Below are 72,089 nucleotides of genomic sequence, written 5' to 3'. Positions count from 1 at the left end.
AGCTCCTTTATTGATCTTTTGTTTTATATACATATATGTATGTATGTATGTATGTATGTATGTATGTATGTATGTATGTGTATGTGTATGTGTGTATGTGTGTGTGTTTGTGTCTGACCCATTTGACTTGGATAGTCGAACTAATGACCCACGACCCATAGGCAAAATTAGTTTAGCCTTTGGATCATTTTTTAAAACATTACACATAACCCCTCTCTCCCTCTCCATTTTGATTAAAAAATAGTAAAATCATGACAATGAAATTAAAAATATTTTAAGAAAGTTGATAGTAGAATATTAAAAGTACATAAAATAATTAAAGCATATAAAGACAAAATATAAATTAATTATGTTAAAGAAATATAAATTAATTAATTGATATTAAATGAATAAGTTGCTATATATACTTGATTGGGGGAGAGAGGGAGAGGAAAAGGTTGTCATGATGGGAGTTATTGAAATAGTTGTATTAATTTAAATTAACTGAACTAAATTCACAACAATTAGAAAGAAAGAAATAGAGAATAAAAATTGGACAATAGAGAGATGGTGTGATGTGATGAGAGAGAGAGAGAGTATGTGTGTGTGTGTGTGTGTTAATATGATGTATAGAATATAGAGAGAAATTATGTGAATAGAGAGAGGGGTTGAAGTGAGAGAACAATGTCATCATTACACCCACACGAATAGCCAAAAATAGGGTTTGGGCGGCATGGGCTTCACACACACAGATGTCATTTCTTGAGAACCTGTTAGATTCCATTTTCTCAATGCATGGGGACCATTTGCACTAGATGTTGTATTTCTACTTTTTTTACATGTAGAATAGTAAAAAAATAAATCTTTTCTTTATTAGTTATTGAGCTTTAAACTCTCTTTTTTTATATGGCTTATATATTATGATTAGCACATAAACCAAGTGATGGTGGCTTAATTGATACCTTATCTAGTTAGTTGTAGCAAAGACCTGGGTTAAGGCAATGGGTTACCTCCCATTGTGTAGCCCAAAAAATCCAAAAGATGTGATTAGCACAAGATTAATAACCAAGTTAAAAAAAAAAAAACAATTTCAAATTTGAACTGATGAAGATAACCAAAAACTCGCATTAAGTTCTTTCTTACTATATTTTATTATTGAACCAAGAACAATCTATTAAACAAATCTAAATTAAAATAAATTAATAGAAATGATTTGTTTGTTCACCCCATGTACTGGTGGGCAAATTTGGCTTTTTAGACATTAATTAGGGTCCGATGTAAGGTTCATATTTAGGTTGACCCTTAACCTAACCTAACCCATATAACTTACACCCTACTTTATTAGAGAGACCCAAAAGGGATTGAGAGATATTTAAGAAGAAAATAAGGATTTAATGGGGAGGGGAGATGTTACAAACATTGACTATTAAGGGGTGTGTGTGTGTGTGTGTGTGTGTGTGTGTGTGTGTGAGAGAGAGAGAGAGAGAGAGAGATTTATTAGAGTAAATATTGATTTTATAAAAGACAATAAAGACCCATGAGGTTTTTAATGATTTAATATAAAAAAAGATATGCACATGTGTGAGAAAGGAGAGGAGGAGCTACATATGAGCTTTGTGTTGAGTGGACCCTCACCTCCCTTCTTTCCTCTTTCTATTATATATATACTACCATTGATTAATATAATATATATATTACTATACTATATTATACTACCATTGATTAAAAGTATGAATAAGTGTGCGGAACTTTTGTTTGACTAAAATAGCCCTATTTTTGAATTTGGTATCTCTTTAATTGTGAGGGCATAAAATGTAATTTGAACTATTACCTTCATTTTATTTAATTCCCTCTCATTAATCCTTATATTTAAGGTATTAACTATCATCATCTTTCATTGTTCTTCACTAAAATGCTCTTATATTTTAATTTGGCCATTCTCTAATTATGAGGTCAGAATATGTAACTTAAACTACTTCTTTATACCCCATTCAATTCCCTCTCATTAAGTCTTATATTTAAGTCATTAGTTCACATTCTCTCTCATTAAGTCTTATATTTAACTTATTTTTTTCACTAATAAATTCTATCATTTTTCTTCAAATAAATTCTGTTAATTAGATCCATATCCAATCTTTTAGCAATATAAAACACATGTTTAAAACCAACTTAAAAATGATACCATTCTTTAATCTTGGTGGTGGGTAAGTAATTCAACCAACCATGTCAAATGGGTCAACCCATTATCTTATAGTTAAATAATAAAACTTTTAAAATGAAATAAATACAAAAAATAAAAATTGTAAATAAACTAGACACATCTCTAATATTTTATATTAGTCATATTAAAGAAAAATATGCATGGTAAACAATAATTGTTTTTATTAATGTTGGAAATGAAATACAAAATTCAAAAATGAATAAAAAGTTAAATATAAGACTCAAAAATGAATTTGCTTTCCTATTTGATGGTGTGTCAGCAATTCAACCTTTCAGGTGAAATGTGTCAATCCTTGATGTTAGGACTAAATAATTAAAAATAAATAAATAAAAAGATAAAAGCACAAAAAATAAAAAATACAGAAATTCACTAATATTTTATATTAATCATATTAAATAAAAATAAGTGTGATAAATAAGAACTGTTTTTACTAATGATGGAAATGAAATGCAAAATATAAAACCGACCCAAAAATTAAACTATCTTCCTATTTGGTAGAGGGTCAACAATCTAATCTTTTGGATCAAATGTGTCAACCTTTGATTTCATAATTAAATAATAAAAATATATAAAAAAATAAAAGCACAAAAAACAGAAATTTTTTACAAAACATTTGAGCACATCTCTAATATTATATATTCATCATATTAAACAAAAAAAAAACAATTACAAAAAAATCTAGGCACATGTCTAATATTTTGTGAATGATAATATTTATTAATCATATTAAAGAAAAAGTGTGATAAAAAAGAATTGTTTTTATTGATGATGATAATGAAATACAAAATTCAAAACTAACCCAAACATGAAGTTGTTCTCATGTTGGGTGGCAGGTTAGTAGTTAACCTTTTAGGTCAAATAATATGTTAACCATTGATTTCATAATTAAATAATAAAAAAAGATAAAAAATGCATAAAGTTACAAGAATGAATAAATTTTGTGGAACTCATTTGATCACATCTTTAATATCATATTAGTCATCATATTAAACAAAAATAAGCATGATAAATAAGAATTATTTTTATACACAAAATAATAAAAAAAATTGTTGAAAATTTTGTAAATATATTATTACCATCATCATTAGCAACATCTAAAATTGCCGTGTGCAAAGCATGTGAACAATTACTGGTCCAATGGAAAAAATGTGGAAAGCAAAGAAGGATAGGGGTGCAAGTATAGCATTAGGTTGGGTTGAGGTCAATCCTAACCCAACCCAAGTTGTTGAACCCCCAACCCTAAAACTTCAGGTTGGGTACAGGCTGGGTTCTAGTTGGGTTGAGGCCAAATGTACTTATTTCCTAGACTCTATGGGTTTTCAATATTGGCATTATTAATAAAAGAACATAGTTATCATATTTTCGAAAAAGATTGCCTCTAAACTGAAAATTTTTGACATAGAATTTGCATGCACACACATATATAGATAGATAAATATGTATACAAAAAAATGCATAAATACTTGAAGCAAAAAATGCATAAATATATATAAATATATACATTTATAGATGCATAGTTGCATTTGCATACAATGCATGAATAGTGAATACACATATACATAAGTACTTATATGCATAGATGCATATTTATATAATATTTATACATGCAAATATGAAGTTAAGTTGGGTTCAAATTGGTCAATGCTTCAACCTTAACCCAACCCAAAGTTGAGTCAGGTTCATACTTTTCAACCCTTACCTTAACTTGAACTTCAATCCAACCCAATCCAACCCTAGTATTTTGGGTTGGGTTCAAGCTAACCCAACCCAAGTTGCAGCCCTAGAGAAGGTGGGAGCCCTTAAATCTCAAATCACTTTGCTCCCTAGAAAGTTGTCTTAAGCATTTTATTTGTGCCCTTGTCAATAATAGGATTGTAGATGGATTTTATCATGATTTGGATCCAATTAAACCAGAAATAAATCTCAAGTAGTAGATCAATTTATAATTGGAACAATTAGTGATCCATAAATGTGAGTGCATGAATAACAAGATGATTGAACGTGAATCCTAGAGTTCAATTCTGTAAAAGCAGAGTACTATTTGAGGGGGACTGAATCAAATTTAACAAGAATGAAAAATCCAATTTGTAAGTGGCTTGAATTTTTTTAAAGCCATTAAGTTTTCTCTTCATAATTTTTATAAATTTCTGTATTATTACAGAAATTTGCAAGGGTTGCTATTGTGTTTTGGGGCTCTAGGAGGAGCTTAGGCTAGATAACTTAGGCATGACCTAAACTTGAGTAAGGCTTGGATTAAGGCCAGATTGACTTTGAACAATATACACACCCATTGTATTATATATGTATACAATATGTATAAGATTAACCTAAACTCACACCCATACATAAACATGTACAAATACAAACATACTATGCATTTTATTCACATAAAATCATCTTCTCTAATTATATATGTATAAAAACATGTATATAAGGCTCAATTTGGAAAGAGTACAAATACAAATATGTACAGTGCAAATACATGTTTAGAAATATAAAATACAAGCTTTGCACTATACATATTTGTATTTGTACTCTTTCCAAACTGAGCCTAAGTACAAATACAAATATATAGAATACAAATAGATATAAAATAATACAAAATACAAGGTTTTATACTCTACATATTTGTGTTTGTACTCCTTCCAAATGGAGCCTAATAATATACATGCACTTATTAATAGCATTTCATATTTGCAATCCATTCTACTCTTAAATTCAGCTATAAAAACCACTTAAAGATGGATGTGCAAAACATTTAAAAAAAAAAAAATCTTTCAAACCCAACCAATCCGCTCTAGCCTAACAAACTTACCTGAGCCTAATTCAGATCCAAGTTGTGTTGGGATAAGCTGGGTTGGGAAGTTCAGACTTGACCTCAGGTTAGTCAACTGTTGATAAACTTGAGCTTGACCTTAAGTTAGGCTAAGCTTGAGCTTGAAGTTTCAATAGGGTTGGACTTTGTGGTTAACCCATAACCTGAACCAACCCTGTTTGAGTTGCACTTTTATGTAATTTTGCTATACCATCAAATTAGTAAATTATACTCAAGATTTTATTAGGAAACTATTGCTACTAAACCTATAAAATAAAAAGATCTATACTATATATAAAAGTGTCAATGCAGTGTAAAAGATTTTTTGGACTAAAAATACCCTTTATTGCTTTATTTGATAAAGGGTATAAAAGTCATAATATTGCAACTTTAATACCACCTCTTTTTGGACTAAAATTATCCTTTATTCCTTTGTCTAAGAAAGGGTATAAAGGTCATCAATTGGATTCTTTTCTTAATGAATTTTACATTGGAATGCCAATGGTTTAATAACCTCTAATTCTCTTTCTTTCCATCTTAAGTTCTACTGTTTTCTATGTTTCTCCATGAAAAGTTAAAGAAAAAAATTATTTTCTTAATGAATTTTACGTTGGAAAGGCAATGGTTTAATAACCTTCGATACTCTTTATTTGCATCTTAAATTGTATTGCTTTTTACATTTCTTCATGAAAAATTAAAGAAAAAAACTCCTGGTTTAAGTTGATACAATTTGAGCAATTTTCAAATATCCTCTATTCTATACACCTCTATTCTGTATATGTGAAGTCATTTGCCATTGTACCACTCAATAATTTTTTGTTGGAAAAGACCCAATCTGCCATTGTACAATTTAAGCACATCATCAGTATGAAGGAATGGTTTTTCTGTTATAGATTTTAGCTTTAATGGCTATCATCGGTCAAAACGTAGTTAGCCTTACCTGCATGTTATTGTTATTATCATGGTTTTCAAAATTGGACCGGATCGGACGGTCGGACAGGAAAAACCAGGAATCAGTCAGGTGACCGATTCCGTTTTTCCCCAAAACCGGATTTTTGTCAAAAAAACATTGATTTGGTTAACAAACCACTGACCCGGGTGGTTGAACCATTCAAACCGTTCGAACTATATAATGGTTTTGACTGTTTTTTTATTTTTTTATTTATTTTGTCAGAACGGGCTGACCATTTGGTTCGAATGATCGAATTGTTCAACCCGGGAACCGGACCCCTGACCGGTTCGTTGTTCGGGTCGGTTTTAAAAACCTTGGTTGTTATTGTTCTTCAATGTCCAATAGATCATGGAGAAGAGAGTGTGGTTTACTTGCTTAAATCTTCTAGTGGCTTCTACCTTTCAAGGATCTATAAATATGGTGGGGAGGTCACCTCTCCCTTTGCAGTACAAATCCTTTGAGTACTTCTAGAGATCGAGAGATAAAGCTCCCTTTGCAGTAAGTGTGGTCTGGATAATGAGAGATTAAAAAGGTGAAATTCATTGCAACTAGGGGTGGATTCAAGCCAAATAGTACGAGGCTCGAGCTCGAGCTTGCCTAGGAAGTACAAGGCTCGAGCTTGAGCTCAGTTTGAGCTAGAACCTTGAACTCAAGCTCGGCTCGTCTCAAGCTCGATTTGAGATAAAATATTTTATAAAAATTAAAAATTATATATATAAAAAATTTATTTGATATTTAAAAAATAAGAATTATAATATTTTTATTATATATTATTTTCTATAATTTTATTATATATATACATATATTTGAGCTCGGCTTGCGAGCCTCATGAGTTGAGCTCTATTAGGCTTGAGCTTAGCTCATTTATTAATGGAGCCTGTAAATTGGGCTCGAGCTTGGCTCGAAGCTCGATTGTAAACGAGCTGAGTTGAGCTTTTCACGAGTCGAGCTCGAGTAGCTTGTGAAGAGCTCGACTCGTGACCACCCCTAATTGCAACCTTACTTGCTAGTGGAGGACTGGAGTTTACTTCATTTCATAAGTAGCCTTTATGCTTTCTTTGTAGCCTTTCCCTCTATAATTGGTCTCTGCATTTCCTTTTTACAACATTAATGCAAAAGAACCATTTTATTGCATGACAGTGCTAAATTCTTCATCCTCTATCTTAGTGTTATGTTGTTTTGTGTATTGTACCCATGACTTCAACTGTCCTTTTTTTTTGGGGGGGGGGGGGGGGGGGTTGTTCTTATTCTCTTCAACTTAGCAACTTTTAATTGTTATTATCAAATCAACCATGCCTTGTCCCAACCATATGGGATTGGCTATATGAACCCTCTTTTGCCATTCTGTTCTGTTCTGTGTTGTATCCATTCATTACTAAATTGAGAATTGTTTGTCATCAAACTGAATTCTTAATTTTATTAAGTTGGAAAAATCTTGTTGCCACAAATTTTCTCATATTAGTTGAAATGCTGCAGCAGATTTGCTAACATGAGTTTAATTTTGCATTCCTCTTGAACAAGTATTTATCTATCTCTTCTCATATTTTGTGGAGACAACTGTAGAACTAACACTTCCAGGTTTGGAACTAGGTGCATTTGGTGTAAGAATAACAAGTCAAGTGTGAATTAGATGAAGCATTTTTTTCACCTTTAACAAATTTAAGTTAATTTGGCAGTTAACAATTTTACAATAAATGTTTCACTGTTAACCTTATCCCTTTCTTCTTTTAATTATTTCAATCAGTTAGCATAGCTTCTTACTAAAGGATTAGTTTCAGGAATTCTCAATAAGTTAAAACTTGCTATTCACACATCAATAAAAAAATTGCTATTAACACCCTTGCCCCATTTTTATGTCACTACTTTGCGTTAAGGAATAATTGTTATCATTGGTGGAGGGATAAAATTAAGCTTAAGTATTCTCAATCAGTTGATTTCAATCTATAAAATTTATACATTTTTTTGTTTGACCTAAACTTTTTGTTTCCATTGTAATTTCTTTGCAAAAAGAATGGATAGTTCAACTGAATTTAGCGTTTCATTCAAGAATGTCTTAAATGAACTCTGTAAAAAATTCCTGTTTTAAAATCCTAAAATTTCCATGCAAGATGTAGGAGTGAGTGGGAAGTATATGGGAAATTAGCACCTACTAAAAAGGAAGCAGAATAAGATGCTGCTTGTAAGGCGATTAAGAAGCTTATTGATTATTTCAATATTAGAATTGAAGATATCAACTATGAGGAATATCAGAGGTATCGTTGGAAATGTAATCAACTTTAGAGTGAAATTGCAGAACTCCAATATGAGATTTCTAGGCTTAAAAATAGACTTTCGGATTTTGAGATTGAAGAATATGCAACTTTAGATGAAGATGACCCAGGAAGATGATTATATACCCAATACTAACCAGGAATTAGTTTTTGGTTTCTTTTCAATGTTAAGAAAATAGTGTCTACTTTTTACGATGCTTATGTTTTTTGTTTCATTTTTCAAGAGTATGAGATAGTAATGGCTATGCCATGGTTTTTTTTTTTTTTTTTTTGTCTTCTGTCTTTGGGTTAAAAAAGCAAGACTAGTTGCATGTAATGAGACATTAGTTAAAAATTATCTTTGAAGTTGGACTTTGCCTTTTACCTTGTAGTATTTGAAAATAAAATGATCAGGTCGAAAAACATCCTTAAACCATCCACCAAGAATTTAACACCCTATATCAAACAAAAGACTTGCAACTCAAGTCTCATTACTTAATATAGGCAGTCCATGCGTTAAACAACTCAATATTTTATGCAAGTGCTACCAAGATAAAAAAAAAAAAAAAATGTCTATTGGTCAATCAAATTCTCAACATATTCAAAATAACATAAAGATATAAAAGAGCTTGTGAAAAGATTTTTTGAATATTTCTAGATATGGTTTAAAATATGACGTGATGCAGTTGATATAGTGTATCAAATCTATCTCCATAGAAATTGGCACTTTGGCATAAGTGCAATAGGGTTGAAGCCTATTCATTCCACAAATTCCGAATGGCATCGACTGTGTTGCACCATATTCAACTTTAAAGGCTGATGGTTATATAGGCCGATACAAGCCATGTTCCAATGGAATGATATATGTTTGTTAGTTCTACTTTTCCTACATTTTCTCACTTTGAAGCTTTTCATCTTCTTCCTACATATTTGTGGGGGAGCTTCTATTTGTACATTGTTGGATCTTTAAGTAGTATACCAATGGATTTTCCTAAAAAAAAATTGAGGAAATAAAAAATTATAAAAAAATAATTCTTAGTGGTTTCAAGTAATTACAAGATGGATCTATGAATGATCGATCAAATCCATTAATCCATCAATAACTAATTTACATCAAATTTTTATTTTTATTTTTTGGTAATTTATTGAAAAATAATAAAATATAATAATTATTTTAGTAATACTTATAGGAGCTCTAGAAAAGAAAGTACATTGTTTGCTATGGGTTCAAACCCATCCGCACTTATGTGCAGAAGATCATAAGTCCTCCCTCCTTAACCTCTAGGGCAAATCAGCTTGATTATATGAATCTTGATACTACATCATTATCATATCTATCTCCATAGAGATTAGATTTGATATATTTTTAAATTAAGATGATATATTTTTGTAAAATATTGAATAACAATTTAATTATAATAAATCACAACATACTTATTATTTAAATAAATAAAATTACCTTAATTTACAATAGTAATTCTCAAGAAGCTACATAGCCATTAGCGAGAATGTTAAGGATTTAATATTCAATTGACCTCTTTTTTGGTAATATACAAAAACAAAAATAATAAAATATAGAAAAGTTTAGTTTTTAATTAAAGTATAATAGGTGCATATGATCTCTGTCTTGGACCCTTGAATTTATGAATTTTCTACATTCTCAAGAATCTATTATTTTTTAGATTAATTAAGCATTTTTTAAATTATTAATTGATAATTTAACTTAAATAACAACATATTAATGGCTTTATACATGCAGTAATTTGTAATATATATATATATATATATATATATATATATATATATATATATATATATATATCTGTGTGTGTGTGTGTGTTTTGAAGTCTTTGATTGATGCATTGTTAGCAAAGTTGTCATATGATGTCATTTTGACCTGTGTAGTTAATTGAAATGTATCCATTGTATCCACGCATATTTAAAGTTTATCTTGAATAAAATTAGGAATTAGGATTGGAAAGGGATCTTTGTTAGGATCTAATAACGAAGGACCATGCAATTAAAAATGGTTACTAGTAGGGTTCAAAATTTCAATATGTAAAATATTAAATTATTATTAATATGAATATTATGAAATCTATTATAATTAATTTTCTATTTTTAAGATTTTTTTTTTAAATTTATTACATAATTTCGTTATTTTAACTATTTAAAATTTAATCATGTTATATTTCATTATTTAAATATTTAAATAATATGTAAAATAGTTAAAAAATTTCATTATTTGAATTTTATTTACTTTAATGTTATTATGTAATATTAAATATTTTGTTAAATAATTATTTAGCTATTTTTAATGTTTTTTTTATTTAAGATATTCAGTTATTGAAATATTTCAGTAATGTTTTAATTTTTAATGTTAATTTTTTTATTATTATTGAATAACATTTGTAAAATTATAATTTATATTGTTACTACATAATTTCATGATGAATTTTGTAAAAATATAGAATTATTAATTATATGAGTATTGTTAAATATATATTGTAATTAATTTTTGTGTTTTAAATAAATATTTTAAAGTTAGTATATAATTTCCTTATAATATTTAAATAATTCTGAAATTTTTAATTGAAACTTTCTTTAGATGGATGTAGATAAAAAGTGGGGGAGAGGATAAATAGGAATTAGAGATAGTTTAGGAGGGAATCTCTTTACTAAATTAGAGATAATTTAAGAGATAAATAGGAGTTAGAGATAATTTAGGAGATAAATAGGAATTAGAGAGAATTTAGCAGATAACTAGGAATTAGAGAGAATTTAGGAGAAAGTGGTGCCACTTGGCTAAACATTAGAAAAGCAAATCCCTCTTTCTTTATGGTCGTTAGAAATAGTTAAGCCTATGCTATTCCCTTATTGGTTTAATGGGTAATTATGTGGAATTAAAAAATAAAATATTTCAAAAAATAGGAAATTATGAAGGGTTTGGAGCATGGAGAAGCATGATGACATGGACTATTTTCATATATATATATATATACTAGTGGGGACTTGTGCGATGCACGAGCTTTGTTAAGTAAAATTTAAACAATAGAAATACATAGAAGTGTATAATTGTTTTATATTTTAACTTTTTAATAACTAATCCGGTCGAACTTGACTCAAGTTGATCGGTTTTCTAGTACTTTCGATCTGCTTTGGTTTAGCAATTTTCCAACTCAACCAAGTTAGGTCAATTTTGATTTGGCCATTTGTAAACCGACAAAAGTTGAATCGACTCAACCATAGATATAAATTAATATTTTATATTTTAAATATAATTTTTTAATACAGGAAAGTGGAAAAATTATCATATTTCTTAGTCTAAAATATTTTATATCATAAATTTATTTTTTAATAATACCACTGTAATTTATTAAATTTAAATTTAATTTTTAAGTTTAAATTTTTTGAACAAACAAACTAAACTGAAAAATAGACCAAAACTAATACAACCCGAGTTTGTGGGTTTTCACTAATGGTCAATCAGTTTTGGGTGACAAACTCCCAACCTAACCAGGTTGATTTGGTTGGCGAAACAACCGCAACCAAACTGAACCAATCCTTGAACACTCCTAATTTAAGCTAAATTAATAGAATAATCTCTAATAAATAACAATAGTTTAATCCCAAATAACTATTGAAAATTTATACCAAAAATACACAATTATTGAAAATAAATTTATAATGAAAATAAAATAATACATAATAAAAATATAATAATTACAAAAATACAATAAATACTAAAAATATATTAAATTAGTCAATAAATAGTGTAATCTCAAAAAATAGATTAATCTCTAATAAATATTAATCAATAAATTATAAAAAAATACATAATTACTAAAAATAAATTTATAATAAAAATACAATAAATATAGTAAATTAAATTTTAAAAGTAAAATTATAGTTGTTTAATCTCCAATAATTATTGACAAGTTACTGTAAAATAACAAAATAAAATTATATTTAAAAATAATTTTTGAAAAATATTTATCAAAAAATATAATAATTAATTATTGAAAATAAAATAAATATAAATTTTAGTATATACAAATATATAATGAATATACAATATTATAGTAAAAATATTATTTTTTTTAAAGTTATTTTCTATAATTTTTAATTCATATAAGTGAAATTAGTTATTTACAATATTATTTAGTTATTTAAAAAATATTGTTATATAAAATTATAAAATGTTAATTATTTATTGAATTTAATAAAATTATAATTAATATTGTTATTAAATAATTCGTCATTAATTATGTAAAATATTAAATTATTATTATTATTATAATATTTTGAAATCTATTATAACTATTTTTCTACTTTTATGATTTTTTTTTAAATTATAACATAATTTCATTATTTTAACTATTTAAAATTTAGCTTGTTAAATATTTCTTTATTTAAAAATTTAAATAATATTTAAAAATTTTCATTATTTGAATTTTATTTATTTTAATGTTATTACGTAATGTTAAATATTTGGTTATATAATTATTGAGATATTTTTAATGTTCTGTTTTTTAAGATATTTATTTATTGATATAAGTAACGTTTTGTTTTTTAATGTTTACTTTTTATTATTTGATTAACATTTAAATTGAATAATTTGTAAAATTGTAATTTATATTGTTACTACATAATTTCATGATGAATTTTAAAAAATATATAGAATAATGAATAATATGAATATTATTAAATCTATTATAATTAATTTTGTTTTTTGAATAAATATTTTAAAGTTAATATATAATTTTATTCTAATATTTAAATAATTCTAAAAATTTTTAATTAAAACCTTTCTTTAGAAAAACAAATCCCTCTTTCTGAAAATTTTAATATTTAGGAGAAAGTGGGGGAAAGTGATGCCACTTGGCTAAACATTAGAAAAGCAAATCCCTCTTTCTTTATGGTTGTTAGAAATAGTTAAGCCTATGTTATTTCCTTATTTGTTTAATGGGTAATTATTGGAATTAAAAAATAATAAATTCAAAAAAACTAGAAATTAGGAAGGGGGTTTGGATAATATATATATATATATATATATATATATAAAGAGAGAGAGAGAGAGAGAGAGAGAGAGAGATTCTCTCCTAAAATATTTCTAATTCCTATTTATTCTCTCCCCCATTTTTATCTACATCTATATAAAGACAGTTTCAATTAAAAAAATTTATAATTATTTAATTATTATAACAAAATTATATAATAACTTTAAAATATTTATTCAAAATACAAAAATTAATTATAATAGATTTTAGAATATTCATATTATTAATAATTCTATATTTTTACAAAATTCATCATGAAATTATGTAGTAACAATATAAATTATAATTTTATGAATTATTTAAATTAAATGTTATTCATACAATAAAATTTAACATTAAACAATAAAAATTATTTAATATATATATATATATATACACACACACACACACACAGGGAGAGAGATTCTCTCCTAAAATATTTCTAATTCCAATTTATTCTCTCCCCCATTTTTATCTACATCTATATAAAGACAGTTTCAATTAAAAAAATTTAGATTTACTTAAATATTATAACAAAATTATATAATAACTTTAAAATATTTATTCAAAATACAAAAATTAATTATAATAGATTTTAGAATATTCATATTATTAATAATTCTATATTTTTACAAAATTCATCATGAAATTATGTAGTAACAATATAGATTATAATTTTATGAATTATTTAAATTAAATGTTATTCATACAATAAAATTTAACATTAAACAATAAAACATTATTTAAATATTTCAACAACTAAATATATTAAATAACAAAACATTAAAAATAACTAAATAATTATATAACAAAATATTTAATATTATATAATACCTTTTCAAATAAATAAAATTCAAATAATTAAAATTTTTAAATATTTTAGATATTATTTAAATATTTAACATGACTAAATTTTATATAGTCAAAATAGCGAAATTATGTAATAAATTTTGAAAAAATCTTAAAAGTAGAAAAATAATTATAATAGAATGAATAACATTCATATTAATAATAATTTAATATTTTACAAAATTAGTAACGAATTATGTAATAATAGTACTGATTATAATTTTATGGATTATTGAATTCAATAAATAATTAATATCTGAAAATTTTAAATAAAAATATTTTTAAATAAGTGAATAATATTGTAAATAACTAATTTCACTTATATCAATTAATAATTATAGAAAATAACTTTCAAAAAAATTAATATTTATTAGTAATAATTTTTCAATAATAGTGTGTATTCATTATATATTTTTATATACTAAAATTAATATTTATTGTATTTTTAATAATTATTTATTTTATTGTTTGATAAATATGTTTTCAATAATTATTTATAAACCTATTGTTGTTTTGTTATTTAACAGAAAATTGTCAATAATTATTGGAGATTAAACAACTATAATTTAACTTTTGAAATTTAATTTATTGTATTTTTGTTATAAATTAATTTTTAGTAATTATGTAATTTTTACAATTTATTGATTATTGAGTAATTTAATATATTTTCAGTATTTATTATATTTTTGTGATTATTGTATTTTTATTTGATATCTATTGTATTTCCACCATAAATTCATTTTCAACAATTGTGTATTTTTGCTATAAATTTTCAATAATTATTGGAGATTAAACTATTTTTATTTATTAGAGATTAGACTATTAATTTAGTTGAAATTAGGAGTGTTCAAGGATCGGTTCATTTTAGTTTTAGGTTGATTCGCCAACCAAATCGACTAGGTTAGCTCAGGAGTTTGTCACCCAAAATCAACTAACCATTAGTGAAAACCTACCAACTCGGCTTGTATTTGTTTGGGTCTATTTTCTGTTTGGTTTGTTTATTCAAAAGATTTAAAATTTAAAATTAAAATTAAATTTAATAAATTACAATGGTATTATTAAAAAATAAATTAAAAACTTAAATTTATGATATAAAATATTTTAGACTAAGAAATATAGGAATTTTCCCACTTTCTCATATTAAAAAAATATATTTAAAATATAAAATATTAATATATATCTATGGTTGGGTTGGTTCAGTTTTGGTCGATTAACAAATGGGCAAACTGAAACTTACCTAACTTGGTCAGATTGGAAAAATTGTTGAGCCAAAGCCAATAAGGAATACTAGAAAACTGACCAACTTGGGTCGAGTTTCGGTCAAATTGGTTATTAAAAATTTAAAATATAAAATAATTATATACTCTTATGTATTTCTATTGGTTAGCTTTCGCTTAACAAAACCCGTACATTGCACGGGTCCCCGTTAGTATATATATAGCAAGACGGTCGAATCAACATTCTTTCTTGCTCCATTACCCCACCCTACATTTTTGTTGACTCTCTCTCTCTCTCTCCTCTCCCCTTCCCACCACTGCCATTATGCCATATCACCATTCCCAATCCAACTACCTAAAAATATTCCTACAATCTCTCCTAAGGTATCTCCTCTAAGCCATTAAGAATTTGTCATGTTACCCCACTCCTAATCAATTCCTAAAATCTCTCCCCCAAATCTATATCCATTCTCTCTCATTTAAAATATTCATATTAGTTAATAAATAATTAAATATGGTTAATATTTAATCCAACACATATTCAAAGAGTATTAAATAGTGTTATTACCAAAACTTAACAAATACAATTAGTATATTACCAAAAATTAATAAATATTGATATTAGTTAATTCATCATGACTTTTTTAAAGTATTTTGGGTAAATACTATTATATTCATGTTAATTAACAATATTTTATAGAAATTGAAAGTCTTTAACTAATTTCTATAAAATTGAGAATTATATTTAACAATTATCAAAACGTATAAAATTTTATTTATTGCTATTATTATAGTTAATAATCAAATGCAAATGGGAGAATAAAATATTATAATGTTGGAAAATGAAATTATTAATTAATTTATATTGGAAAATAAAAGATAAGTTATTGTAATTTTGTTAGTAAGCTACCTAATAAAAATAAATATTTAATAACAATTTAAAATAATTTTTAATGAATCTTCATAATTACATAAATGTAATAAAAATTTCAAAAATTTTCATAAAACTACATTTTCATAAAATAAAATTTTGGAAATTAAAAGATATAATTTTTTTGAAAGTTTATTTAAAATGTATTAAATAATTATTGAAAATTATTGGAATATTTTGGAAAATTTATTACATTTGGTAAATTTTAAAAAACTATTAAAAAATTATGTAATTTTCATTATAAACTATTAAAAATTATTAAAGATAAATGAGTAGGGGAAAGGGAAACTATAATTTGAATCAATAATTTGTATAATATTGGAAAAATAAAATTATTAATTAGTTTATATTAGAAAATATAAGATAAATTTGTGTAATTCTATAGGTCAACCATTTAAAAAGATAATAAATGATTTAATAAAAATTTAAAAATAAAATTTTAAAACTACACAAATGTAATAAAATTTTCACTATTTTCATAAAATTACATTTTTGAAAATTAAAGACAATTTAGTGTACTTTTAAAATTTACCATGTGGTTGATACTTAGTATATCTTTTTGATCATTTGTGTCATCAAATTGAATATTGGGTTGACAAGGGAGTGGGTGCCTTGCCTTGAATCTGCTCGACACTAGGAACGGGGTGAAGAAAATTTGAGGATTCCCCATCCTTGATTAGGAGTGGGTGCCTTGCCCTGAACTCACCCAACATTGAAGATGAGGCAGGGAAATTCAAGGATTCCCCATCCCTAATGGGGAGTAGGTGCCTTACCCTGAACCCGTCTGACACTAGGGACGGAGTGGGGATGGGGTAGAGTGTCTTGACTACGGGGTGGAGACAGGGATGGGGTGCCCCACCCCAAACCCACCCGGTTTTCATTCCTATATAATTATTAATTATTAGTGAAATTAATAAAAATGTTAGCTTTTATAATTGTTTTTATTTATTTAAAGTTAATCAAAATTTTATTTAAAAATATTGAAAATAATAATAGTTATTAAAATTACTACAAATGATTAATAAAATTAAATTTATTAAAAAATATTTAACAATAATTATTTTTCTATAAATCAACATTAAATGAAAAATAGAATTATTAAAATTTTGAATATTAACAATAACTTTGAATACTTTTAGTTAATTAACGACAATTTTTTATTATTTATCAATTAATTAATAGTAAATAAAATTATTCAATCTTTTAGATTTTTCCATACATCACACAGATATAAAACAAACATTTTATAAAATTTCTTAGAAAAACAAAAAATTTGAACCTTTGTTACCGGACTCTTTTTTTAGTAATGGGCTCCACAACAGGATTAACCCTCCCCAAAACCTCTAGACCCCTCATCCTAGGTGAAGGCGGGACTCACTCCCTAGTCTCCACTTCAAATAGCCAGAGATTTTGCTAGTATACTCGGGGCCTGTTCACTTCCTCTTAACTCTTATCTCTTAAGAGAAATCTTTTAACTTTAAGAGAAAAGTGGTTGTCCGTTTCCTCTTATCTCTTATCTCTTAAAGTGCAATCATACAACTTTTTGTTTTCCAATGATACCCCCAAAAAGACAAACAAAAACTCTCATATTTGGGGTCAAAATAGATATTTGATAATTTTTGGAATTCAGAATTCAGAACAACATTCTTTGCATTCAAAATTTAGAGGAAAGAAAAATTCACCAATACCAATATACCTCTTAATGTAATTATTGCACTTTCAGATGTTAGACTTTAAAGCAAACGAACAGCCCTAGTTGTCACCTTTGACCGTATTTTGGTTAATTCGATGGGCTTTGGGTGGTAAATGTTTCTCTCTTTTGTTTTTTTTTTTTCAATAGAAAAGGAAGAATAACATTATTTATTTGGAAAATCATATATATGAGTCAATAGGTCTGGTTTCCCATCCGGTCCATGCAGCCACCTCCAAGAAAAATGGGAAAAAGAGAGACCATAATTGGCTACATCATTTATTAGTGATATAGTAAGAAAATTCATATCGTCAAGCTGGTTTGCCCGAGAGGTTAAGGGGGAAGACTTAAGATCTTCTGCACATAAGTGCGCATGGGTTCGAACCCCATAGCCAGCACATATACTGTTTTTCTTCCAAAGATCTTAGAGGGTAGTTACTATTTAGTAATGATGGGTCCCGTTTGGTCTTTATCTTCACATACGCACCAATCCAACGGTTATAGGGACACGATTATAAGATAACTCGTTCCATCAAATGGTGGGGTCCATTTTTTTAGTATGGTATGGGACACATGACAAGTTATTAATATTCGGCCATAGTTTGCTTCATTTTCTATTGAAATCCTTTGGTGAAGTTCTCTAGCAATTATTTCATTAAAAAAAACACTTTTCTAAACCTCTAACATGGCTTCTTTCTTAGAACAATTATCTCCCAAAAAAGAGCCTTAGGTGATTGTCTCTTAATTTCAAAGGCAAATATCAAGTAGAAAGAGTAACGAGTATTGGTCAATTGAGATAGAATCACATAAAATGGAACGTCTACACATAGGTTACATTATATTACTTCTAACTTTTCAAGCATTCAATTTCAATCCACAGAGAAAAGGCAATATCAGAAGGGAAGAATATTGTTGCCATTAAGATCAGAAATAAATATATAATAGTCAATCCATCTTTGCAAGATTTGCTAAAGATGGCCAACCTGTGTTTTTTCTTTCTTGAGAGCTGAGATATTGTAGATTGTAGTAAATTTTGCATGTAACATATAAAGATGCACCAATGTGTACGGTTTTTGCCATTCATGGGGCTTTGGTTAAATTTGTGACTGTCATGTTGCATCTCACCCTGGTTAGACAAATGAGAGCAATCTCTTTAGTTTATTTATTTATTTTTTCTTTTTCTCGTCATGTGCTCCTCTTCCTCTCCATCTAGGGTTAGAAATGGGTTTGCTAATGCATTCTATGTGGAAGATTTCATGAAAGTTATGAGTTGCAACTCAGACAACAGTTAGAGCTTAAAAAATGAGAGATGTGCTTCAAGCCTTCAACCAATCACCAAGTATTTTTAAACCTGGGTTGGCTTCAGTTAACAGTACCCGTTCCAAGGGGCCAAGAGCAGTCACTTTGGCAGCCTATTGAAGAAAGGCTTTCCCCTCCAAACTACATAAATAAATCAAGTTTTTATAATGATCAGTGTTTGGGCATAACAAGACCACAAAGGCTTTATCCTGCATACACCCATTGCTGTCTTCATTTGAAACCATTGGAAGGATCAAGCCCCAGTTATGATTTATGAAAGATTGTCCATGTAGAACAACAAAGACAAAAAAAATAAAAGGAAGAAACTAAACACCCCACTCAGACAGACTAGAACCCGTGTTCTCACATCTAGGTTAGATGTCCATTTAACAAACTAGTCACTGAGACACCAAGGTTAGATATTTCTGAATAAAAAATCATTACAATGAAGAAAAACATCCAATAGGAGTCTTTGTCATCCTTATCTCGAGTCCAGCAAATATTTTTTTTAGTTACATAATGTTGCCAATCCCTACTTCCCTAGCATCTCAGTTTTCAAGTTATGCTTCTTATGAACAAGAGAAGAAACTAAAACGCTACAATAACTATTGTAATACCATTTATCTTTGTAGTTGATCTTTTCACCTTACAAATCCAACCAACTTCCTTTTTTTATGGATAACATGAAAATTTTATTAATATAAGGAAAACAATCAGTTATAATTTGCAAGTGAAAATTGCAAAAGAAGCCCTTGCTACAGAGGGGTAAACAAACCCCTCTACGATGATATTTTGATGCTGACAGAATTTGTTCAACTATAGCTTCCTTGATTAAATTTGTTGGTAAACCAATCATCTAAGGCATCACAGGCAAAGCTGAAAACCCAAAAGTTTTCAATCACTCGCAGCTCTACAAAAAGTGAATGCCATAGAATTCAGAACAACAAACTATAAGGAATTAATGATCACCTGATAAAATAAAGAATGGAGAGTTGCCTTTTGTCAGAAAACCATTGAATAAATGCAATACAGTTCACAGAAATTCTCATATATCCTGCATCACATCACAATCAGAAATTGTGTTAAAAGTCACTGGTATAATGAGGCACCAAGGACATCAAACAAGTTTCTTTTTTTTTAGATAGATAACTCATAACTGTGAAATTTTATTAAAAAATTAATAAAAAGAGAATGCAAGCATGCTAAGCATCCCAACTAGAGGCACAAGGTGCAGCCTCACAAATACAAAAAAAGCCACAATTGAGCCCAATACAAATGATCCCTATTCACCCATTGTTTAGCTAGCATATCTGCCATCCCATTTGCAATCTCCTATCCCATTGAATCCTCATGATCATATTGGCAGTTAACCACTTGAATATCTTGATATCCTCTCTGTAAGTCTAGATTACTGAGTCCAGGTCCTTAATCCATCGAACCATTAGGGGGTGTCAATTGGACTGGATTTGGTCCAATCCGATCCAGTCCATCATTGGTCCATTTAAAAATGTACTGGACCAAATCCGGTCCAAACCTCATACAAACTGGATCCAATCCGATCCAATTGAAATGCAAATGGACTGGATTGGACCCAATCTAGTCCAAACTAAATGAAACTTTAAAATTTACATGTGAGTACCTGGTGAAAATATCCACAACAATAATCATGAAAAATGTACACCTGAAAACTAGATAACTTTATTCAGATCCAGAAGGACTTGAGTACCCAAGGTTAAAATTGAACCAGGTGAACATCCAAGGCTTTGATCCAAAATAATAAAGCAATCAGTATACACAAGCAACTCACTATCCTGAATCAAATGAAATATTCACTGTCAAAACAACAACCATATGGCCAATGGAAACTGTATGTTCTAATAGCAGATGAATAGATTCATGTACCATTCATGTTACAAGTAACCTTAAAATGGAATACTGGTGTGAGAAATTCGAGCCAACTATATACAAAACAGCAACAAAGATTTTGAGCTGACCAATATTTTGCATTATCCAATGTGTCTATGGTCACCATAAGAAAACACTGAGAGCTGGTATTCAGAAAAGAACTTGAACAAAAGCAGCTTTTGTGGCACCGGACAGCATCTCTACATTTGAACTTGCCGCCTCCTTCCTGCAGCCGCCAAACATCCAGTTCGATCTCCAACTCTGTGGGAGAAAGCAAGATTCGATCTTGTCATCAGTTCTTTGTGAAAGAATTGATTGGAAGCTGTGCTCACGTGCCATCCTGTTGTTTCTTGCGAAGGACAGAGTTCTTGGAGAAGAACACTGCTGATTCTGCTCCATCCTACACTGCGCCATCTTCAGTGGGAGTAGTCTTTGGATCCTTCCTTGGGCATGAACACCTTCGTTGGGAGATATCGTTTCTCCGTATCAGGTATAATCCTCTCCTACTCCTTTTGGTTCAGATCTGGTTCAGTTTATGGTTCAAGATTGATCATTGAAAATATGATTTTCTAAATAGGGAATGCAATTCCCAGTTGAAGGGAGAGAAAAATTTTTGAAATTCGCCCCTTATTCCGTAAGATTTGGGCGTCCATACGATAGATCCCTCATCCCTTCAGTGGTATCAGAGCCATGGTTCAAATCTTGAACCAATTTGTTTCAGATCTGAACCTGCGCAAATGGGCAAAAGGCGTTCTACCCAATTTGTGCAAATATGGGTTTTGGGAAATTTGTTCCCAAAATTATGGGCGAATAGTCTGAAATTAATTTTTATATAAATCTGATTATTGTTTAGAATTGTTCTTTATGATTTTCTTGATTTATGGGCTGTTCGTACAAGAGGAGATTGAAATCTTGATTTGCGCAGGGAACCTGCGATTTTGCAGATTATGGATTATTTTGTTACATATGGTCTGTAAAATAATTTTTTTTTATTTATTTTTTTATTTTTAGACTGAATGTATAGGTATTCAATCTGATGTAATTATTAATAGAAATTAGGATTTCTATTTATGTTATTTTGGATCAAAGATGGCGGCGCAGAAAAGGAGATCTCGCAGAGAAGGAGATTTCGCAGATGGGAGAATTGCAATCTGCGACTTGCAGTTTATGAAACTGCAACCAATGATCTAACCTCTGTTTTGCAGGATGGAGTGTGCGAACAGACCTATGAGACTGATTATTGCTTTTCTTTTATCAGTATTTAATTTCGGATTATTTTCTTGAATTAAAGATTTAATTAAAGATCAAACCCTAGACCCATTCGAACCAAGATTGGTTCAAATTGTTTGGACCAAATCTAGGGTGCGATCTAGGCTGAAAGTCAGCCCTATTTTTCCCACTAATGGGCCTTGATATTTAATTAAATGGTTAATTCGGCCCAACCTGTAAAGGCCCATTTTTAAATGGTTAAAACTGCTAAAAGCCCACTCTGCGGATAAAGCTATATGGGCCGAACCCATCAACCCTAATTCGGCCCATATACCTAGATAATATTAATGGTTAATATTATGGATTTAAAATGGGCTTCAAAGATATTTAATTGATTGGATCAATTTATCCTTGCATGTGATGTATAGATGTGTGATGTGCTACGTACATGGGCCATAAGTACTTGGCCCATGCTCGATCGACAGTGGCTCTTGCGCACACCATGGCTGAATGCACATCATTGCCATGGTGTCCCTTTTGGTCATTGGATGACCTTCCTCAGTGTTGGGCCCCACACCTCATGGAGAGGTTACGTGCGGGACCCTAGCCGATTTGGGCCCACTAAAATCTGACTTTATGAAAGTCAATAGGAGCCACTTGGGTTTGACCTAGATCAAACTGGGGAATAATTTACTGTTCCCTCCAGCTAATATGAGTGCATGTGATAGGGAGATTCATATGATGAACTCTCTAAAGGCCTTCCATCATTAGCATGAGGATGGGTCCTTCAGTAATGAGGAAACGCATCAGAAAATGGGCTATCCATTTGTTGTTGGGCTTGTCTGAATGTTTCATAAGATGATAGGGGCGTCATAGACCGATGTGGAAGGGGCTTCACCAGAAAATGGGAACTCTCTCATGGTACCTTGGCATTCACGAATATGATGGGTAAGCACTCACTGGACAGAAAGGTTTACCTGAAAACGGCTTTGAACCTTGTCTGACAGAGGCCAAAGGGAGAGCTTATATGATGAGTGGATATGATCATTCACAGAAAGGTGGTGGGGTTATGCAGCTGAAACAGTTGGCTCCATGCACCCTATGTGATTTCCCACATTTCCAGAGACAACTCGCAGTCTCCGTCACTGAGAAAGGAGGGAAATCTCAGAGATGAATAAATGGAAATGAACGTAAATTAAAATCCATATCTATGTAATGAACATGAATCAAATTAGGTTGTGGACTGATGTTTGCTCTTTTATCAGAAAATGGCAAACGGACAATTTGCAAAGCTGCTTGATGACAACAAGCTGAAGGGCCCAAACTATGCCGACTGGTACAAGAACCTTATGTTGGTCTTAACCTCTAAGAAATTGGACAAGGTAGCCAAGAATCCTACCCCGGATCGTCCGGGAGATAGGGCTTCTGAGGCCCGGAGAAGAGAATACCAAGAATGGGAGGAGAAAAACTCCCTTGCCCGCTGCTATATCATTGCCTCCTTGGACAATCCAATTCAGAGGCAGTTTGATCAGATCACAGCAATTCTCCATGAAAGATCTTGGAGAAGCCTCCTATATACTGGGTCTTCGACTCTATAGAGAGATCGAAACGAATAATAGGATTATCCCAATCTGCTTACATTGACAAAATAGTCAAAAGATACAGCATGGAGAACTCCAAGAAAGGAAATGTTCCTTTCAGGCACGGAGTCACTCTCTCCAAGAAGATATCTCCTAAGACTTCTGAGGAGATTGATGGCATGAAAGACGTTCCCTATGCCTCTGCCGTAGGGAGCATCATGTATGTCATGCTGTGCACTCGTCCTGACATTGCTCAGGCAGTGAGTGTAGTAAGCAGATTTCAGGCCAACCCAGGGTAGGAGCATTGGACAGTTGTGAAAAACATACTTAAGTACCTTTGAAGGACAAAAGAGTTTTGTCTAGTATTCGACGGTAGCTCACTACAGATCCAAGGGTATACAAATGCCGATTTCCAGTTGGATCTAGATGATAGAAAGTCTACATCTGGATATGTTTTCACGATAGGATCGTGTGCTGTTTGCTGGAAAAGCAGCAAACAGGGGTCCACTGCAGACTCCACGACCGAGGCCGAGTACATTGCCGCAAGTGAGGCTGCCAAAGAAGCCGTGTGGATGAAGAAGTTTGTTCACGAGTTGGGAGTAGTTCCATCCAGCACATCACCCATCCCGTTGTTGTGTGATAACAATGGAGCCATTGCTCAGGCTAAGGAGCCACGAGCCCACTCGAAGTCGAAGCACATCGAGAGGAAGTACCACGTACTGCGGGAGATTGTTGGTAGTGGGGACGTCCTGATTCAGAAGGTAGCGTCAGCGGAAAATGTAGCAGACCCATTGACAAAGCCACTATCACAGAAAGTGTTTGAGAAACACGTGGAAAGCATGGAACTCCGGCTAGTACCTAATTGGACCTAAGTGCAAGTGGGAGCTGTTGGACAGTTTTGTATGCCCTTAGCTTCAATCAGAATGATGTACTTTATGAGTTTATTGTAAATGAATAAAAGTGCATATTTGATTCATGTTCCCTTGGTATGTTTCTGTGTAATACCCTTAAATTGGACACTTAATGAGACTCGTGTTAGTTTAGAATGTTCACAGCCAGTGGGTCGGTCTGGGGAGACCTATCCTGATAAGGCTGACACTGTTGTGCCACCAAGTCGGTTGGGGTGGCCTGTCTCAGCTGCCAGGGTGAGACCCTAGGCACATACAGTGTAGGATTAATTGAATCTTTGAACTGGACCAGATTTCCAGTATTGCCCGGGACCTTGGAGATTAATGGGCAAAACTGGAAAGTTACACCCGACCCCTAGACTCGATTATGATACTGCACTAGGTGTCGGATTGGGCTGTCTTTGATGTACCAATCAGTGAGATCCTTAGCGGGGGTCAAAACTTGGGTATGTTGGGACAGTCTGAGAATTCATCTGAGTGGGTGATCATAGTGACAGGATCAGCCCCTTTGTCGGACAAAGGTAATGATCGGGGATGCACTCTCACTGATGGAAACCAAGACTACCGGCAGCCGATTTCAATCGTTGAGATTTGTTTTGCAAAGTATATTTTATATGAGATATAAAAGTATATATATTATGGTTTCTAAAATGTTTGCAAAAGGTTTTAATTCCCGGGATCCATATAAGTAGAGAGTGCAACACTGTTCCTTGCAGTCGAGAGAGAGGTCCTCTCTTGTCGGGCAGTGTTTGATCATTATGGGCTGAGAGGTTAAGAGTAAGACCATTGAGGATAATACCTGATGGGCTAATCTTGCATCTGCCCACAGTCCCTGGGTGTTACAAGGTGGCTTGGCCCAGGGACCTTTTAGGGTAAGTGTTGGGCCCATAGAGCCCATTTGATGGGTTTCAAGGGGTGCACTGTCCATAACAGTGTATTCGGCCAGGCCTTGTAACAAAGGCTGGGCCGAACCCATGTGGCTGATGTGTAGATCAATGCTTGGGTCCCACGCCATACAAGAAAGCCCAACTGGGCAGCAGTTAGGAAGGTTAAGTGAGCACATAAGCTTAATGGGCCTAAAGCCCATTTCGAACTGGACTTATTTAATAAGTTAAATATGGGCGAATTCTGAGATGGATCAGCAGATAGGATAGGGTTAAGCCACTCAGAGAGTCTAGATCTGAATATGATTCAGATCTAGAAACCTCCTAATGAGATTAGGAGAAGGCTGATCTAATCTGCAGATAAGATAAGGGTTTATCCTTATCATCGAAAAGGATGTCTGATCCAAATATGATTTGGATCAGCAGCTCCTAATTGGATTAGGAGCTGATCTTTTAGGATTACAAAAGGAGGGGGTGGCAGCCTTTAGAGACGGATACTCACATTCTCTTCAGAGCTGAAATCCCTGAAGAAAGATTTCTGCAATCCCTGTGAAAATCTTTCTTGCCGCCTCCTCCCTGCAGCCGCCAGACATCCAGTTCGATCTCCAACTCTGTGGGAGAAAGCAAGATTCGATCTTGTCATTAGTTCTTTGTGAAAGAATTGATTGGAAAAGTAGGATTCTTTTGAGCAGTAATGATAATAATACATTGATAAAGAAACAAAAAGCTATTGTAGGGAAGGGATGGGATGGACGTCTAAACAAAAGCAATTTCACACTGTTGTACAAAAATTACAGCATATACAAAAGCTCTATGGAAATGAAGATCCAACGTATATTTCCACCTTGTCAACCCCAACCTATATCTCACCCACTGCAATCCCATTTGATCCCCCATAAATACATGTTGAAGAATGGGTGCAGAAGCTAATGTGGTCACATATAATTTAGCATAAAAGACAATCTCCACAGACCTCTTACAAATCCCTTGCTCCATCTAATAGTGTTTGCTGAGTCACCTGATGTAAAGTTATCTAGTTTTCCCGTCCCCACTAAATAAGCAAAGCTATTAACAAAAGCAAGCAGCTATTCATCAGAAGTCAATTTTCCATCAGACTTGTACTTTCTGTAATCAGTAAAGTAGTCGATCTAGACTACAATCAGTCTTGAATTAAAAAGAAAAAAGGATGAAAAATTGAAGAGAAGAAGAAGAGAAGAGAGGAAGAAAAGAAGTACACGAAGAGAGTTTCAGAGCTTAAAACAAATCTCTGTACAGATCTCTAGGATTTCAATAACAGAAGAATAATTTTTTGAACAGGTAGGAACAAGTAAGGCAGAGCAAACAAAACTATCTATACTGTATCCTGGAATCCTCTACAACTAAAACCAAATATAAGAGGCCAGGGAAGAGAAAGAAATGAAAAGTGTATACCCTCTACAATTAAGAGGAAGAAATAAAAACTGTTTTTGACAAATAGATAATCAGAAATCAAATTTAAAGCAAAATTAACCAGAATTTACACTCGGAATATTTGAATTCTCATTCATGTACACTAGTGGAAATCATTACCCAAAATAGTTATGATTAAAATGCCAAAACCCACACCTAGTCAGCTAGTACCAAATAAGGTTCAAAATATCGATACAGGGCAATACGCCGGTAGGGCGTATCGTCCTGTGTCGGTATTGTTTTTTTTTTTTTCGAATCTGGTTCAGAGGGGCCGGTCTACCCCCTGAACCACTTGCCAACCCGAAACACCCCCTGTGGGGGCATATCGGGAAGGCTCCGATACGATACATATTGGTCGATACGGGCCGATACGTGACAAAATTTTGAACCTTGGTACCAATTATTGGCAAATACATCAGCCAACTCCCTATATGGACAACTAGTTGCTAATATTTTCATTTTTTTATCTTTAAAAGAAAAAAAAAGCTCGGGGATGGTTACAGGAAGAGGAAATCCACTATCTTATTGGATTGTTCAACCTGGACTGGATTGGACTGGTCCAATCCACTGTCTTATTGGACTGTTTAACATGTTCATCCACTGTCTTATTGGACTGTCCAACCTGGACTGGATTGGACTGGTCCAATTCACTGTCTTATTGGACTGTTCAACCTGGACCGGATTGGACTGGTCCAATCCACTGTCTTATTGGACTGTCCAACTTGGACTGGATTGGACCACTGTTTTATTGGACTGTTCAACCTGGACTGGATTGGACTGCTCCAATCCAATCTAATGTCTTATTGGACTGTTCAACTTGGACTGGATTGGACTGTTCAACCTGGACCAGATTGGACTAGTCCAATCCAATCCATTGACTTATTGGACTGTTCAACATGTTCAACCTGGACCGGATTGGACTGGTCCAATCCAATCCACTGTCCTATTGGACTGTCCAACTTGTTCAATTTGTCTTTAATTCAGATTGTCTCCAACCCAAACCTGGTCCATTGATATATTGGTTCAACGCAACCCAGTCCAATATAAACCATTATAAATGGACTAGGTCTAGTCCAATCCAAAAACAAAGGAAAACAAACAGAATTTCCTAGCAAACCAAAACACAAATGTGCATCACCACATTCAACAAGAACCACTAGAAAATATCACAAACATCATCTGCCCCCATCAAATTCTCTAAGTCATCTGGCTGGACTCTCTTACACTTTCATATTTTTGCAACTTTCCAAATATCTCCAACACAAAATTGATGCAAGTATTTGCAACTTAACAAGAAAATATTATGCAATTATTTTATGTCAGGATTAGAACAATGTCTAAACTAAATTTGAAAAGAAGAATAAACAAATAAAACACAAAGCATAACGGGGCAGCTATTGTGCAAAAGATACATATCTTAAACAATACATACCTTTATTGAAAATGATTCGGTCTTCTGTGAGGATTGGATTACATATGAAACTGAAGCAATAAGTCCATCAACTCGAATCCTCCCAGATTTTACAGGATCTACCTATAGAAAACAGAGCATTCAAAAACTAGATTTGGTTCCATTGAAACCTGTTCAAGCTTTAAACAGTTTAGGAACTAAAGCTGAAACTAAAACCAAAAATAAAACAAAAACTAGAGTGTTTGGAATGACAGAGGAGAGAGGAAATACCTGAATGAGCAAGGAGTCTACCGCTGGATATATATATATATAGAGAGAGAGGTGAGATAGATAATCACAGGAGAGACTGGGGAGTGCCGCTGGTCGTCGGATAACACTAGAATGATGGAACGAAGACCACCGTCACTATTCGCTAGAGAGAGAGAGAGGGAGAGATGAGAGAAAATAGCCAAGTATAAATCACTGGCGAGAGGAGAATGTCATGGAAGTACCATTGAATTCGAGGAATACCGCTGGAGAGAAACCTTCTTCAGTTCTTCGTTCAATCGCCAGAGGGAACGGTGGAGGCATGGAGCGCTAGGTCTTCGAACAATTTTTTTGAAGAACTTCAAAGTTCGAACGAAAGGGAACCGAACCTTTTGATTCAGAGGTTTTGTCCAAATTCGGTGTGCATTATATATGGACCACTTAAATTTGGACTGTCCGAGTCCATGAAACTATTTGGACCGTCCGTTTCGTCAATAACACCTTCGGATTGGATGGGGTCCAACCCAAAACCAGTCCATTGTAACACTACCTGGAACTTTGCTCTTATGGAGTCTCCTACTCCTGCTGGGCCCAAGAATAAAGCAATGGCATCAAACGAGGAGTTTTATAAAAGGTGAACGCTATTAAAGCCATTGTTTACTTCGAAAGAACACCAAAGGAGTATATGTTTAGGCCCAAGACAAAATATAGATGTTCGTGGAGAGGTCCATAAAAAATGTATGAAATCTTTTTTTCCAATTAACATTTTGTGTTTTTAACCAACACAAGTAGAGAGACCTACCAATAACATTTGGGACGTAAAAGTACAGAGACAATTCCCCCTCAGTGGATGTTCAAGCCATTACTCCCTTTGTACTATACTATCACAGGTTGTTACTACAACAAGAAATTAAATTTAAATCCAAATACGGGTGGATACTGGAGAACAATGATTGAAAGAAGACTATCAAGAAATAGAACCCGATCAAGGAAGACATGCAAGATGCAATAAATGACAAGGGGCATTTAAACTGCATGGTGCATGGGTATAGGCCATGGCAGGTGGTGTAGGTTTTGCATTTTTCAGGGTGTTTAAAGTCAAGGGGCCAATTAGATTAGCAGGTGATTGGTGCAAATGCATAGATGTATGGAAGAGGATTTTAGTTGTAAGGATTAAACATTGAGGGTATTGTTGTGTACTTGGTGTTTTGCTAGTTGGGCTAATTTGTGTATTGTGTTGCTGGTAATATTTTATCACCTTTTCAGTGTAATTTCCTTTTTTGTAAAAAAGTCTTTATCATCAAAAAAGGACTTCTTTAGAAAGTAAATTCCACATGAATTCCTAGTCTCATAACCAAGCAGCAGATTGTATGCTGCTGTATTGCTCAAAATGCTAGAAGTTTTCAATTAGAAACTAGTTCTTTTGCTGCCTGACATTGGGGGAGCTAGCCAGGACAGTGTTTATGTAATATGATGCTTTAATAGACCTAGCAAAGATAGTTTTTCTTTTCTTTTCTTTTATTTTTTTTTTGGAGGGGGGTGGGTGGGCATTGTCTAAATGAGGGTACTCTTGTCTGCCCTGTTTCATAACTGTTATGAGAAGGAACAGAAATTTAATTTCTTTTAGTGTTTTAGAAGGATATAAATATCTGCTGCCTGCCAGGTAGTGTCAAGAAATTAGACACCACCAAACAGGTCTTACACCTATGACTGTTCCTTCTATTCCCTCTTCTGCTTTATACTCTGAACCAAAATAACAAGGTATCAGAGCAACAGTCAGCAATCTGATCTCTTCCCCTTTCATTCTCTTCCATAAACCTGTACCTTCAGATCTGAAATCTTTGTATTCACAAGAAATCAGATCTGAGAAGTTCAGGAAATATAACAGATTGTGTGGTAACCACATTGTGGTTTGTGTGAAGGTATACACCCTCAAATTGATAATATCATAGAAACACAATGGTGAACAGTAGATACGGTGCTCAAGTCTGAATCCTGTGGTTTGTTCATGATGCTGTGATGAATGGCTGTTCGGTGTGTATGATGCAGTAACATGTGTTTGCTATCTGGTTGAATCCCAAGATCATTTAGTGGTGTAGCACAGTAGCATTGGTGATTAAACTTCTGGTTGTTAGCCTCAAGGATGATTAATGGTCTGCAGTGATAATCAGGCCAGGAAGTTTTATTTTTAAGTGTTGTTGGTAAACTTTTACAGGACAGAGTCCAAGAAAATGCTCAGACTATGACATGTCTATGGAATAGAATAGATCTTAAGATTCACATCAATCCTATGTTCTTAAATGCTATAAAAGACATGGGTACATGTCCAAAGATTATATTCTGGACAAAATATTGTGAGTAGAGTATATCAGTTGTACCAAGATCACTTCCTACTTCAACAAGTTGACAAGAGTATCTCTACAAAACATACACAATAAATTGAATGTACATCAGATCCTTACCACAAACTTGAATGTACGACAACAACATCAGAAAAACATGGATGTTGCTTAATTCTTGTCAGTTCCAAAGGCAGAATATGAACCAAGTCAAGCTTAGATACTTCAAAGTAGTGATCTTCCCTACACAGGTTTGCAGGTTAAGGCAATATATGGGCTGAAGTAGTCTCCTTAGGCTTTTTTTTTTTTTTTTTTTTTTTTTTTTTTTTTTATAAACAACAGAAATAACAGTTTAAGTTTTTTAAAATATGCGCATGAAGAAGTACACATATACAAGAGCTTTCTGAGAGAGCTTTTACTCTCTCCTCTTTCTCTTACTCTTTCTCTTTGATTACAACTTAGCTAAAACATTTGAGTTCTTCCCACCCCTTGCTAGCTAATTCATCTGCAAAACTATTAGCAGTCCTTTACACCCAATTAGCTCTCACTTCAATGTCTCAGGTTAGTCATTTGAATTTCTTTAAAATCATTTCTGTATTGCCATAAGGTTGTTTTCCTTTGCTGCAAGCATCCTGTCACTAATCTTGAATCGCCTTCAACAAGAGGGAAGATTGTGTTAATGGTCTATGTTGATGACATTGTAACTACAAGAACTGATATTCATGGCATGGGTGAGCTTAAGAATTTTCTACAATGATATTTGAAACTAAGTATCTTGAGCAGGTGAAATATTTCTTGGATATTGAAGTGAAGCGGTCAAAACATGGCATTGATGTCTCAAAGAAAGTATCTACTTGACCTACTTGAAGAATCTGGGTCAGGAGCAAGCCTTGTGGAAACACCTATGGATCCTAATACTAGGTTGGATGGTGATAAAAAATAGTTTGTTTGAGGACCCAAGAAGGTATAGGACAATGGTTGGAAATCATTTTTTTAATAAATAACAAGATTTCATTAATATAAACAGAAGAACATGTACGAAACAGCAACTCAAAGAGAGGTAGAATAATTTACCTCTCCATAATACAACTACTCACAAGTGAGCCCAATACAACTGCTCCCTATTGCCCCTTGCTTGGCCAATAAATCAAGCAAATCATTTGCAGCCCTTGGTACTCGATGAGTTCTTATCATCATTTCCCTAGTTAATCATTTAATCTTCTTTATAACTTCTGAGTTTGAGTCCATACCACTTTCTTCTCATCTTTGAGCCAACCACGTGAACCAACCACCACTTGAGAATCCCCTTCAATAATTACCCTGTAAATTCATTTCTTTTACCTTTTCTACTCCATACAAGACAGGAAGAAGTTTGGATCTTGTATAATCCCCTAAACAAACAGGACCCAAGAATAGAGGCTAATATATTACAGTCCTTATCCCTAAAAACCCCTCCCACAACCAAGGGGCCTGGATTACCAAAACTACTCCCATTAAAATTTTACTTTTCCTTGATGATGCAACTACTCCCCCCTGTCATTTCCTTCTCAAATCATTATATAAATAAGTCATATAAATAAGGTCATTTTACCCAATCAATCACTCTTGGCATGATACACTCCGAGATCATTTCCATGCTTCTTTCTTTCCAATTGAAAATTCTTGCATTCCTTTCTTCCTATACTGTCCATAATATAGCAGCCCTATTACATCTCCACTCTATTCTTCCTCTTTTCCTTGGCCATCTGAAAGTTCAAGCATCAAACAAACTAGCCAAGCTTGTAGGCAAGTTCCACCTACACCCAAATAGAAAAAAGAACCATTCCCAAATTAAGGTTGGAAAGCTAAATTATCTTGCCAACACTAGACTTGTCACATTTGTTGCGAGTGTTTTGAGCCAATTCATGTAAAACCCTCAAATTCCTCATTAGGAAGCTGTTATAAAGGTCTTGTTGTGAAGATATATCTTGATGTACATTACTAGTATAGCCTTTGTTGTACAGTATAGTATTCTTATTATTCTATTTGTTCTTTTTATCTTTCAGCCCTATAAGAGCATTCTTGTAACTGTACAAATCTTTTATATCTTTAATATAAAAGAGGCTCTTTGGGGTGGGGGTCGACTATTCTTGACACCCCTAATTCTGTTCTCTCTCTTCTTCTCAGTTCGGTTCACATGGTATCAGAGCAGGTTGCTCATTAATCAATTTCTCTCTGATCCACTTTGTTTTCTTGATCCGTTGAGAACTTGTATCACAGCTGATTGGTTCTGGACTGTCTTGATCTTTCCAGGAACCATTTTTCTGCACTCTGCGCATCTAGCAAGAGAGATTTCATTGGATCTCTCTCGTTTGACATCCGTTTGCAGTAAGATTTGAAAGGAGTTGTCGCCTAGCCCTTCTCAGCATACTCTGAAATTTTCATTGAGATCTGTGAAGTTTTGAGAGAGATCTGTACTTCTCTTCTGGGTGGCTGCGTCCAGAATTTCCTTTTTTGGACTGTGTAATCCAGTTTTCTTCTATTGCTGGATCTTGGACAATCTCTGGTGATAGTAAGGGGTTTCTTTCCTCAGTTTTTGACTCTCTTGGATTTGATTACTGTTTATATCACTTGTTTTGATCAGTTTTTACTTCGGTCTAGTTCTTTTAGACTACTGCCGAACCCCGTTTTTTGCTATTTTCTTGCTGTTATGGCTTCAAACAAAGGGGATATTATTCCTGTGAAGATGAATGGACAGAATTATGGGATGTGGAAGTTCCATTTTGGTTTTTATGTTGAAGGGAAAGGTTTGGAAGGATACCTGAATGGGACTGTCACTAAACCAACTGAGACCGAGGTCAAGGCCTTACAACAATGGAAGCTGGATAACGGCAAACTTGTTTCATGGATTATGAGTTTTATTGATTATCATATTTCTGTACCTATGAGAAGTGAAAACAGCCTATGAGATGTATTCGTATCTAGAGAAAGTTTATTAACAGTTCAGTGTATCTAAACAGTACCAAATAGAATCATAGATATTTGCCTACAGCCAAGGAGATAGAAGGATACAGGAATATTATTCATCCTAGTGGCTCGGTGGGAGTAACAGAGGAGATAGGGGTTGGTGAGGATGTAGAAGGGTCTAAGGAGGAAGGGGAGAGAATATGGGAATTAATAGTGATCCTTTTCGAGCAATTGATAGAGGTGGAAATTCACTCCAAGTTGGGATCAGAAGAGGGGACTGGACTGATTGGGACTACTTCTAAGGAAAAGGAGAGGGAGATTAATAAGAGTGGTGTTGGAACTAAAAAGGCAAATAAAATACTTAGCAAAAATAAGAAAAAAGGACAAGAAGTAACTCAATTAAAAGCTTCAAACAAGGGGGAGGGAGAGATTTCTAAAAGAAGAAGAAAAATGATGAGTGAAGTCGAAAGACTTAGGTGTGGTGTGAATTATGAAAGAGGAGGTACAGGAAGGAAGGAGAGAAAGCTGGGTTAATTTAAGCTGAGTTGTGTGGGCTTTTTACTTAATGTTCCATGAAGATAATCAGTTGGAACGTGAGGGGTTTGGGGAGCTCAAGAAAAAGAAGTGTAATTAGGGAAGTCCTTAGGAAAGAGAAACCGACCATTTTCTTAATTCAAGAGTCGAAACTAACAGAGGTGGATAGAAGATGGGTGAGGAGTGTTTGGTCAGCTAGAGGGTTAAGTTGGGCGTTTACACAATCATGGGGAGCATCAGGAGGCATCATTACAATATGGAAGAATGAAGAGATGGAGTGTATTGAAGAACTAGTTGGCAATTTTACAGTAACAATCAAGTTGAGAAGGAAAGAGGATGGTTTTGAGTGGGCCTTAACCAATGTCTATGGACCTAACTCGTATAGGGAGAGAGATGGTTTTTGGGATGAGCTTGCAGACAATAAGGGGTCTGTGGAATGGATCGTGGTGTCTGGGGGGTGATTTCAATGTCATAAGATTCCTAAATGAAACTACCAATTCAAATCATAGGGTGACCTCTAGCATGAGAAAGCAAACTTGGTCCAATTCCAAGAAGAACCCTTGTGTTGTAAATTAGATAGATTCTTATTCTCTTCAGAATTTGAATTTACATGGAGGGGACTAGCAATGAGGGCTCTCCCTAGACCTACCTCAGACCATTGTCCAGTTAGACTATCCCAAGAAAACATAGGAGGAGGGCCATGTCCCTTCCGGTTTGAGAACATGTGGTTGCTACATCCTGATTTTATAAAAAAGGTTTAACTGTGATGGGAAGAAGATCAAGTGGAATTCAGGTGGAAAGGGTACAAGTTTTATAAAAAGCTGCAGGCCCTAAAAGCTAGAATCAAAGCTTGGAACAAGGAGGAATTCGGAAGAGTGGAAGAAAGAAAAGAGTGGATTGCCAATAGGATTCAAGAAATTGATGGAGGTGAGGCAGAGAGGAGAATGACAGTAGGAGAGAGGGAAGAGCATTGGAAGCTGAAACAAGAATTGCAAGAAATCATAAGGAAAGAGGAGATAAGTTGGAGACAAAAATCTAGGTGTAAGTGGCTGAAGGAGGGAGACAGGAATACCAAATTTTTTCACACCTTAGCAAATGGAAGGAAGAGGAAGAATTTTGTGGGGAGGCTGGAATGGAATGGGGAAGTGATTACAAGAGAAGAGGAGATATCAAGAGCCTTTGTAGAGCATTTCAAATCCATTTATGACAGCCCAAGAAGAGAGAGAGAGAGAAGAAATCCCTGACCTTGATTGACTACCTGGGAATAGGGTTTTGATGGATCAACTAGAAAAGAATTTTGAAGTCCAAGAAGTAAAAGACACTATTTTTTCAATGGAAAGATCTAAAGCCCCAGGCCCAGATGGTTTCACGATGGCCTTTTACCAAGATTGCTGGGATATTATAGGTGGTGATTTAATGGAGGTCTTCTTGGAATTCTTTGAGAGAGGTAAGATAAACTCGGGTACCAATGCTACTTTCATAGCTTTGATTCCTAAAAAGATAAATGCAAACCACCCAAAGGATTTTAGGCCCATAAGCCTAATTGGGAGTATGTATAAGGTAATATCAAAGGTCTTGGCAGAAAGAATCAAAAAGGTACTACCATCCTTGATTTCTCCGAACCAAGGGGCGTTTGTGTCAAGAAGACAAATTATTGATCAGATCCTTATTGCCAATGAATGTGTGGATTACAGAAAAAGATAAGGTGAAAAGGGCCTGATTTGCAAACTGGATTTGGAGAAGGCCTATGATTTGGTGGACTGGGACTTTTTACTGGAAGTATTGAGCATCAGAGGATTTGGAGAAAGGTGGTGCATGTGGGTTAAGGGCTGTATCTCTTCATGTCACTACTCCATTCTAGTAAATGGGGTAGCCAAGGATTTCTTCCCGGCAAAGAGAGGATTAAGACAAGGGGACCCTCTTTCTCCTTTCCTTTTCACCCTGATAGTTGATGTGTTGAGTGTCCAGATTACTAGAACAAATGCTAGAAATTTGATTAGAGGGTGGAGAGTAGGGAGGGAGGAAATAGTTGTAACCCACCTTCAATTTGCCGATGACTTGATTCTCTTTTGTGAAGGAGATCCGGAGGAGTTAGAAAATTTAAAGGTCTTGGTAGAGAATTTTGAAAAGGTCTCCAACTTGAGAGTAAATAGGAATAAAAGTTGTGTAGCTGGAATTAATAGGCAAGAAGGTCAGGTGGCATCGTTGGCTAGATCTCTAGGTTGTGAGGTAAGTGAATGGCCCCTTAAGTATTTAGGCTTACCTTTGGGAGGAAATCCGAGGTCTGTTAGCTTTTGGTACCCAATCATGGAAAGATTCTAAAAAGGCTAGTGGATTGGAAAAGGAACTACATCTCTTTGGAGGGTAGAATCACTTTAATTAAGTCAACACTAGAAAATTTGCCAGTGTATTTTTTGTCTACCTTCAAATTACCTATTAAGATTGCAAACCAGATTGAAAAAAATAATGAGAGATTTTTTGTGGGAGCCTGGAGATACCAAAAAGGATCAAAGGGTCAAATGGGAAGTAGTGTCTAGAAAGAAAGACAAAGGGGGTTTAGGGATTGGAAATATTAGAATAAGAAATGCAGTTTTGTTAGGCAAATGGTTATGGAGGTTTCCTAAGGAGCAAGAGAGTCTATGACATAAGGTGATAAGAAGTATTCATGGAATGGCAGCAAATGAATGGGACACTGGACTCGACCCAAGGGCTTCGCGTTTTTCCCCGTGGAAAGATATTGTTGGTATCTTGCCTATCTTCTCTCCTTTCATCAGGTATGATTCTTGCGTGGGTAATAAGATTTCTTTTTGGGAGGACTTGTGGATTGGGGAATCTCCTCTTAAGGATAGATTCCCAAACCTTTATTCCCTTTCTTTGAAAAAATCTCAATTTATCTCTTCTTTTCGTACTTTTGGGGATTTTTGGGATCTAGGACTAAGGAGAGGTTTAAGGGACTCAAAAGTGGATTCAGCAAATGATATTTTTTCTCTTCTAAGTTCAGTTTTTCTAGACCACTCCTCTTCGGACAATAGAGTTTGGGCAGAAACTTCTACAGGTAGTTTTTCTTGTTCTTCGTTTTTCAATGCTATGGTCCTTCCTTCTAACCCAATTTCCTCTTTTCTTGTTAAAGAAGTTTGGAGCACTCCGATCCCCCCAAAAGTAAAGGCTTTTTGTTGGGAAGTGGTTGTCCAAAAAATCAATACCTTGGAAGTCCTTCAAAGAAAGAGACCAAATTGGTGCTTGTCACCTCATGTTTGTAGCCTTTGCTTGAGGAATGGTGAGACAGTGAATCACCTATTAAATTCTTGTCCTTTTAGTGCTCTTATTTGGGGTTGGTTCTCCTCTCTCTTTGATTGTAGGTGGAATCCTCCCACAAGTGTAGCAAATTTATTTAACCCTAGCTTTTTCCGACAACCAAAGAAGAAAGGAAGGGTGATGTGGAAAACAACAAGGGCAGCTATCTTGTCGGCAGTATGGGAAGAGAGAAACAATAGGATTTTCCAAGGGAAAGAAAAATCAGCTCCTGAAGTTATTGAAGGGATCACCATCAAGGCCATTGGCTGAAAACTCTTGACTTGTTCAAGGATGTCTCTACAGATGATTTGATTAGAGGCTGGAGTATTTTAGCAAGATCTTCTACTTCATCACCTACCATACAAGTAGTTTGGTCCCCTCCTTTGCAGTGTCATGTCAAACTGAACTTTGATGGCAGCTCTATTGGGAACCCCAGACCTTTTGGAATAGGGGGTGTGTTTAGAGATGCGGAAGGAAAAATCCTAGCTTTGTATTCTGGTCCAATAGGTGTGGGGGACTCACTTAGAGCTGAAGTTTTGGCGCTCCTCCAGGGGCTCAGATGGGCCAAGCAATTGGGTTTTCAACAGTTGGAAGTGGAGGGGGATTCAAAATTAGTAGTAGGTTGGCTGCAATCAAATAGTTTGGGAACGTGGTCCCTTAGACAACAGGTAAGGGAATTATTGAGCCTCACAAGGGAGCTGGGTGCAAAAGTGTATTGGTCTAGGAGGTCAGCAAATACTTTAGCTAACAACCTAGCAAAACAAGGGGTGAATCGGGAGTTTTTGTTTTGCGCAGTGTTGTAAGATTTTTGTTATTCAGGGGTCACCTTTTACTTTGGAAGGTGAAAGTTGTTTCTTATGGTTTTATCTAATGAAAGTTACTGTTTCCTATAAAAAAAAGTATATTATTCAGGTTTTCTTGATTTGTGGGCTGAATATGAAATTGTCCATATTGAACCCTCGGACCTAACAGAATGTGTGAAATATCTCCAGAAACACGTTGAAAAGAGGAAGGTAACTCAGTTCTTGACGAGGCTTAGACCTGAAAATGAGATAATCAGGTCCAACATTCTGAGTAGGGGAACACTTCCAGACTTGGATTCTATTTTAGGGGAACTACTGAGGGAAGAGACTAGGCTTCTCACTATAGCTGAATTTGATGGAAAGATGACTGAAGTTGGGGCTGAAATAGCTTTTGTTGCTCATGGAGGTAAGAAGTCAACCTCCAAGGACTTCTCCAAAACCCAGTGCTATGAGTGTAAGGGTTTTGGACACATTGCATCTCACTGTAAGAAGAAGAATGTGTGCACCTATTGCAAGCAATATGGTCACATCGTTCCAGATTGTCTAATCTGACCAGCTAAGGGTTCTCAGAAAAAGACTCAACCCTGGGCCTATCAGGTAACAGATGGACAGGAAACTGACACTGTGTCCACCAAGGGTGATTCTTCAGTGAAAAGTGATTCAACTAGTGCAATGGATGAAGAAAAGGTTCAGAAATTGATATCCTCTGTAATTTCCTCTACTTTCTCTGCTATTGGCTTGTCTGGTAAGTTCTCTGCATATTGTTCTTCCCCTTCACATGCTTGGATTATAGATTTAGGTTCCACCAATCATATGGCAGGAGCCTACCTCAATCATCCAAACCCATCCACTGAAACTCACCATAAACATATTATTACTGCCAATGGTGAAAAGTTAGACATTATTGGTAGTAATGATGTCCCTTAAACTGTCACCCACTAGATTCTTCCCTCTCTCCAAAACCTTCTTAGTACCCAGCTTTACTACTAATCTGATTTATGTTCGTCAACTTGTTAATGAAGGAAATGTTCTCACCTTTTCTCATGATGATTGCTTGATACAGGACCGGTACACTGGGAAGGTGAAAGGGAAGGGGTGTAGGTTGGGCCATCTGTTTGCGTCGGAGTTCGATAAGTCTCAATCAGAAGCATCCTCGGCTTTTCTTAGTTCTTCTATGTCTGATTCTCTGTTGAGTTATAGAAATAATGTTTAGGATTTATGGCATAAACGATTGGGTCATCCATATTCTCAAAAATTGAAGTTTTTGTTTGACTCTGGTTTAATTAAGAATAAAATTCCTCCTGTTCATACTTTTGATATTTCTTGCATTGCTTGTTGTTTAAGTAAAAGTCATGTTTTACCATTTCTTCACACTTTTAAGCATGCCACTAAACCTTTTGAGATAATACATGGTAATATTTGGTCTGCTTCTATTATTTCATGATTGGGATACATATACTTTGTATTGTTTATAAATGATTGTACCAGATACACTTGGATTTATTTTCTACAGCACAAATCAAAAGTCTTTGGCACATTTAAATTATTTCATACTATGGTGCAAACTCGCTTCAAGTGCAATGTGAGCACAGCTCCCCAAACACACCACAATAGAATGGTGTAGCTGAATGGAAGAATGGACATATCCTCAGTGTTGTGCGGACATTACTACAGGAATCCCATACTCCAACTTTGTTTTGGGTAGAAGCAGCCAGTATAGTTGTGTATTTGATCAACTATCTTCCTTCCTCTGTTCTCGGCAACACTTCTCCCTTCCGAAAACTTTTTGGTCATCCCCCAAATTTCTCCAGTCTTCATGTTTTTGGCTGCCTTTGTTTTGTAAATCTTCCATCTTCCTGTTCGTGAACGTTCTAAATTAACTAATCAGTCTGCTATGTCCAACAAGCCATTGGACAAATGAGCTAACCTATCATTGTAGGTCCTGGATATCTAGGGATTTGGAAGGGATGGACTGGATAAGGATCTATCTTTGGCATTTTCTTGCAAGAAACGACTATTCTCAGACTCAAACCTGTATTTCCATGCTTGTCATACTGAGATTTTACCATTGCTTGTTGCAATAATAATACAAAAAAAGGCCATTACCCCTTTTTATAGACAAGGTCATTACCCAATGTTGGTCCCAGCTATCTAGGGTCTTGGGAGGGGCAGACTGGATGAGGATCTAATCTTTGGAATATTTGTACAAAGTGGCTACTCTGACTTGAACCTGCATTCCCATGCTTGTCAACTACTCAACCCAAGATTACCATTACACCAAGCAATGGTCCTTTACCCAAAAGAAAAAATTTGTAGATGTTATATAGTATCACTAAGAAAAATAAATTAATTATTACAATTCAGAAGAGCAGAAAAGAAAAAAGAATCACCTAATCCCAATGAAATTAATCTTCCATTAACACATGTAACTTACCAAATATGGTCAAGCAGCGGAGTACTTCTTGAATGTCTTGTAGTCCAAAAACAGTATAAAATGAGCATTTCTTGAGCTTGTGAAGACACAAATCACAGTTCATGACCCATTTTGATACTTCAAAGGCAACAAGTCAGGTTATCTCAATATGATTGTTCAGCCAAAAGAAAAGGAACTTCTAACAGTTAATTAAGAACACTGAAGAAACAAATTCGTGATCAGAAATCAAAATCCTAAGAAGATAAAATAAGTATATATGTAAAATAGACATCATTTCCATCAACCTTAAAGAACCTTATCTCCCTAATCATGTATGCCCCACCAAGTCATTGATCCAGATTGCTCAATCAGATGACTACTTTTTGAAAAATAAACAGTGCAAAGTAATTGAAAACTTCTTAGTTTCCAGTTTACAAACTTCTCCCTAAGGATGCATTTGCTTCTATATTTGTTCAGTAAAAAATACCTGTTTCAGATTGAAAAAATTTTACACTCCTACCATAGAAAAGAAATGGAGCCTATGTTTCATTTTTGGACACTATCCATTCAAAAGGTGGTCTACCAGTACAATAAACTGGAGTCATTGAGCAACATGTAATGGTATGTAGAAGGAATTAAGTTCTGTAAGGATGATATGCCTAATTTGTGTTCCAATAAACAAAAAAGAAGGAAAAAAGAAAACTTACAAAAATTTGGAAGCTTCATGGTTGCTTGGCATTGACACCAAGTGCTTTGCTGCATACTTTCTAAACAATTCATCTTCACAGGATAAAGCCAAAAGTATCCTGTAACATCCAAGATTATTGAAACCAGGCAAAAGAGTAGGAACTAGATAATTGGCCTTTCATTATTGTGCACTAGTTCAATTTTTCTTAAAATCTCAAGATCATTGGGCTCATCCTTCTCGAGCAGGAACTCTATGTATGGTGAGAGGCCAGTTTCAACTTCAACACCATTATATTTTAAGAGGTCAGAGACCAGTTTTTGTACTTCTTGGACCTTACCTTCATTACGAAGTCCATGAATCAGAGAATAGTATGATGAGACAGATGGAATGGAACCATTGTCAAGCATTAGATTTAGGAACTCAAGGCAATGGTCAAATCTGTGGTACCTGCAGTAATGTTCAATAAGAGATGAACAAACGGCCTTGTTGGGAAATAGGCCTCGTTTTACCATGTCTTGGATTAAACTATCTGCTTCCAAAATTCTTCCTTCCTTGCACAGACCCATTATTAACAGATTATACATATCTGAGGTAATCCCACAACACTTCTCAAGCCTATCTCTAAGCTTGAAAGCATGATCTATGTCTACTTCCCTAAAAACATCATCAGAGAAACATTGGCCACCATTCTCCTCCAACGGTAATGCTCTACTACCCAAATCATTGGTAGGAATTACTTCTTCTCTAATACGATTGCTTGACAAAAGCAACCCCTTCAAGAGTGCATGATAGATACGACAGCTGGGCCTACAACCATCTTTAAACATGATACTTACAATGTCAAAGGCACGGTCCAATTTCCCAGCCTTAACATGTGCTTTGACTAAGACAGTATATGTCACATGGTTTGGATCAACTCCCAAACTAGACATACTAAGGAGAAGATTTTCAGCTTCCTCCACTCTTCCATTTTGGCAGAGACCAGAAATCAAAACAGTATAAGTGTAGACATTTGGAGGACAACCGGCTTGCTTCATCGTTTCCAATACATTGAGGGAAGAGGTAATATTTCCTGCTCGACAAAGCCCATCAACTACAATTGTGTAAGTGACTACAGTAGGAACTATGCCATACTTTAGCATCTTACCAAACATTGCATGTTCCTCGAGCTGCTTATTTTCTTTGCCCAGAGCATCAATAAATGAATTGAATGTGTGATAAGTTGGTGGGCATCCATGCTCAGTCATCCTCTCAAAAATGGCAAATGCACTTCCAATGTCACTAATCTTACAGTATGCATCTATTAAAGCAGTATATGTGACTTCATCAGGAGAAATCCCCTTCTTCAGCATTTCACACAGAAGCCCATTTGCTTTCTCCAGTTTCCCATGTTTGCAGAACCCATTGATAAGGGTAGTGAAAGTAAAACTGTCAGCTTCAAGGCCAATTGAGCTCATTGAATTAAATACATTGAATGCCATGTCGAAATTACCTTCTTTACAAAATCCATCAACCAAAATGTTATAGGTAATTAAATTGGGCCATAACCCATTATTGATTATCCTTCTTAATAGCAAGGTTGCTTTATAGGACATATTAACTCTGCACAATCCTTCAATGAGTTCATTGTAAGTCCGCATATTAGGCCTACAATTTCTTTTCTCCATCATACTGAGAAGCTCAAAAGCAGAAACGACAAACCCTTCTTTGCAATAACCATTAATTAATGCATTGAAGGTTATTACAGTCGGAAAAAGGCCATCATCAAGCATCTTTTTAAACATGTTATCGGCCACCTCAAGTCTGCCTTCCCTACATAACTTATCTATCAATATGGTATAAGTGTGAACATTTGGTTTACATCCCTTCCCTACCATTTCATTAAGCAAGCTCAAAGCCTTATCAGTTGAGCGAGAATCACACAATGCCTTGATAAGGACAGTGTATGTGTGGGTACTCGGTTCACAGCCTTTCTTGATCATTTCTTGCTGCATCTGGAAGGCCTCTGCTAGCCTACCTGCTTCACACAGACCGTGTATCAATACGGAGTATGTAACAGAATTGGGTCTACAACCTTCTTCATCAGACATTAACTCAAACACCCGGAATGCCTCACTGAGATCAGTCAACCTACAATAGCCCAATACCAGTGAAGTATAAACATGAGTATCCAAGTCGAACCCAAGTCTTAAAACCCTGGAAAAGAACATTTCAGCAGCTCTCATAAGACCATTCTTGCAAAGAGCATTTATCACGTTCTTATAGATGATAAGATCAGGAACAAACCCATCAACCAACATCCTCGAGTAAATTGAGAATGCTTTGAGACCCATACTCAGCTTAGCTAAAGACATCAAAAGAGTACTGTAACAAGGGTAACCGAGTCTAAACCCCAACTTACGGATATCATCCAGTGCGTCCATTAACTTCACAATCTCCTCTTCACCACTACAACAATCCTTAATCGTCGCAATAATGGCCTTCTGTGCAATAGCAAATAAATTAGAAGACACCAATAAATTCAACAGAGTAATCCTGCTCTCCAAATGATAACAGTAAGTGGATTGCTTGCAGACCCACTTGAAAAACCGGACTCCGCGTTCAACATCGTCACCCTGAAGCTCTATAACCTTGGACGCAACATCAGGAGTTAAATGAGAAACCAGTGACTTCAAGTACTTGTTGCGTTCCCAGTTAGGTTGGTTAATTAAATGGGATATTTGATATATAGTGCTTTTTACAGTGTCTGAGTTAGTTCCTCCAGCTGGAGATGAAAGAGAATGAGAGGAAAGCATGGAAGAAGGCAAGAGAGCATGAGAAGGTCTGAAGAGGGCCTCAACGAGCTTGGTTTTGTGAATCAGCATACACGGAGAAAACCCAGATGGATTAAACTCTTAGGCAAACTGAATGTAAACCCAGAATTCCAGCATTTTTTTTTTGATGACAAGGAACAGGAGCAGGAAAAGTTGCAAGGGACTTGGAGGGCTTGTCCTGCTTCTTTTGTTGCGGTCAGCCCAACGATGTAGCCCTCGTTAAAGTGGAGCTCTACGATTTCACGGGCTAGACCCTGAAAACCTTGAAGATTTGGCGGGTTCTTTTGTTAGTTTTCTTCGCCATATTTTACCAAAAAAACTAACGGAACCCATATGCCATTCACGGGATTTATTATGGAAAATGGAAAGAATCGAAATTGATAATTATATTAATAATTTTAGTAGTTTTTATTTTACTAATTTGTTAAAAAATAATTTATTATTTTGAATAAATAATTATTACTTACTAAATAATAATAAATAATTGTTTTTCATATTATCTATCTGTGTTCTATTTTATTTATTTTACTTTATTAATGATTAAATGTTATAATTAAATTAATCTATAAATTAACTTTTTTATAATTAAATTAATCTAAGCTCAAGCTTAAGTTTTAAGACTTCAAGTTGGGCTTTGGTTGATCCTCAGCCTGACACAACCTCCTAAGAGCAATGTGAGATTAGTAATTAGACTAAACCAAAACTAAGCACAACCCATGCATGCATTATTTTTGGGTTTTTAATTATTTTTAAATAAAAATTGTTAATATTGAACCCAAAGGAGTTATGAGGGATGAGTTATCCCATAGCATAATGAATCAAAAACATAAAAGATCTCATGCTAGATTTTAATAGTATATTAACAATTTTATAGGTTGTGTAACCCAACCTTGGCCATACCCTAAGCATAATAATATTTGTCTAGGCTTGGGATAAGGACAAGCTCACCTACGGTTAGGGCAAGGTGAGGAATCCACTCCCCCGTCTTCGCCCCCATCCTCCGTTAGGTATCGCTATCAATTGTTGTCCTTGCCAAGGAAATTTTCATCCTTGACCCAATGTTGAGTACCCATTAGGATGGGGAACATTGCCATCCCTATTCATATTCAAATCTTCTTAATTGGTTAATTGTCTGAAACTACAATTTGAAACCTAATAACTAAAATTAATAAAAACATTAAATTTTAGCAAATTTTATCTAGAAACTATTAAAATTTAAGAAATTAATAAAAATTAGTAAGTCATACATTAAAATTAAAATACATTATAACAACAACAACAACAACAAAAACAACAATAATGATAATAATAATAATAATAATAATAATAATAATAATAATTAATAATAATAATAATTTATTAAAAGTAATAAAATAAACCACTTGCATTCCAAATAAAAATTAATAATGACCTAATTATAAATGTCATAAGACTCCTACTTAGGGATGATCATTTATAACTTAACCCGAACCTATGTAGAGCTACAGATTTTTGAGCTTAAGCAACTATTTTCTTTTGAGCTTGGTTTAACTTAGATCTACACCAACCCCACACATAATACAAACAATGAGACCGTAAACAACTTGAGTTTAGATTAAATTCAATTGTATCCACATCCACATTTGATTATGAAATCTTTAGATCCATATTTGCATATGATTATTATCTCAGCTTTGGATCATATTCAGATTTAATACGCAACCATCTTATTATGTTTAAAATGACCCAAAAAATAAAAAAAAATTAAGAAAACCAATTATTTTAAAAGTATATATGCATAATAAATGTATTAAGTATAAAATACAAAAAATATTAATATAATTAATCCAAATTACTAAATTATTAAAATAAAGATTGGTTATTTTAAACGACATAGAATTCCTTCCTTATAATAATTATCGGTTTCCGTTATTTCACTTTTCGTTGACAAATTATGTGTATTGCACAGGTCCCTGCTTGTAAAACATAAACTAGCAAATTGAAATGTTTTTAATTAGAGTATTAAGGAAATCAAATAGATAAACGGTAGTGAGAAAGAATGACCATGCTACACAACATGTCCTATTATATATATTTGATCGGATTCAAATCGAGGTATATCTAGATCCGATTTGATCCGAAGATCTAGTCAGATCTCACATATGGTGATTCGAATATAAATCCATTAAGGAAAGTCGAATATCTGAGTGGATCCAATTTTAATAGGTTGCGGTTACAAAAATTTCTTAATTAGTGTTTAAATTTCTTATTTTTATTACTATTTATTAAGTTTAATTTTTAAGTGAAATTGAAAGATTTTTAATTAACATTTTTAAGAAAACCAAATTTCTTAACTTTTATTAACTATTATAAGATAAATCTATTTTAAATTTTACTAAGTTTTATTAATAATTATTACTATAATATTTTAAAAATAGGATTGAAATCAGAATCATCTATTCCTAATGCTTGCTTGGTTTAGTTGGAAATTGGAATTGGATTCTGATTGTTGTTGTTTGGTTCATTTTGAGTTAGAAATTGGAATCAACTATTTTTTATTTATTTTGTATTAGTCTATTTATTATTTTATTACATTTTATTTTCTTATTAGTTTATTAATATTTTGTCAAATTTTTTATTATTTTAAAATTAATTACTTTAATTATATTATTTAATTATTATTATATTATGAATATTATTATTACTTTAATATTATATTATTTTATAAGAAAATGCAAAAAAAGGAAAAAATAGGCTGCTATATATATATATATCGCGCGGTGTTCTCTCTTGAGGTAAAGAATGTTGTTAGGAAATTTTCATCGTGTTCCAACCACCCTTCGAATATTATTGAATAAAAGGAAGTTAATGTGTGCTCAAGAGAAATCAAAATATTCATGAGTTGGCACTTAATCTTGAATAAAATCCCCACCAAGAAAAAAATTATTTGAAAGGGGATTGAACATTGATCAGGCCTGTCTCTTTTGGTTAAGATGAAGATAGAAACTACATTTTAGTCAAATGCAGCATCCTTTGTATGGAGATCGGGCGTGAGCCTGAAATAGGACAAATGATGGAACCAAATTGGGATCGATCTCCTAAATTGGTGGATCATGACCTTGAAGAACATGAATTATCCATTGGTTCCATGAGAAAGTAATTATAATATTCTAGTTCCTATAAAAAAATAGAAATGAGAGAAGTTTTAATAATAAAAACTATGACCCTCGAAATATACTTTATAAAAGCAAAGAGGTTCATTACGAAATACATCAAGTAAGGCCATGTTTGGTTCGCTGTCAGTGATTTCATTCTTTTAACTCTTGCAATTCTGAAAAAGAATGAATAAGAATGAATAGGATGTAGGTGTTTGGATATTCATTTTTTGTCGCAGAACTCATTCTTCCGAGAATGAAATTTGAGCTGTGGCACGAAAATTCTTTCTTTCTTTATTTTTTTTCCGTTCGAGCTCAAGTCCTCTCGACTTTCAGTTAACCCTCGTCCCTCTCTCTCTCTCTCTCTCTGTACAAGGTAAACCCCCGTCCCTCTCTCTCTGTACAAGGTAAACCCTCGTCCCCCTCTCTCTGTACAAGGTAAACCCTCGTCCCCCTCTCTCTATTGAGGTATCTCGCTTTGTTGAAGTCTGTAAAATGTAAAACTAATCGACTCTCTCTCTCTCTCTCTGTACAAGGTAACGGTGAGATCGATCTCGACCTGTTGAAGTCCTAAAGCTAAGAACGATCCAAAGAGTTTAATCCAAGGTAAACTCTCTCTCTCTCTCTCTCTCTTCGTCTTCTTCTTCTTCTTTTTCATTTCCTTCTTAAGCTGCGCATAGAAGATGGATACCTCCTCCTCCTCCTCCTTCTTCTTCTTCTTACTCAGTTTTTTCCCCTTTTAGGTTGACCACCAATATCATCCCTATAAGCATTAAAAGAAAGCAGCATCGATTAAGGTATTTGATCAATTTTTGTCTCTTCGTTATTTTCCTTATTGGTATTTGTGTGTTCGAATTTTTATGAAATTTATACATTTTTTTAAATATAAATTGTTGTTGTTATTTTCCTTATTTCTTTGCAAAATACTTTGACTTCACCATGAATGACCATAAACCCATATTGGAGCAAGTTCATGAACTACAGGTGATAGTCAACAAAATTTGATCCCTTGACATCATCCTTTCTGAATCTTTCCAAGTGGGAGCAATCATTGCCAAACTTCCACTCTCTTGGAAGGATTACAGGAAGAAGCTTCTGCACAAGGCTGAAGAACTTACCTTGGAGCAAATTCAACAACACGTTCGTATTGAAGAAGAGTCTCGGATTAGATACAGTAGGGATAAGACCTTGGCCAGTATGCTGAACTCTAAGGTCAATTTTGTGAAAAACGGATCGAAGAAGACTAACCCTGCATTACAAGTAAAGAAGAAGGATGGGAACTTCAACAAGAGCAACAATAAGAAAGGATCCTGCTATGTTTGTGGAAAGAAGGGGCATTATGTCTGAGTCTGCCGACATCGGAAAGGCAAAAACAAGTCTGCAAACATGATAGAAGACAATCTAGTGGCCATGATTACTGAAGTCAACATGGCAAAATCGTCTTCTGGATGGTGGTTTGATTCAGGCACCACAGTCCATGTTTGTAAGGACAAATCCTTGTTCAAGACATATGAAGAAGTGACTGATGGCTAGGAGGTACAGATGGGAAACCAAACATGTGCCAAAGTTACTGGAAGAGGCAGCGTAGAGTTGAACTTCACCTCCGAAAAGACATTGACTCTCCTGAATGTTCTCCATGTTCCTGACATTAGAAAGAACTTTGTCTCAGTAAATTGTCTGTAAGAGGGGATTCAAAGTTGTCTTTGAATCCGACAAACTAATCTTATCCAAGAATGGGATGTTTGTTGGAAAGGGATATGGTTGTAATGGTATGTTCAAATTAAGTATGAAAAGTTTTTGCTTATATTGTTGATTCTTTCTCTTTATGGCATGATAGATTAGCACACTTGAACTTTAAATCCATAAAGAACATGAGCAAACTTGGTATAATTGCTTACAGTAATGAATCAACTGAAAAATATGAGATATGTGTAAAATCTAAAATGGCTAAGAAACCTTTCCTTAGTGTTGAGAGAAATTCTCAACTCTTATAACTAGTTCATTCTGACATCAATGAACTCAATGGTGTATTAACTAAATGAGGTAAGAGATACTTCATAACATTTATAGATAACTTTTCTAGATACACTTATGTCTACCTTATGAGAACTAAGGATGAAGCCTTTGACATGTTTAAACTGTACAAGACTGAAGTTGAAAATCAACTAAAAAAGAAAATTAAAAACCTTAGAAGTGATAGGGTGTTGAATACTTAAAAATGAGTTTAGTTCTTTCTGTGAAGAATTTGGAATAATACATCTGTGTTCTGCTCCCTATACCCCTCAACAGAATGGCCTGACCGAAAGGAAAAATAGAACACCTACAAAAATGATAAACTGCATGTTGTTAAAAGCTAATGCACCCTCAAACCTGTAGGGGGAAGTACTCCAAACAGCCTGCCATTTACGTAACAGAATTGTTTTTAGAGTTAATAACAAATATCCATACGAATTATGGATAGGAAGAAAGCCTAATTTAGCATATCTAAAAGTGTGGGGGTGCTTAGCATATTATAGAATTCCAGATCCTAAAGGAATGAAGTTAGGACTCAGAGCTAAGAGAAGTATGTTTGTTGGATATGCAAAACATAGCAAGGCCTATAAGCTTCTAGACTTAGAGTCCAACATAATAATTGAAACTAGAGATATTGAATTCTTTGAGAATAAACTGTGCTTTGAATTTATAGAAAATGAGTTCACAGAAAATGACAAAGAACCTAAAAGAAAAACTCAAATCTCAATACCTATTGATAATAATGAGACTGGAAGAAGAAATGACACAAGTATAACACCTACAATAGAACCTAAAAGAAGTCAAAGACAAAAAACAGAGAAACACTTAGGTTCAAATTTTATCTCTACTCAATCAATTGTATTTTTGATTGATGCTTATAGAGAGAAGATTTTAAATAAGATACCCATTGTCCTGAACATTAAAAATAATTCAAAACCTACAGTGAAGCCATGACTTCTATAGATGTTGCATTTTGTAAGGAAGCTATAAATGATGAAATGGATTCAATAATGTCAAATAACACGTGGGTACTAGTAGACTTGCATCCAGGATCAAAACCAATCAAATGTAAATGAGTGTTTAGAAGAAAATGCAACACTGATGAAACTGTACAAACTTTTAAGGCTAGATTGGTAGTCAAAGGATTCAGTCAAAATGAAGGGATTGATTATTTTGACACCTGTGCACCAGTGGTTAGAACAACTTCTATTAGAACACTCATAGCATTAGCATCCATTTATTACTTATCTGTTCATCAAATGGATTTTAAAACTACTTTCTTAAATGGTGATTTGAATGAAGAGGTTTATATAGAACAACAGAAGGATTTGTTCTTCCTGAAAATGAGAAGAAAGTCTGTAAACTAGTTAAATCACAATATGAATTAAAACAAACACATAAACAGTGGCATGAGAAATTTGATTCTTATATTCTAGCTTTTGGTTTTAAACATAATAGTGTTGATAGATGCATCTACTCCAAATTCACTGAAAATTATGGAGTAATTGCATGTCTTTATGTTGATGATATGCTTATTGTGGGTACAAATATGGTTGGCATAAACGAAACAAAAAACTATTTATCCTCTGTTTTCAAGATGAATGATTTAGGAGAAGTAAATACCATCTTGGGAATAAAAATTAAAAAGCATAGTAGGGGCTATGCATTAAGTCTATCACATTATATTGAGAAAGTACTTGAAAAATTTAAGCATTTAGGGTTTAAAGAATATAGCACGCCATATGATTCTAGTATAAAGCTAGTAGAAAATACTGGTAGAGCAATTACACAATTTGAGTATGGTAGTGCAGTAGGAAGCTTGATTTATGCTATGCTTTGTACCAGACCTGATATTGCATTTGCAGTAAGTAACTCAGTCGGTTTACAAGTAATCCCGATGCATAGCACTAGAAGGCAATTGAGAGAGTTCTTGGGTATCTCAAGAGAACCTTGGAACTTGACTTGTTTTATTGTGATTATCCATCTGTACTAGAAGGTTACACTGGTGCAAGTTGGATTATCGATAATGGAGATAACAAATCCACCTCTGGATGGATTTTTGTCCTTGGTGGGGGTGCGATCTCTTGGGCATCCAAGAGACAAACTTGTATATTTCACTCGACCATGGAATCCGAATTCACAGCCTTAGCGGCTGCTGGAAAAGAGGCTGAATGGATTAGAAATTTATTTTTGGATATAAAACATTGGCTTAGTCATATGCCTCCAATTTTCATTTACTATGATAGTGAGACAACTCTGTCAAGAGCCTACAGTGGTACCTACAATGGTAAGTCCAGACATATAAGTCTGAGACATGAAGTTGTTAGGCAACTAATTCAAGATGGAGTCATCACTATAACTTATGTGAGGTCGAGTAAAAATTTGGCTGATCCTCTTACCAAGGGCTTGGCCAAAGAATTGATAAGAATGACAACCAAAGAGATGAGATTAAAACCCTTTACTTAGTCACCTGTAATGGTAACTCAACCTGAACTAAAAAACCATCAGTATTGGGTTTAATGGGTAACAACAAGTTACAACAATGTGACTGTTAACACTGACATTGAGAAATTTCGCATCACAACATAAACAGTGTTGTCCATTATGATGAGAGGTTGAGTTAAACTCTTAATGAAGTTTTGAAATGTGTCAAATAACGGAACACATAGTGGAACTTCACCTATGTGAACATAGAAGTGGTGCCGCTTCTCATGAGAGTTTGGGTTTGCTCTCGGGATTGTTCATGAAACCAGGAAAGAAGCAAATGGCCATAATAATGCTGAGCAAAACTTGAAACTCTTGTAGAGACATGACATTTTTGTGTGTATGGGTGTCTCCTGTTTGTTTTGAGAGTAATTGGTTTAAGGTTTTACCACCAATAACTTTGACAAGGCTCTGGGATATCTATAATAACAAAAGGTTTAAGTTGATAAACACATTTTGTATGCATAAACTGTGTCATAGTAGTTTGGATTGAGAGATAACTATGTAATTGATCAATCAATGTGGGGGATTGTTGGATTTTAATCTCATAAGAGATTAAATCCAATGGGTTTGATTGGTCAATTACATGAGAAATTGCACCTGCACAATTGATTCAAAAATTAGCTTTTCTCTTACAAAACCTAGTTTTGAACTTGTCCCACATTGGAAAATTATAAGCTTTGTTTTCTGTATTTAAATAAGAGTTGATTTACACTCCTTAGAGATAATAGAGGAGAGTATGGGAGTTTGATACCGCGCAACGCGCGTGCACGTATGTGATCAAGAGGCACAATTCAAAGTTAATAGTCATTAAGTGTTAACTACTTTTTAAACAGTCACAATGTTTGAAATTGTGACTGTTTAAGGTGCTTTTTCTGAACCAGCACCTACCTTTTATTCATACCTCTTCATAGACTATTTAAAGAGCATGAATCAGACTCCAAAGACACACAATTTCGAAATTCACTCTCTCTCTCTCTCTCAGTCCGGTGTGCTACAGTCTCACAGAAGGTTTCTTTGGAGATTCTTCAACTTTGCTGATTGCAGATTTTTGCTCTCTCTCTCTCTCAGTCCGGTGTGCTACAGTCTCACAGAAGGTTTCTTTGGAGATTCTTCAACTTTGCTGATTGCAGATTTTTGCCCAAGGCTCTGTTGTATCCTGAGAACGAATTTGTTTGTAACCCAACAACAAACTCAATGAAACTGAGTGGGGGCAAATAACGTTCTAAAGACAGTGTTTTCAGACACGCCTTAGAGCTTCTCCTCCAAAGTTACAATGACCCATTCTCCCAACAATCTTGATCTTATTGCTTTGCTTTTTAATATTTGACGTTTTCCATAGTTAATTTTCACTAATACAATTAAGAGTTTCTTCCATCGTGAGCACCTAACCACCCATTTAGAAGTTGGAAAGACAACTCCTGGAACTGGAAGCTTAAGACATACCCATGGTTTTGGGTTGGCCGCTGAAAACTGCTAATCCACTATCATTCTCCCAACAATCTTGATCTTATTGCTTTGCTTTTTAATATTTGACGTTTTCCATAGTTAATTTTCACTAATACAATTAAGAGTTTCTTCCATCGTGAGCACCTAACCACCCATTTAGAAGTTGGAAAGACAACTCCTGGAACTGGAAGCTTAAGACATACCCATGGTTTTGGGTTGGTCGCTGAAAACTGCTAATCCACTATTTTTCCATTAATGGCATACTTAAACAGTTAACGCTTATTTCATGTGGTTTATCAGTTAAGCAGTCTGCTCTGAGCTGACCACTGAGCTAGCTTTGTCATTAGGCAGCCCCTGAGATTAATTTATGGTTAAAAAGTAGACCGCCCTTTTTAATTTATAGTCTGGTATGGTTGAATGAATTTGATCAGCTGAAAACTAAGGTAAGCTTCGCAGATATTCATATTAATTTTGATATTTTATTGGATGAATTTGATCAGCTTGAGCTCAATTATTCTGAGGGGTATTTGCTAATGTGGTTGATTCGGATTTGTGCCATTTCAAAAAATGGAAATCTTCAAATTAAAATCTGAATTCTCGACCTTGTTTCTGAATTTCTAGAATATAAATATTCCTTTGATTATGGAATTGAAGAAATCAATCAATTTCCTTCTTTAAGGGTCTGCTTCGCCGATGTTTGGTTAAAAAGCAAGAGAATTGGTCAACCTAAGCTAATTAAAGAACAAAACATAATATTTTCTTGATATGATTTCAATTTGATAAATTAACGAGATTCTAAATAATCCATTTGTGGACCCAGATTTCATGAAATGGCAAATTGGCAATCTGAAAAAGAAGTGTTCTAGTTGGGGAAGACAACCTTATTAATTTATTCAATGGATGTTAATAGTCAAGACCCACAGATTTGAAATCACTTTCCCAGTATGAAAGGACATGAAATAAAGTTTAAAACAATACTGGCTATCTGTAGATAAAAAGTTACAGAAACATGCATGTAACTGATCTGTAGCCACACACATGGCACAACTAAGGCAGACAAAGCTAATATAGAGTTGGGTGAACTGATAGGTATGATAACAATTAGGGCAAACAAAGCTATAGAAATCTAGACTTGGTTGACACAGTTTAGATCTGGAGCCCATTGGAATGTGACAGCTTGTGGGCTTGAGACTTCCTGCAGAAATCATTCCATTCGTACATAGAGCTTTGAATCATTGCTGGAGAGCAGCTGAGACTGTATGTAATACATTAAGAAGAGTTGACGAATTTTGAGTCTTCATGGCTGAAGAATTCTTCTATCTTCTGAAGCAATCTGGGCATCCAAAAACATCTGATAGCATCCCGAAACGTCATGCTGTTAGCATCAATCTTGAGATGCCTTGCTTGTTTCTGCACCCTTGTTCTCCATTAATTCTTGATTTCATTATCTGTTCTTCGTGGTAGATGTTGTACAATCTTAGACCACCTGGAATCACCAAACAAAGAGAACTTCAGGAAGATGGATATAACACAGAAATACATTCATGAATCTAAATATGGTGCTAAACATCCACACACAGAGAAATACATTCATGCCATATGGCTGTAACAGATGAGAAATACACCGGAAGAGGAGGAGGGAAGATATATGGAAGTTTTTTTTATATATTTTTTTTTACTTTGACAGTCCACTGGATAGTACGAGTTCAACAGGCCAGTGTCCAACTTGTTCATCACAGCACAACCTTCACATTCTTGTGACTCAAAAGAAGAGTGGTATCTGGAACTTGCTTGGTGATTATCTGCCATATCAATTTTCAGCAAACTTGCAATGAAACATAGGATTTTGATAGTGAACATATTAAGTAAATTATGATCAACCTAGATCACTAAGCATACTTGCATCATCCATTAAATGATATAAGAATGTTGAAGTAGAAATAGAGAGATAAGAGATGTACCAGATTCAACATCTTCATATTCTAATGCTTGGGTGCTGTTCAGGCTTATGGTATCCATTGTTTGTGATGGCATTTGAGTAGGATTTGTGAAATAACTGGAAGAAACAGGACTGCCCTTTTGATAAATAGGCAGAGCTTCTTCAGTATCTTTCGTGCGGCCAAAACTTGTTTTGCTTCCCTATAGAATAGAAAAACCTTTAGATAATCGGAACATATAGTCACACATGTTCCTGAAGATATGGAGCAAAGGCATTAGATAATCAGATATTAGAAGATAATGTAATAAATGCTTTAGAAGATATATTTCTAAGCACTAAAATTTAAGGGATGGACCAAAGAATTATTGAATAGGCCAAAACTTGTTTTGCTTCCCTATTGACTATGTTTTCAATGTGGTCTGTTGTGCATTGAAGATCTAGAAGAGCTAGGGGTAGACCAAGGAATTCATCTAAATGAGCAGTACTTGGAATGGGCAAATGACCTTTCATTTGCATATCAAGGAATTCATCTAAATGAGAACTTGGTAGACCTTTTGCTTATCTCAAACAGGAATCTGAATGACCATGGTCTTTCCTCTGTTGTATTGAAAGCATATATGTTCATTGGAGAGAAGACAAGGAAATAGACCATTCTGGTTCTAGACTGTCCAATCTGTTCAAATTCATTATGATTTAGATTGGTTTCAACCCAAACTCGGTCCATCGACACCTATATACTTACCTTACATCAATGGACCAGATATTGGCTTAATCCAACCCAATCCAATATAAATTTTTATTATGGACGGACCAATTCAATATGTTTTGTTGGTCTGTCCAATCCATCTAAATTGATTTTGGATTGAATGGGGTCCAATCCAAAACTGGTCCATTGACACCCTTATATTATTATTTTGATTAACTTAAAAATGAATGAGAATGAAATTTGTAACCAACTCTCATTCTTGCCGTAAAAAAATCATTTTTTGGGAAAAAAACATTTGGTTCGTAGCAATATTTTCTCATTCTTCCCATTTTTACTCATTTTTTTCCATCTTGAAATTTCATCTGGGGTAAGAATGAAAAGAATGAGAATTGAACCAAACATGACCTAAGTAGTACTTAAACAAATAATCTGGACCACCAAAAATGGAAAGTGGGTAATATCAATATGGATTGGATCCATAACCCCCAACTCAGGTGCAGGCGGGATTCAATCCTAAGTTTCCACTACTACTAATAGGAGACCTTACCAACCAGTTGGTTAGCACCTTATGCCGTTGTGTATTTGAAGTACTAATAACAAGAAATCATATGGGAGAATTGATAAAAGCTAAGATGGGTAATATTAGCCTAACAACAATTACAATTGTTAAAACCTGGGATGCTGCAACCCCACAAAGTTGCCCTCTAGCTTATCTCTCAATTCTGTTGTGCTTCATGGTGATTGAAGGAGACTCCCTCTTGGTGGTCAACATGCTACAAAGGCATGGGTTGGGTCAGAGTTAAAGACACTAAAGCTTATGAACTTGGCATATGCACTATTAACCAAGCAGAAGCATGGGCTACATGGGAAGCCTATATTTTAGCTTTGAATCTCAGGATGATCCAATTATCATTAAGGGAGACTTGAAGCTGATTGATAGGCACGGAAAGCTTATATTTCGGCTTTGAATTTCAGGGATAATCCAATTATCCTCACAAAAATGACTTTCAATGGGTCAGACTTCGAATATCTTTCAAGTTTCAAGTTCTGAAAGACTCTACCCTATCTTTCCCTTACCCCCTTTCCTCTCTTTCATTTTTCTCTTAACCTCGACTACATCAAGCAATGGACACCCCTACTACTACTTTTATTTAATTTCACCAAAACATAAACTTCATCAAAATACTCTCTCTCTCCTTCATTATCGACTGCATCAAACTACTCTCTCTCTCTCCTTCATTATTTACTGCATAAAACAATGCATACCACTATTCTTGACCAAAACATAAACTAATTGTTCTATTCTTGTCATCCTAGTTGCAATTTCCTCCATCATTCTTTGTAACCGTTGTTTGCTGGAGTTGGGTCTCTGTTAGGGTTTAGGGTATTATCGTAGTCCGGTCAGATTTCTGTTAGGGTTTTAAGGTTCTTTTCTGGGTTCTCCATAGTGTAGGGCTTTCATTGTGGTGATTCTACAGCTATGGTTAGGAGGCAACATGGGATTTGCTATTCTTTGTTGTTTTTTTTTTTTTTTTTTTTTTGCATTAATGTCCTTCCATTTCAGGTGGTGGAGGTGGTGGCGAGAGAAAAAGACCTGTTGTAGCTTTTCTTTTCCACTGGGCATCAGTGTATAGGGTTCAAGAAAAGTATGGAAGGATGCCTCAACTCATATCAGTAAGCCATTGCACATTAGGTATTGCAAACCAGTCATAGGGTTTCACTTTTCTCATTGAAAACGGTAATGTAGGGGGTTAGAGGGATTATTCTGGTAAAAAGGAAAATCATTCATTTTCTAGCAGTGTTGCACTTAGATATGAATGTCTGTGATGAGAAAGTGCTTCTGCCTTCATTCCAGTCACACAACCTTGGGGCTTTTCTTTTTTTTTTTTTTAGTTTCTTTCCCTTTTCAAGTGTGGTTGTCTCTCCTATGTTTTCTGTTAGGCTTAGTGGATTTGCTACGACGTATATAATGTTATTTCTTCTACTTTCTAAAATCATCACATCAGGTTCGATATTAGTAGTTTAGACCTACTGTTAAAAGTTTAACTAGTTGGCTTCTAATTTGTTCTACTTGTGAGTTGTATGCAAATTAAGTTGGTCAAAGCTTAACTTTTTTTTTTTTTTCTAATTTTGTTGCACTTTTTCTTATTGAGGAATTCAATAGTCCTATGAAATATGATGTTTATTTTTATTAGTTTTTTTTTTTAAAAAAAAACAACATGAGGTCTCATGTATGGATTGCGATGTATTATCGATATGGTGGTTTGTGATTTTTGCTTGGTTTGATTTTTATAAACAGGGAAGGGTTTTTCTTTTGTCCAAAAACGAGGTTCAAGTTCAACAACTCTAAGTATTTGATCTTTGTTTGTGCCCTAGGAGGTGGCCCATTTCATTGGCCTTCTGTTGGCTTGGCAGCTAGAGAGCAAGAATTCTATGCACATATCCCTTATTAAGCTCAAACAAAACATGCTTATCATGGTGCACTTTATTTTGATAATAATTTATTCAACTTTTTAATTTGTTTTCTAATTTCTTATTCTTATCACCCAATTTTAGCCAATTAATTTTAGATCTTTAATTTGTTCCCAAAATATTTCCTCACAAGCCAAAATATTATCAAAATGTTTTTGAAGAGCAAACTCCTTATTAATTAGAGAACGATTAGAGGGATCATCCAATAATAACTTCTGAACTTCCTCAATCCTCCTAAGGATATTATTATTTTTTTTTTCAAATGAATATTTCCAAAGTGGTTTACAATCCATTCCTTTAGTTTTTGGAAAAGAAAGTTTCATTGTTTTATAAATTGAATAACTCTGAAACCATGAACTTGAAAACCCAATCCAATATTTCCTTAGTAAAACAATTTTTCCAAGTAAATTGCATACCCCTCATGTCCGAGTTGATTATAGATTACACTAATTTATAAGGTTACTAAATTCACGTGGTTGACTAGGGATGGTATTTGTCCCCCCTCTTTTATTAGAACTATCTTTAAGCGAATTGAAATCACCAATGAGACACTTTCTTTAATCCAATTCCAAACAACCATGTGCTCTCGCTTGTTGGGTGGGGCATAGAATAAAGTACTAAACCAATTCAAATTTGAAGAGTGATCGTAAATAAACATATCAACAAGCCTATGATTAGATAAAATGACATTGACAGTGCATTGGCTTGAATCCCATAATATCCAGAGACCACTAGAAAAACCCATAGACTCAACAACAAAATAATTATCAAAAGGGAGAGACTCAATAATTTTTTTGTTCAACTATAGTTTCCATAAGAAAACAGACACCCGGTTTATGAGTTCTAGTGATTTCAAGTACATTGCATCTGAGATGGGACCCACCAGCCCCTATAAGTTCCAACTCATGATCCACATTTCCAACTAGATTCACAACTAGACCCATATTGTCCACTCAGGATTTCCTACTCACTCTCTATCCGTCGTGAATTGGAGCCACACATCTCTATTGTGAAATGAGAGATGTGCGACTCCAATTCACTGCGGATAGAGAATGAGTAGGAAAAGTGAATAGAAAATCTGGGCTCCATATTGTCCACTATTTTATCAGCCAACATCTGATCATCATTGACTTCATTATTTAGGATGTTCTCCAACGTTTAATTCTCCTCCATTCCTTCCTAGTCATCTTCCATGGTTAACATCACCACCTTCTTCCCCTTCTCCCGTTATATTCATCCTCGCCATCATCAAGGTCATCTATAGCATTATTATTCTTTTCAACATCATTATGGTTAGATCTAATATCAATTTGCATATTGGTGATGGAACCAACATCATTAGAAATGAAACTATGTTTGCCCTAACCAGAATTTTTAATTACCCATTGATTTGTGAAAGCGAGCCACATACATATTGCATGCTCTGTCCTATTTCTGTACATGAAGTAGTTGAGCCCAATTTACAACCTTGTTAGATCTTGGGTTCTTATTGATAGGTTCAGTAGAAAGAGATCCAGGGGCTTTTCTTGAGAATTTTATCATAGTCAACCACAAGAGGAGAGCGTGAACAAGAAGAATCCGTTCCCTATTGTTTGAACTTCTATCTTTTCTTTTAGTTTCCACTCTTTAACTTTGTTAGTGACAGTTTTGAGAGGTTTGTTCTCATCCAAGAATTTGGCAAAGAGGCACCTCAACCATCTCTCTTCTAACTTCTTTTTACCCCTTAATCTCGTTCAGATTAACAACACATGAGCAACGCTAGAGAAGTTCTCTGTCTTTGGATTACTACAGTCAGCTAATCTTCTCCTATCAAAATCTTTCTGGAAATCCATAGTAAGTGACTGTTTTGCTTGCTTGTTTCAGCATCGGGCTTGCCAAACCTCAATAATTTTCTCTTTGTCTTTTAGATATGAAATCACTAGAGGGAGGGATAGTTTCAATATCTTGCATCCCACCCTCTGTTATTTAAGCACTGAGTGTCAGGGTCTGAACTACAATTAGAAATACGGTCTCAACCCTTTGATTAGGAGAATCGGACTTGATGAATTCTTTTCGACTCTCAAAGCCTTCATTAATCATTAGAATTTCCTTAAAACTAGGCGTTTTCCTTGAAACAGCCTGCTTATTTAATTCCTTGCACATCATAGCCTCTGATTTAAACCAAAGAGACACCAACAACAAAATCATGCCTACAAAAACAAAACCAAACCCGGGCATAACCTAAACATTTCCTGGGCATAACCAAACCCGGGCATAACCAAAGAGACACCAACAACAAAATCATAGCCTCTGATTTAATCTCTCTCTCTTCCTCCTCCATCCTCCTAAATATTTCCTGAGTTGTTGTCTCGCCTCCTAAGAAAAACAGACCTAGAGTTTTTGCTGTCTTCAAATTCGTCCTCACTCTTCTCTCCACCCTCTCCTTCTTCCCTTGATCAAGGTCACTGCAAATACTGCCAGGTGAGCCCTCCGGCTGCACCCCAAGCATTCCCAAATCCCTCCTTTCCGATTCCATATCCATCGAGGAATCTCTGGAAGTAGGTGGAGAATCAATTTGCATCGTCAAACTGCAGTGTTTCCTCACTTCCACCCTGATCCCCAACATCATCCGAAGCAACTGGCTTCCTAGCTATCAACCTTTTCCCATTTATTGTTTCTTCCACCAACTTTTCTAGCTCATTCCTACTAATGCAATCAGCCTCAAATCTAGATTCCTTTTTCCCTTTTTATCTCTCAAGTTGCACTATGTAATCTACTTTCTTGCCACCTGACTTCTTCACATAATCGTCAAACTTTTTTTTTTTTTCCTTATGAACTGTTTGAAAATGGGGTCACTGAAACTTTGGAGGAGAAGCTCTGAGGCGTGTTTGAAGACATTGTTTTTAGAACGTTATTTGCCTCCACTTAGTTTCACTGAGTTTGCTGTTGGCTTACAAGCAAATCCGTTTCCAAGATACAACAGAGCCTTGGGCGAGAATCTGCAACCAGCAAAGTTGAAGAATCTCCAAAGAAACCTTCTATGAAATTGTAGCAGATCGGACTGAGAGAGAGAGAAAGTTGATTTCGAAAATGTGTGTGTTTTTGAGAAATCTGATTCATGCTTCTTAAATAGTTTATGAAGAAGTATGAAGAAAAGGTAGGTGTTGGTTTAGAGAAGGCACCTTGAACAGTCACAGTTTCAAACACTATGACTATTTAAAAGGTAGTTAACAGTTAACGATTGTTAACTTTGAATTGTGCCTCTTTATCACACCCGATCGAATTGTGACCATTGATCTCATCAACGGTCAACATCGCACCAAAACCAAAGCCTCTCTTTGCGAGCCATGCGAAGTGCGAGCAAAGTGCGCCTCATTGTGCCGCACATACGCGCGCACACACGTAGTGTGGTATCAAACCTCCATACTCTCCTCTACTATTTCTAAGGAATGTTAATCAACTTGTATTAAAATACTAAAAACAAAGCTTATAATTTTCCAATGTGGGATAAGTTCAAAACTGGGTTTTGTAAGAGAAAAGCTAATTTTCCAAACAAGTGTGCAGGAGCAATTACTCATGTAATTGACCAATTAAAACCCATTGGATTTAATCTCTTATGAGATTAAAATCCAACAATCCTCCACATTGATTGATCAATTAAATAGTTATCTCTCAACCCAAACTACTATAATATAGTTATGCATACAAAAGGTGTTTATCAACTTCAACCTTTTGTTAGTATAGATATCTCAAAGCCTTGTCAAAGTTATTGGTGGTAAGACCTTAAACCAATTACTCTCAAGATAGATCGGAGACACCCATACACACAAAAATGTTCAATCTCTACAAGAGTTTCAAGTTTTGCTCAGCACTGTTATGACCATGTGCTTTTTTCCTAATTTCATGAACAATCCCGAGAGCAAACCCAAACTCTCATGAGAAGCGGCACCACTTCTATGTTCACATAGGTGAAGTGTTCCACTATGTGTTCCGTTATTTGACACATTTTAGAACTTTCATTAAGAGATTAACTCAACCTCTCATCATAACAGACATCAATATTTATGTTGTGATGGGAAATTTCTCAATGTCAGTGGTAATAGTCACATTGCTATAACTTGTTCTTACCCATTAGACCCAATACTAATGATTTTTTAGTTCAGGTCGGGTTACCATTACAGGTCACTAAGTAAAATGTTTTAATCCAATTTCTTTGGTTGTCGTTCTTACCAATTCTCTGGCTAAGCCCTTGGTAAGAGGATCCACCAAGTTTTTACTTGACCTCACATAAATGTAGGCTCTTCACAGAGTTGCCTCCCTATCATAGTAAATGGAAATTGGAGGCATAGGACTAGACCAAAGTTTTATATCCAATAATTAATACGTAATCCATTCAGCCCCTTTTCCAGCAGCCGCCAAGGCTATGAATTCAGATTCCATGGTCAAGTGAGATATATAAGTTTGTCTCTTGGATGCCGAAGAGATCGCACCCCCACCAAAGACGAAAATCCATCCAGAGGTGGACTTGTTATCTCCATTACCAGTAATCCAATTTGCATCAGTTTACCCTTCTAATACAGTTGGACTGGGATTACTTGTAAACCGACTAAGTTACTTACTGCAAATGCAATATCAAGTATAGTACAAAGCATATCATACATCAAACTTCCTACTACACTAGCATACTCAAGTTGTGCAATTGCTCTACCAGCATTTTCTACTAGTTTTATACTAGAATCATATGGCGTGCTATATTCTTTAAACCCTAAATTCTTAAATTTCTCAAATACTTTCTCAATATAATGTGATTGGCTTAATGCATAACCCCTACTATGCTTTTTAACTATTATTCCCAAGATGGTATCTACTTCTCTTAAATCTTTCATCTTGAAGACAAATGATAAGTAGTTCTTAGTTTCATTTATGCCAACCATATTTGTACCTACAATAAGCATATCATCAACATAAAGACATACAATTACTCCATAATTTTTAGTGAATTTGGAGTAGATGCATCTATTAGCATTATTATGTTTAAAACCAAAAGCTAGAATACAAGAATCAAATTTCTCATGCCACTGTTTAGGTGCTTGTTTTAATCCATATTGTGATTTAAGCAGTTTACAGACTTTCTTCTCATTTCCAAGAAGAACAAATCCTTTTTGTTGTTCCATATAAACCTTTTCATTTAAATCACCATTTAAGAAAACATTTTTAAAATCCATTTGATGAACAGATAAGTGATAAATGGATGCTAATGCTATGAGTGTTCTAATAGAAGTTGTTCTAGCCACTGTTGCATAGTGTCAAAGTAATCAATCTCTTCCTTTCGACTGAATCCTTTGGCTACCAATCTAGCCTTAAAAGTATGTACAGTTCCATCAGTGTTGCATTTTCTTATAAACACCCATTTACATTTGATTGGTTTTGATCTTGGAGGCAGGTCTACTAACACCCATGTGTTATTTGACATTATTGAATCAATTTCATCATTTATAGCTTTCTTCCAAAATGTAGCATTTCTAGAGGTCATGGCCTCACTATAGGTTTTTGGATCATTTTCAATGTTCAAGACAATGGGTATCTTATTTAAAATCTTTTCTCTATCAGCCTCAATAAAAAATACAATTGACTGAGTAGAGATAAAATCTGAACCTAAGTGCTTCTCTGTTCTTTGTCTTTGACTTCTTCTAGGTTCTATTGTAGGTGTTACAGTTGTGTCATTTTTTCCTTGAGTCTCATTATTATCAACATGTATTGAGATCTGAGTTTCTCTTTTAGGTTCTTTGTCATTTTTTGTGGATTCATTCTCTATAGATTCAGAATATAGTTTATTTTTAAAGAATTCAACATCTCTAATTTTAATTATTATATTAGACTCTAAGTCTAAAAGCCTATAGGTTTCGCTATGTTCTGCATATCCAACAAACATACTTCTCTTACCTTTGAGTCCTAACTTTGTTCCTTTAGGATCTGGAACTTTATAATATGCTAAGCACCCCCACACATTTAGATATGCTAAATTAAGCTTTCTTCCTATCCATAATTCATATAGACATTTGTTATTAACTGTAGAAGCAATTCTGTTATGTAAATGACAGGTTGTTTGGAGTGCTTCCCCCATAGGTTTAAGGGTGCATTAGCTTTTAACAATATGTAGTTTATCATTTCTATAAGTGTTCTATTTTTCCTTTCAGCCAGACCATTCTGTTGAGGGGTATAGGGAGCATAACACAGATGTATTATTCCAAATTCTTCACAGAAAGAACTAAACTCATTTTTAAAGTATTCAACACCCTATCACTTCTAAGGATTTCAATTTTCTTTTCTATTTGATTTTCAACTTCAGTCTTGTACAATTTAAACATGTCAAAGGCTTCATCCTTAGTTCTCGTAAGATAGACATAGGTGTACCTAGAAAAGTCATCTATAAATGTTATGAAGTATCTCTTACCTCCTCTAGTTAATACACCATTGAATTCACAAATGTCAGAATAAATTAGTTTTAGAAGTTGAGAATTTCTCTCAACACTAGAGAAAGGTTTCTTAGCCATTTTAGATTTTACACAAATATCACATTTTTCAGTTGATTCATTACTATAAGCAATTATACCAAGTTTGTTCATGTTCTTTATGGATTTAAAATTCAAGTGTGCTAATCTATCATGCCATAAAGAGAAAGAATCAACAATATAAGCAAGAACATTTTTCCTTCATTAATACTTACTTTGAACATAATATTACAACGATATCCCTTTCCAACAAACATAACATTTTTGGATAGGATTAGTTTGTCGGTTTCAAAAACAACGTTGAATCCCCTCTTACAAACAAGATTTATTGAGACCAAATTCTTTTTAATGTCAGGAATATGGAAAACATTCAGGAGAGTCGATGTCTTTCTAGAGGTGAAGTTCAACTCTACGCTACCTCTTCCAACAACTTTGGCACATGTTTGGTTTCCCATCTGTACCTCTTGGCCATCAGTCACTTCTTTATATGTCTTGAACAAGGACTTGCCCTTGCAAACATGAACTGTGGCACTTGAATCAATCCACCATCTAGAAGACGATTCTGCCATGTTGACTTCAGTAATCATGGCCACTAGATTGTCTTTTATCATGTTTGCAGACTTGGTTCCGCCTTTCCGATGTCGGCAGACTCAGGCATAATGCCCCTTTCTTTCCACAAACATAGCAGAATCGTTTCTTATTGTTGCTCTTCTTGAAGTTTCCATCCTTATTCTTTACTTGCAATGCAGTGTTAGTCTTTTTCGATCAATTTTCCACAAAATTGACCTTAGAATTTAGCATACCAGCCAGGGTCTTATCCCTACTATCTTTAATCCGAGACTCTTCTTCAATACGAAAGTGTTGCTGAATTTGCTCTAAGGTAAATTCTTCAGCCTTGTGTAGAAGCTTCTTCCTGTAATCCTTTTAAGAGGATGAAAGTTTGGCAATGATTTCTCCCACTTGGAAGGATTCAGGAAGGATGACGTCAAGGGATCAAATTTTGTTGATTATCTCACATGTAGTTCATGAACTTGCTCCAGTATGGGTTTATGGTCGTTTATGGTGAAGTCAAAGTATTCCGCAATAAGATACTTATTCGTACCTATTTCTTGCACCTTGTATTTGAGTTCTAGGGCCTTTCATATTTCTTTTGGAGATGTTAGTTCCTTGTAGAAGTTGTAGAGCCGGTCTGATAAGGCATTCAGTATGTGTCATCGACACAAAAGTGAGTCATTTTCTCATTTTGCTCTTTCCTTCATCTGTTTTTCTGAGTCTTTGTTAGTGGGTTCAGGAAGTGATTGCAGATTTGGGTCCAACAGATAGTATAGTTTTAGTGAGGTCAAAAAGAAGATCATCTTGTCTTGCCATCGGCTAAAGTTTACTCTATCGAGCTGGTCCAGTCAAACAAGATCTTGGTTCATCATCTTGATCGAAGTCATGTTTGCTTCCGCCTCCATTGCAGGATAACGTTCAAAAATTGTTTGGAAATGGGGCCACTGAAACTTTGGAGGAGAAACTCTGAGGCGCGTCTAAAGACACTGTCTTTAGAACATTATTGTTAGACAGTGTATGCCCTTAGCTCCAATTTGGTTTCAAGATTGATCATTGAAAATGCAGTTTTCTAAAATAGAAATTTTGTGATTCCCACATAGGAGAGAGAGAAATTTTTGAAATTTCGCCCAACCTTCCTGCAGGGTTCGGCCATCCATATGATGGATCTCTCATCCCTTTAGTTATTTGTCCCTACTCAATTTCACTGAGTTTGCTATTGGGTTACAAGCAAATCCGTTCCCAGGATACAACAGAGCCTTGGGCGAGAATCTGCAACCAACAAAGTTGAAGAATCTCCGAAGAAACCTTCTATGAGACTGTAGCAGAATGAACTGAGAGAGAGAGAGAGAGAGAAAGTGGATTTTGAAAATGTGTGTTTTTCAGAAGTCTGATTCATTCTCCTTAAATAGTTTATGAAGAGGTATGAAGAAAATGTAGGTGTTGGTTAAGAGAAGGCACCTTGAACAGTCACAATTTCAAACATTGTGACTGTTTAAAAGGTAGTTAACAGTTAATGACAGTTAACTTTGAATTGTGCCTCTTGATCACACCCGATCAAATCGTGACCGTTGATCTCTTCAATGGTGATCAACGGTCAACATCACACCAAAATCAAACCTTCATACTCTCCTCTACTATTTCTAAGGAGTGTAAATCAACTCCTATTAAAATATTGAAAACAAAGTTTATAATTTTCCAATATGGGACAAGTTCAAAACTAGGTATTGTAAGAGAAAAACTAATTTTCCAAACAAGTGTGTAGGTGCAATTTTTCATGTAATTGACCAATCAAACCCATTGGATTTAATCTCTTATGAGATTAAAATCCAACACGAACTCCTTTGACAAGATTAAGTTTTTTAAAACATTGTTTGAAACTGGGAGATAGAAGAATGCACTAGTACATTTCTCCCCTACAACTCCAATGTTGGAGCATTGTAAACCTGACTGTGGTAGCATAGTCCTCTTTTCCGCAATCTAGACACCCCCTTGATGGTGGCCCTTTCAACCCCGCTTGGAAATTAGAAACTTAACCCTTACCTGTTCAAGATCCGTCTCAATTTTTTTTTTTGTCTTGAAACATAAATTTCTCAAGTTCTTTCTCCCTAGACAAATCCGAGTTCTGCTTTGTCTCCACCTGCTTTGATTCTATCACAACCATCTTGTAGGCTCTCAGCCCCACCCCTTATAAAGATTCCAGTCCCTCTACTACCACCCTCACCATGAAGACAACATTTTTCACCTCCACTAACCTTGATTTCTGTAGTTCTGCTTGAGTTCGAGTCCAAATAGTCAGTCAGACGACTTCAACATCCTTCCAATGCAAATTCTCTGAATCCACATCTACAAAACCACCTAAAATATCTCCCATCTCTTTGAAGATGTTCCAACTCCAAGCGTGAAGAGGAAGGTTGAAACATCTAACCTTCCATTTCTGAAAACCATTGAACAATCTTCCCCTTTCTACCTTGGGACTCCATTTGCATAGAAAAATCTTGCAACCAATGCATTGAGAGAGATTTGACTTTAGCAGGTTTCAAGCATCCAGTTTTGAGTATAGAAATAACAAAAACCTACCACCCATAACCCTTCTCACTTCACCTCTATGGATTTGAAATCCAAGATTGTCTAATTATCTTTTCAAATCCATTATGGTCAAACTTCACTTGCGCTTCTCCTTCCTCAAAGAAACCCAACTCTATCGGTTCAAATATCAAGCTCACAAACCAAGAACGCCCTGCAAATGCTAATAACCTTAAGGCACATAAGAGTACTAAACTAAAGGTAGTGCTTCAAACGGATTGTATTGGTTATACCTAGATCCAAATTTGATTTGTAAATGTTCTTGAACAAATCAAACTTGATCAGATTGGAATCCAAATTAACTTATCGGTTGGACTATATTGAGAAATGGATAACAAATTTTTACTAATTCTGTTTTGTCCTTGAAGTTGCATTTGAGAATTCAAACCTTGAATTGTTGCAAATATGTGCTCCAATTCAGGTTTACACTCATTTGGTAAGAATGTAAAACCCATACTACTATAAAAAGTGTGAATGACAATGTGAAACTTTTGCTTCACTAAAATATCCCAAATTTTTAATTTGATTCCTCTCTTATTGTAAGGACAAAATGTAATTTGAACAACCAATTTTCTCCTCATCAAATCCCTCTCATTAAGTCCTTTATTTAAGGTATTAATTCCCAATAACATTCAATTAAGCCTACTCTTGACTAGAATACCTCTATTTTTGAATTTGGTCCTTCTCTAATTGTGAGGGCACAAAATGTAATTTTAACTACTGCATCTCTCATCATTCAATTCCCTCTCATTAAGTCTTATATTTATGGAATTAACTCTCATTCTTTCATTGAATCCTATTTTAATTAACCATATTAAAGGAAAGGGTAAATTGCTGAAACCTCCCTTGAAGTTTTTGACTATTGCTGAAACCTCCTCTAATGTTTGGTAATGGCAATCACCTCCGCTATACTTTCTGACACAATTGTGACTAGCACCCTTGTTAGAATCCTCTAATACGAGGCACAAAAATTTCCAAAATACCCATCCAATTACCTTTGACCAAAATGCTTATTTTCCTTATTTTCTCTTCATATCGATAATACCCAAGCCCTTCTAATCTCTTTTTTGAAATTGATTTATTTTTCAAAATATCAATTGTTCAAAGGTAAAGTTGCAACTTTAAACTCTTTGTTTTTTGTTCTTCATAAAGTTTTTATTGCTTTTACTATAGAAATCAACCTCAATAGTAATTGTATGGGCATTTTGTATATTTTCATACCCTTTGTTAGAGGATTTTAGTAGAGGGGGTCTACTTGCACCTGTGCTAGAAAGTTTAGGGGAGGTAATTGCAATTACAAAACTTTAAAGAAGGTTTCAACAATATCAAAAACTTCATGGGCAGTTTCAGCAATTTACCCTAAAGAAAAATAAGGGCCTACTTGGTTCACAAGAATAGGGGTCTGGAATTAGAACTGAAATGGACCATTGCAATTCTAACTGTTTGGTTGGGTTGAATCAAAATCGAGTCGTCCTCAATGAAACAAGATAAAGGAACTTTTGGTATTGAACGATAGGGTAGACTCTTTGAGAAATTGAAACTTGAAAGATATTCGAAGTCTGACCTGTTCGAAGTAACTTAGAAGAATACGAAACAAGATAGTTAGAATTAAAAATGATTATGGTGATTGGATTTTCAAGGATAATGATATTTGAAGTCATTTTTGCTACATTTTTTAGAAAATATTTAAAGTTGAGGGAACTTTTGGTATGGATGAAGCTATTAATGATATCAATCATTGTATCACAAATGATATCAATGAAAACCTGATTAAAATTGTGCCGAACAAAGAATTCTTGATACTCTTCTCACCATTCCTGATCTTAGGGCTCCCAGTCCCGGTGGCCTTAATGCCTTCTTCTTTAAAAAATTTTGGTTTGTAGTTGGGGATTCTATTTGTAAGACAATCAAAGCTTTCTTCCATTTTGGGAAAATGATTAGTGATTAATAAAACTTTCATCAGTCTAATTCCCAAAATAGATAGCCCCAAGGAGGTTAATGGTTTTTTTCCTATTAGTCTATGCAATGTGATTTGTAAAATTATTTCAAAAAATCTGGTGAATCGTCTCAAACCTTATTTAGATAACTTCATATCCCCATTATAGAGTGCCTTTGTGACTAATAAGGCAAATCACAGATAACATTCTCATTGCTCACAAGATGTTTCAGTCCATGAAGAAAAAGAAAGGACATTCAAGTGTGTTGGCATGCAAAATTGATATGGAAAAAATGTATGACCGAATTGAATGAAATTTTATTAAGAAAGTACTGACCAAATTTGGGTTTCATTCCCAATGGATAAAATGGGTTATGGAATGCATTAAAATTATTTCTTTCAATATTTTGATTAATTGCTCACCTATTAGAGAGTTTTTCCCACTAAAGGCATTAGATAGGGGGATCATCACATTGTATATTTTTGTTATATGTGTAGAGGCCTTATATAGGATGTTTGGAAGAGAATCTATCTTTAGGGAAAAATTGATCAGTTGTAAAGTGTCTCGCAAAGGTCTTACCACTCCAATCCTCCCATTTGTAGATGATTGCCTCATTTTTGCTGAACTCTCTATGAATGTGTTCCTTAAAATCAAAGAGATTTTTGATGACTTTGCAAAGGCATCTGGGCAATATCCATTTTTTTTACAAGTTTGTGCTATGTTTTTCAAAGAACATTCATCTAGACTTGGGAAGTCAAGAATTTTTATCCCACTGGAATCCAAAAACAACTTGTACTTACATGCTCCTTTTTTTGACGGTAGAGTGCCCAAAGAAACTTTCAAAAATTTCAAGGAGAGGATGGAGAAAAAACATTATAGGTAGAAAATGAACACCCTCTCTATGGCTGGAAAGTTAACTCTAGTCAACTCTACTACTTGCATGATGCCTGATTCATTATGAGATATTTCAAAATTCCTAGTAATGTGATTGAGGATCTTAATAAGTTGTAGAGAAACTTTATTTGGTCAAAGTCGAATAATAGAAAACCATTCCACTTTATTAAATCGTGTTTGCACACCTAAAAATTGGGGTGGTCGTAGGATTAAAATTCTTAAATGGATGAACAATGCATGTCTTGCAAAACTGGGGTGGAAAATTTTGACTGACTAAGAGAATTTGTGGATGAAGGTAATATCAAATAAATACCTCCAAAGACAATTTTTGGGATGCAATAGCTAGGAAAGGTGTTTCTTAGGCTTATAGAGGTATCCTGTTTTTGGAGATGTGATTAAGAAGGGTATTGGTTGGGCCATTGGTGAAGGTAAAAAGGCAAAATTTTAGACTGATGTTTGGGCTGGTAACACTCCTTTTGTCAATGAAGTGGATCAAGATCACATTGAAAATTTGAGTCTTTTAGTAAATCATTGTTTTGCTAATGAGAAAAACATTTAGAATGAGCATTTAATTTAGTCTTTGGTGCCGAAATCGGCTTGGTGGAGGATTAAACTTATAATCCTCCCATCTACACCTATTGAAGATAAAATGATTTAGAGACTTACTTCTAGTGGTGAGTTCTTGGTAAAATCTATTACAATAATGTGTTTGACAAACCTTGGGAATCCCAAACCAGATAATTTGCTCAAAAGTGTTTGGCATATCCGTTGC

At 34.3% G+C, this 72,089-nt stretch overlaps 1 protein-coding gene and 1 non-coding gene across 11 annotated transcripts; one reads left to right on the top strand and one right to left on the bottom strand.

Moving 5' to 3' along the window:
- The first annotated feature begins 18,257 nt into the window (after positions 1-18,257).
- TRNAL-UAA (transfer RNA leucine (anticodon UAA)) lies at positions 18,258-18,340 on the top strand. The gene has a single exon. It is a non-coding gene; the product is annotated as a tRNA-Leu (tRNA).
- Positions 18,341-19,687: 1,347 nt separating this feature from the next.
- Positions 19,688-44,938, bottom strand: LOC104587513 (Pentatricopeptide repeat (PPR) superfamily protein). Of its 10 annotated transcripts, XM_019196023.2 has the most exons (7): positions 41,870-44,938; positions 41,184-41,300; positions 29,079-29,415; positions 28,858-28,999; positions 28,609-28,710; positions 20,211-20,295; positions 19,688-20,117 (listed from the first exon to the last, which is right to left on the bottom strand). In XM_019196023.2, the coding sequence occupies exon 1, from the start codon at positions 44,712-44,714 to the stop codon at positions 42,012-42,014; it is 2,703 nt and encodes a 900-aa protein (XP_019051568.2). In that variant the 5' UTR covers positions 44,715-44,938; the 3' UTR covers positions 19,688-20,117; positions 20,211-20,295; positions 28,609-28,710; positions 28,858-28,999; positions 29,079-29,415; positions 41,184-41,300; positions 41,870-42,011. The 10 variants fall into 10 exon arrangements, with proteins under 10 accessions (XP_019051568.2, XP_088752809.1, XP_088752808.1 ...); XM_088896683.1 differs by having other exon boundaries at positions 29,079-29,418; positions 41,184-44,938; XM_088896682.1 differs by having other exon boundaries at positions 41,184-44,938.
- Between the last annotated feature and the right edge of the window lie 27,151 nt (positions 44,939-72,089).

The sequence above is a fragment of the Nelumbo nucifera genome, chromosome 1, assembly GCF_055504915.1.
Source record: "Nelumbo nucifera cultivar China Antique chromosome 1, China Antique-T2T, whole genome shotgun sequence".
Taxonomy (NCBI): domain Eukaryota; kingdom Viridiplantae; phylum Streptophyta; class Magnoliopsida; order Proteales; family Nelumbonaceae; genus Nelumbo; species Nelumbo nucifera.
The sequence above is the reverse complement of the archived record's forward strand: the minus strand, read 5'-3'. Positions and strand labels throughout refer to the sequence as shown.

Coding starts and splice junctions, on each gene's coding strand:
- LOC104587513 (XM_088896683.1), bottom strand. CDS start 44,714: ATGCTGATTCACAAAACCAAGCTCGTTGAGGCCCTCTTCAGACCTTCT.